The sequence below is a fragment of the Lithobates pipiens genome, unplaced genomic scaffold, assembly GCF_037356315.1.
Source record: "Lithobates pipiens isolate NorthernLeopardFrog02 unplaced genomic scaffold, aLitPip1_a1.2 Scaffold_19, whole genome shotgun sequence".
NCBI classification, from domain to species: domain Eukaryota; kingdom Metazoa; phylum Chordata; class Amphibia; order Anura; family Ranidae; genus Lithobates; species Lithobates pipiens.
In genome coordinates, this window is record NW_027507764.1 from 596,797,919 (window position 1) to 596,870,007 (window position 72,089).

Consider the following 72,089-nt stretch of genomic DNA (forward strand, 5'->3'; position numbering starts at 1 on the left):
GGCAGCTATTGGCTACTGGCTATGAACTTCCTTGTTCTAGTCCGGTCGTACGTCATCACGTTTGAATCTGCCGGACTTTGGTGTGATTGTGTGTGTGACCAAGTCCGTTCATTCGGGAAAGTCCGTCGGAACTCCGCCAAAAGTCCGCTTGTGTGTACGCGGCATAAGTATCGCTCCCTGTCTTTGGGCTGGACTCCTTCGTTTTTTGTTTTTGTTTTGTTTTTTTGGTTGCACTGGATGGACTTGTGTCTTTTTTCAACCTGACTAACTATGTAACTATGTATGTCACGACTGAACATCTCTGGGCCCTTTTTAATTTCCTTTTCTATATGTGAGCACTGGATATGGCATTTATCACGTAGGAATTATAACCAAGATGTGTAAGTAATTGTGATTTTTTTTTTCTTACTACAAGTAGTATCTCCTGAAGAAGCCATTTTTGGTGAAATGCGTAGTGCTCAAGACCTATGTTTGGACCCTTCAAATCACCTGGCCTGGTATACTCTGTTTGTTATCTATTACCTATGTGGAGCTGCATACGTCGTACATATTGATGGGCTGGACCTATATGGGTCAATGTATGGTTGTCCAGTTTGGGAATTCACATCCATTATAGATAAAAGATACATTTTTATACAGATTTTTAATGACTTTTGGATCGTGAATAAACTTTATATTTTTTTATGCACAACTCCAGTACTCATCTCCTTTAATTAGGGGGGTATTGTTGGCAACCTACAAAGTCGTTCCTATCTACTTGTTCTTCTGTGACATTTATTGGATGTGGGGGCTTGTGCTTCACTCCATGTCCAATCTTCTCTTAGAATTGAATGGTAAGGAATATTACATGTGCGCAGTGAAAGGAAGCAAAGAATCCAGGAGACATTACAAGCATTGTGCGTATTATTCCTCCTGTTGGCACAAATGATGAGCCAATCACAGAGCGGATGTTTATGCATAGTCCCCTATGAGCGTGTGCTCTTGGGGTCATTTCCAGGTGGTATGGCTCTTCTAGGACCCCTGCCTCGCCTCGCCTCGCCTCGCCTCGCCTTGCACATTGATTTCCTTTTTTGCAGATCTTGTATTTTTGGTAACTCTGCTTCAGATTTATATATTTTTATAAGAAGGTCACAGAGAATAAATGTATCAATACGTTTTCATGAATCTGATTTGACGCTTTTGTTTCACATTTTTGTTGACAACATTTTCTCCCAATTCTGTGGTAATGGGGACTTCAGCATTGGAAAACTAGAATGAATTCTGAATTCTATACAAAATGGAACAATGGCTGATGACATATATGGGGCTATATCCTAGATAACCCCCAGAATTCACTGATCGGCCCTTCAAAACCTCTGTTTAGATCTACAAACAATATTTTCAGACATATATGGGGTTCTGTTATTTGATAAAGGATTTGTATTCATCCATCCTGGAGAATTACCCAGCCCTGCCACTCTACACAGCCAGGTTGATGACCTGAGTAGTCTCTATTGCAATTATACAATACATTCTGGTCATCCTCCAGCCTTGTACGGTGATCAGGGCTGGTGCAAGGATTTTTTAAAACCATAGGTGAAACATAATTTTGCCGCACCCCCCCCCCCCCCCCCCCCCCGCCCATCAAATGCAGCCTCAACAGCACCCATCAAATGTAGCCTCACTAGCACCCATCAAATGCAGCCTCACCAGCGCCCATCAAATGCAGCCTCACCATCGCCCATCAAATGTAGCCTCACTAGCACCAATCAAATGTAGCCTCACCGGCACCAATCAAATGTAGCCTCACCAGCGCCCATCAAATGTAGCCTCACTAGCACCAATCAAATGTAGCCTCACCGGCACCAATCAAATGCAGCCTCACCAGCGCCCATCAAATGTAGCCTCACTAGCACCAATCAAATGTAGCCTCGCTAGCACCAATCAAATGTAGCCTCACCAGCGCCCATCAAATGCAGCCTCACCAGCACACATCAAAAGCAGCCTCACTAGCACCCATCAAATGCAGCCTCACCGGCACCCATCAAATGCAGCCTCACCAGCGCCCATCAAATGCAGCCTCACCAGCACCAATCAAATGTAGCCTCACCAGCGCCCATCAAATGCAGCCTCACCAGCACACATCAAATGCAGCCTCACCAGCGCCCATCAAATGCAGCCTCACCGGCACCAATCAAATGTAGCCTCACCAGCATCCATCAAATGTAGCCTCACCAGCACCCATCAAATGCAGCCTCACCAGCACCCATCAAATTCAGCCTCACCAGCGCCCATCAAATGTAGCCTCACTAGCACCAATCAAATATAGCCTCACCAGCACCCATCAAATGCAGCCTCACCAGCACCCATCAAATGTAGCCTCACCAGCACCCATCAAATTCAGCCTCACCAGCGCCCATCAAATGTAGCCTCACTAGCGCCAATCAAATGTAGCCTCACCAGCACCAATCAAATGCAGCCTCACCAGCACCCATTAAATGTAGCCTCACTAGCACCAATCAAATGCAGCCTCACTAGCACCAATCAAATGCAGCCTCACCAGCGCCCATCAAATGCAGCCTCACCAGCACCCATCAAATGCAGCCTCACCAGCGCCCATCAAATGCAGCCTCACCAGCGCCCATCAAATGCAGCCTCACCAGCACCCATCAAATTCAGCCTCACCAGCGCCCATCAAACGCAGCCTCACTAGCACCAATCTAATGTAGCCTCACCGGCACCCATCAAATGCAGCCTACCAGTGCCCTTCAATGCAGCCTGCCAGTGCCATTCAATGAATGTTTGCTTGCTGCTGGAGTCCGGACACAGACACAGTCCTCCACCACTGCTGCTCCTCTGACACTATGTGTGAACGGAGCGGCGGCTGCCTGCTGATGCTGAGACTTAGCTTGTTGCAGAGAGAAGAGAGTAAGAAAACCAGTGGCTGGGTGCCCTAGGTAGCAGGGCACCCTAAGCGACCGCCTAGTTTGCCTAGTGGTAGCACCGCCGGCCCTGACGGTGATGGAGTAGAAGCCACCGATCAGCTCCTCCCCCCTGCTCCATCTTGGTGACTCTCCCACCCCCCAGCTTTGGGTTATTATACAGATAAATATAAGAGGTGGATACCTCGCCACATTTAGATATTTACACAGGTTGCATTCAAATTCATTTTTTAATGAATATTTTGTACACAATGAATACATAACTGCATTAAGGGGATCGTGTCCCCCTTACGTCATGTTTAATTTATGTTATTTTACGGGTTAGGCTTATCCCACATCATCCAAGTCTTCCATGCAGGCGCGGTATTCTGGTCCTAATGACAGTATGAAGGAAATGTTATGAAGGCCCCGAGAACCAGCATACCCTGTTTCCCCGAAAATAAGACCTAGCGTGATTATCGGTGATGGCTGCAATATAAGCCCTACCCCCCAAATAAGCCCTACCTTGGAAATAAGACCTACAAGGGCTTTAACTAGGGCTTATTTGGGGGGTAGGGCTTATATGGCAGCCATCACCGACAATCACGCTAGGTCTTATTTTTCGGGGGAAACAGGGTAGGAATAACTCTAAAGATATGTCACACATAGCGGAAATGGATGAAAGGAATACAATCTGCTGTAAAATGATAAACTTCTGCAACACATTCATTTGTATTTTTATTCTGTTAGAGAAGTACAGAGATTGTATTTCAGAGAGAAGAGGACTGTGGGGTTTTTTTTTTTTGATCTGAGAATAATGATGTCCATCTTAGAGTCTTCAGACCACCAGCAATCCATGGACAGGTACCCCAGACCAGTGTCCGTCTGTCCACTCTTGCTGTTCTTGGTTGGTTCCTTGGAGAACTTGAAGAATGTTCCTCATACTAGGAAAGTCATGGACATTTCACCCCACGGTGAAGATGGAGATGAAGAAGATTGCTGAAGGCTCCACCGTTGGGTAGGTGTTGAGATGTTCCCGTCTGAGTCTCGGTGGACAGTTCACGTAACACATTATATATCAGTTTATTTCCAGCACAGTCGGAGGTAGATGACATAAAACAAGCGTACAACATGGAACAAAATCTTCCCGCTCATTGATAATTCCAGCGCCCCATGGGCGGCTTCCTGAGGAACGAGGAAAACCGATAGCCGAACTTAGTTGAGCTGTGGATGAGGTCTTTGTTCTTGTAACAAGGGAAGTATGGCGTTGCGCAATCATTCGGCCCTTGGCCCAACACGTTGTTCTCGGGGAAGTCATCAGGGGATTTGTTGTACTTCGTTATCCACGTTTCAAAGATCCTGCACAGAAGATATCACAAGTTTTATTACAGAACCAGATATAGTCTACAGGGAAATACACTTTTACTGAATTGTAAACCATTTATTTCCAGGTTGCCCGGAATCTACAAAGGACTTTTCCACCATTGGAGAGGAGTGACCACAAAGCCAACACTGGACTCCACATATAGAGGAAGAGAAGATTCAGTGGCGTAACTAGAACCTTCAGGGCCCCGATGCAAGAAACCATGAAGGGCCCCCCCTGAACCCAAGCCAGGGCCCTTCCCTCCGAGTCCGGCAGTGGAACTCCAGGGCTTGGTCACAGGTATGAACTTTGTGAGCCCTGTAGTTCCACCACTGGCATCAGTAGTTTTTTTTTTATTATTCTATTTTTTATTTTTAGGTTCCCCATTGGGGGACTGTCCCTAGGCAGGATGGGATCCCCGTCCCCAGAAGAGATGAGGTCCCTTTCTCCAGGGCAGATGAAGTTACTGCCCCCAGGTGAGAAGGGGTCCCTGTCCCCAGGGGAGGTGGGGGTCCCTGTCCCCACATGAGAAGGGGTCCCTGTCCCCAGGGGAGGTGGGGGTCCCTGTTCCCACGTGAGAAGGGGTCCCTGTCTCCAGGGGGGAGATGGAGGGGGTATGTAATGGTGTGTGGGGGATGGGGTCCTCTCACTCACCATGACCAAGCTGTAGGCCACGCACTCATCCATGTTGGCCTGGGCTCCATCCAGTGTGCTGGACGGGTGATCAGCATATCTCCCAGAAAGACCTTTCATCATCTGTGTATGACGGGGGAGGAGGGGGGCTGGCAGACAAGCCTGCAGTGCCCCCCGGGGGGCTCTCATAGGGCTGCACTGCATCTGTGAGCTTGAAGTTTGTTTACCCGGGAGAAGTATGCAGTGCAGTGTGGGCCGGACTCGGGGGGGGGTGGGGACTCTGGCTGGGGAGAACAGACATCGGACTGAGCGGCAATGCATGGAGCAGGAGAGGGGTACTCTGAGGAGCCGGCCGAGGACACAGGTCATGCGGGGAATGCACAACTAAAGAGCAGCCAGTGCGATAGTTGAGCATGGAGCTCTGCTAGTCACCCTCCACCTCCACCCACCCATGTGCATGTGCACTGGTACCCCTAGCTGCCTATGCTGCTGCCGGCCATATGTAGAGTGGGCTGCATGGGCCCCCTGCATCACAGGGTCCGGTTGCTGTCGCGACTGCTGCACCCCCTATAGTTACGCCCCTGAGAAGATTCATTCAGGAGATTCAGGAAAGGAGATCGGGTGTACCAAACCTTAAAGCAAATGTCCTCCTAAAGATTGTAGTAGAGTAGAGTAGATGACAATTTGACCCTTTCCTCCACTTGTAATCTAACATCAGATAAAAGCATCCTACCACCCAGGAATGAATGAAAAGTGGTTCTGGACAGCCGCACTCCGAAAAAAAAGCCTTTTATTCAAAAAATACACAAAGTCCAAAATAGCATGTCATAGCAGAACAGGAAACTGACACGTTTTTCATAGCTATGACTAAGCACTGTGTCTAGTACGAAACGCGTCAGCCTCCCATTACTACATGCTTTGTTGGCACCTAAGGTTTCTTTGACTGGGTGAAGAGCCTTGCTATCAGACGATCCTCCTGGAGCGGTGATACTCCTCTTCCCTATCCTACCACCCAGGCCCGGACTGACCATAGGGCAGGCCGGACATTTGCAGGTGGGCAAGGGCCGCCTGGTCCGTGGCCTGTTGATGACCGGGCTGCACACAGAGATAACACAGACACCGGCCGCTACTCACCTCCCGCTATGCATCCATCCCTGTGTCTCACACACAGCTCAGCCTCAGAACCAGCGCTGACAGTTTCCCCCACCTCCTACTCCCGCACCTCTCCTCTTGTGTCTACCGGGGATATGTGGACGGGAAGGCTGAGAGCCTGTGCCTGAGCCTCCACCCTGGGGTGAGTAAGCTCACCCTCTCTCCCCAGTGTATAAACTAATTTAACCCCTTCAAGCCAACAGTACACAAATATGTGGCCTCTCAGAGGGTGGGCCTTGGCACCGAGCGGCTGTATATTTGTGTACCACACTGCACTCCCGGCACAGTTACCGGCAGCTAACAGAAAGCTCCTGATCGCTGTTTGTAATCCCACCCGCCCCACTTCCCGGTATCAGAAATACCTTAAAGGGCCAGGAGGCACCAGTGCAAAGGAGTTAAGGGGTGCTCTGTGGATTCTGAAGTAAAGTGGAGCTTTGGTGAGCAGAGTTCCTCTTTACACGAGAGTACACAGCATTCTCCCCTACACTAAAGCCCCCCTTAAATCAAGGTTCCCCTTTACAGCAGAGACCCCCCCTTAAATCAGTATTCCCCTCTACATTAGAGTCCACAGAGCTCCCTCTTACAGTGTAAGTGGAAATTCTGCAGACTCGAAGGGGGGGCCTTGCGGACTCTGATGTAAGGGGGGGCTCTGTGTATTGTGATGTAAGGGAGCAGGGGGTGGGAGTTGCTGGGGATATGCACAGCAAGAAGAGAGTAAACGGGTGCATTGTGATTAGAGAGGAAAGGGGGGGGCATGATTGCTTGGGGCACTGTAATGTAAAGGGGCACTGTAATGATTTACATTACAGTGTGGAGAACCAATTCTGTGAATATCCTGTCACCAACCGCAACCCATCGAAAAATTGGCTGCTCAGTCTAAAATGCCTGAGCCTATTTTTTTGTCTCAGTCCGGGCCGGCTACCACCTTGCGGTCAGTTTTGCGATTGAAGCGTGTTCAGGGCGGCTGAAAATGTCTGAAAATGACTTTTATTGCAGTTTCTTTATATCAGGCCCCTGGACATTTCTACTACTTACTTATCGATAAAGCTGTGATGTAGGATGAAGATGGGGTCATTGCTGGAGATGGGGATCTGAGACATGGTGCCTCCCAGATATATGTGGACCAGGTTGTGTATACTTCTTTTCAGTGTCACCCCATCTGGTGATAAGAACCCTAAAAAAAAATAGATGGAACGTCTGTGAGTACATTGTATCTTGAGAGGACATTAGAGTTTCAACAAATTAAGCTTACATAATTACATTGTTACAAAGTTATTTAGGTTTAAAAACATCACAAATCCATAGCTGGGAAAGGCTGCAGAGTAACTGGTGCCTAATTGTCAGTATTAGCTAGCTATAATTGGGGCCCTTCTATAAGGCGGTGCACGAGAAGCTGCCCCTTTAATTGTGTACACAATAAATGGCTGATGGGCTTTTAGGTAAGAATCTGTCTTTATTGGCATTAACTGTATACAGCAAAGGATATACTGGGGCAGTTCGGCTCACTACTCCTGGCAACAATCCAGGTCCCCAATGCTTGGTGGTCAGTTGTCTCAGAAGTCTCAGCCTTCACTATTAGGTCCTCATGATCAGGTCTCCCACAAAGCTCAGTCCCAGCTTTTCAGACTCTCCCCTGGTTCTCCCTGACTATAGGCACACATGGCAATGGGTTTCTGCAGTTTTTGGTCCCAGCATGGCAGGAGAGCAATCAGTGTCACAGTCCTCAGCTCCTATCCTCTCGCTCTCCAGTAATTTGCCCTCCCCTATATGCAGAGAATCCTGAATAATAAATTGCACAGCTCATAGTCTCCAGTGCACCGTGCTCCTTTTTTGGACTACATATCCCTTGATCCTCAGTGGCTGCGCAGCAAGTCCTCTCTGTTGATTGGCTGAAGCTGCTGCCAGAATAGAGTGGGAGCTGGATCGAGGGGGACTTCACACAGCCCACTCCAACAGCAGGGAAGCTAGGGCACACAGACCCCAGTGGGGCGGATGAGGGAGATCCATCAGCCAGCAGTAGTGGAAGGAGAAGAGTGGGCACAGGAGTGCTCAGCTGCTCCTCCTGCTGGCTGACAATGGCAGGGGGGGGGGGGGGGAGGTGATAGAGACTGGCACATAATGCCAAAACAAGGTCATCCAGTGCCCAGGGCAAAAATGTGAAACCGCGCCACCCCCCCCCCCCCCACCTATCACTCCGCCAACCCCTGCTCCCTGTTGGATAGATAAAAGGATGGGGCCAATATATTGGCATACACCAAAATGTTTGTGGCTTGTAATTAAATAGTACCAATATTTGTGGTGCAGCACACTTAAAGGTCTAACATTGGTGCACAAATATGGGACTGATTGTCAGAATACAACATAATGGGAGGATCACCCTATACACATCAAATGTGTGGATGGGTTAATCTGTTGGGGTTTTTTTTTGCTCAACCCACTGGCTATACTAATAAAAAAAAACTTCTCTATGGCCAGCTTAAGATTCCTTTCAGATGGGTATTCTGATAAGGTTTGCCCGTCAGTTTTTCCACGCATCCCAAGGGACAGACTGATGTAAATAGACTTGTGTGTTTTTACCCCCCTATCTCGGAATCCATCCAGGTCTGGAAAAAAAATGGAAAAAACACTTTTCTGGATCTAAGCATGACACATAGGGGGTAGGCGGATAGACACTAGAGTCTGTGTACATCTGGCTTCCCATAGAGCTCTCATGGGTCCATTTGGGTGGAGGGTCACTTTTGCCGGCCACTAAAATGTCACGGCTTCCATCACCATTATTTATTATCCTGTGGAGGCCTGATATATAACCCCATGAGATATTGGCCATACCTTCCAGGGAATTCCCTGATATATAACCCCATGAGATATTGGCCATACCTTCCAGGGAATTCCCTGATATATAACCCTGTGAGATATTGGCCATACCTTCCAGGGAATTCCCTGATATATAACCCTGTGAGATATTGGCCATACCTTCCAGGGAATTCCCCGATATATAACCCCATGAGATATTGGCCATACCTTCCAGGGAATTCCCCGATATATAACGCCATGAGATATTGGCCATACCTTCCAGGGAATTCCCTGATATATAACCCCATGAGATATTGGCCATACCTTCCAGGGAATTCCCCGATATATAACGCCATGAGATATTGGCCATACCTTCCAGGGAATTCCCCGATATATAACCTTATGAGATATTGGCCATACCTTCCAGGGAATTCCCCGATATATAACCTTATGAGATATTGGCCATGTCTTCCAGGGAATTCCCCGATATATAACCCCATGAGATATTGCCCATACCTTCCAGGGAATTCCCTGATATATAACCCCATGAGATATTGGCCATACCTTCCAGGGAATTCCCTGATATATAACCCCGTGAGATATTGGCCATACCTTCCAGGGAATTCCCTGATATATAACCCCGTGAGATATTGGCCATACCTTCCAGGGAATTCCCTGATATATAATCCCATGAGATATTGGCCATACCTTCCAGGGAATTCCCCGATATATAACCCCGTGAGATATTGGCCATACCTTCCAGGGAATTCCCCGATATATAACCCCGTGAGATATTGGCCATACCTTCCAGGGAATTCCCCGATATATAACCCCATGAGATATTGGCCATACCTTCCAGGGAATTCCGGAAGCTGTGCCTGGATGTCTCATTAAAGGGAGGAGTATCCATTTGTTCCAGTTTCAACGCATTGTCTACATCCTCGTAGGTGGGCAGGTTGGGTGCGTAGGGCGTGGTTCCCGGTTTTCGGTGTAGTCTTTCCAATTTATATTCTTCATCGGCCAAAGGACAGTATTCATCAGGGAAATCAAAGCCACTGCATATAGCCTTCAATAAAAAAAAAATAAGATACAGAAAACATGGCAGATATTATTGAGGTCAATGTGCTTTATTTCATTCAAAGTGCGTGTGTGGAAAATGCATTTTTTAGTTTTGAATAGAGTGAGGAAAAGTTAGACTCTTCGTGAAAGTGTCCCCACTGAGGAGATTCATCTCTCTATATGTGTCTGGTGACTACGATGACTGGAGAAGACATCATTAGGTCACCTACGATTTGAAGGTTGCCCCCAGAACAAGACGTAAGGGTACATTTACTGTTGGGGACATTTGTTTTCGGGGACAACTGTCCAAGAGAGGAACTCCACTGACGTTGGGAGATTTCCTCTAACTTTCTGTTGTATCTGTGTGACAAGAAGTGAATGGAAATCTCCCCAATGGTGCACACGCAGCACAACATGACCTGGTTTTCAATGCTGTTCCTAGTCTATCCAAAACTACAACATCGTAAAGGAAAAGTTTGGGCTACTCATACATTTCTCATTTCAGAAGCACTTCCTATTCCAAACTTCAAAGTACCAAATAAAGGAAAGAAGATACAATAGACATGGAGTATACATAAGGACAGTATGTTCCTAAACCCATGGACACCCCCACATTCAGCCTTATATCCTTCACTCTTTTGGGTTGATGCCAAGAAGCCATTTGTTTGGGTTCCAGAGTGTTCTTGAGGTCACTCATCATCAAATCTATGCCCTGCACCTTAGTCCCTGTCAGGAAAGACAGGTCTTCAGTAAACGTAGAGGTTCTTGGCGTACGTGTATGCGCACCAGCACATTGGCGTACACACTTGCGCGTGCGCACCGGCGTACGCACGTACGTGAGGCGAGCTATTTCAGCTGAGCACCTGCATAGACTCATTGCTGTTTGGTTTGCAGCTTCTGTGTGTTCTGACCTGTTACCTGTGCTGACCTCTGATCTTGATCCAGCTTGTTCTCACTAACGTTGTCTGCTTGATCCCCCGACCCCGTCTCGTTTTTTGGACTCCTCTTCTGCCTGCTGCTCTATCTGCCTGAACATTACCGACCCGGCTAGCCTGGGTCTGAACCTGCTCACCCAGCCTGTCACGGCTCTGCTCTGCAATCCGCATCTGGATCCTTCTCTAGCTGCAATCCCCGCCTGCCACGTCCCTGGTCTGCCTAACCACCACTTGCTTGCCTTGGCTGTACATCAATCCATGGACAACCAGCCATACAGACTACAGGACTGATCTCAGGCACGTCTACGTCACCGTGCTTCTGTGGCTGCTGTCTCACCTTCAGTAACCCCCAAGCCGGTGTGGTACGAGAGGCCCTCCGCTACTCGTCAGGCTCACAAAGCACGTACGCAACAGTCCCACAGAGACGATCATGGTGAACCCTGAAGTATAATCCAGTTAGGAATGGCATTTACCAAAGTGGGCCCTTGGCATCTCTCTCACCCGACTCAGTCACTGGTACACCTATGGCTGCTTAGCTGCTGCCCCTCCATCTAGTCTAAGCTGCTTCCAAGCTCTCTCCTGCACTTTGTGTGCACCTCTCCATGGTATCTAGTGGGATCCAGCTGGCTGCCTTCTTCTGCAAGCTTCCGGCACCTTCCTTCCCCTTCCACCACCTTCCTTCCATTCTGACTCCTGGCTGCCTTCCTCTGCGAGCTGCCGGCACCTTCCTTCCCCTTCCACCACCTTCCTTCCATTCTGACTCCTGGCTGCCTTCCTCTGCGAGCTGCCGGCACCTTCCTTCCCCTTCCACCACCTTCCTTCCATTCTGACTCCTGGCTGCCTTCCTCTGCGAGCTTCCGGCACCTTCCTTCCCCTTCCACCACCTTCCTTCCATTCTGACTCCTGGCTGCCTTCCTCTGCGAGCTTCCGGCACCTTCCTTCCCCTTCCACCACCTTCCTTCCATTCTGACTCCTGGCTGCCTTCCTCTGCGAGCTTCCGGCACCTTCCTTCCCCTTCCACCACCTTCCTTCCATTGTGACTCCTGGCTGCCTTCCTCTGCGAGCTTCCGGCACCTTCCTTCCCCTTCCACCACCTTCCTTCCATTCTGACTCCTGGCTGCCTTCCTCTGCGAGCTTCCGGCACCTTCCTTCCCCTTCCACCACCTTCCTTCCATTCTGACTCCTGGCTGCCTTCCTCTGCGAGCTTCCGGCACCTTCCTTCCCCTTCCACCACCTTCCTTCCATTGTGACTCCTGGCTGCCTTCCTCTGCGAGCTTCCGGCACCTTCCTTCCCCTTCCACCACCTTCCTTCCATTCTGACTCCTGGCTGCCTTCCTCTGCGAGCTTCCGGCACCTTCCTTCCCCTTCCACCACCTTCCTTCCATTCTGACTCCTCTGCTTATGTGGGTTCCAGGGGCAGCGATGCTGATGCAGCCAATCTGACACCTCCTTTCTCCCCTTTCCCGGTGACCTGCCAATCGAATGGCTGGGGAGGAGGAGTAACTCTGGCACGGCTACAGGGATGATGGTGCCTGGGCTGTGTGTTTTAAAAGGGGCCTCTGCCCAGGGCCCCTCCTGGAACGATCCCCCAAGATTGTCCCGCAGAAGATATTGTACCATTATTTAAGAATGGAAAATTGCTGGAATCAGGTAACTGACAATTATTTGAAAGTATTTTGAGACAAGACAAACCAAAATACCCAAAATACCAATGTTAATGAGGAGGTGGAGACTCGGCTCCTTGCACAGATGGAAAGGGCTGCAAGGGCTGGGACAGGGATAATAATGGGGGATTTTAACTACCCAGGAATTGACTGGGGTAACGGCACTGCTGGGACAGTTAAAGGGCAAAAATTTGTAAACCTATTACAGGACAATTTTATGGTCCAGTTTATTGAGGCCCCAACTAGGAATGAAGCTCTGTTGGACCTGGTAATCTCAAACCATGCAGAACGTATTACTAATGTTCAGATAAAGGAACATCTGGGTAGCAGTGACCATAACATGATTTCATTTGATGTTGGCTGTAAGCAAAAATCACATACGGGAAAGATAAAAACACCTAATTTAAAGAGAGCAAATTTCCCAAGGATGAGGGCTGCTCTCCCTTGTACACACGGTCGGAGAATCCGTCGGAATGTGTCCGATCGGAACGTTTTGTCGGATATTCCGACTGTGTGTGTGGTCTCCATCGGACTGTTTCCATCGGAATATCCGTCGGACCAAATTTTCCAACTTGCCGGAAATATTTTCAGACAAAATGATCCGATCGGACATACTCCGATCATGTGTCGAGAATTCCGATCGGACAAAGTGCCACGCATGCTCAGATCAAATTCCTACATCAAAGCTATTGGCTACTAGCGTGAACGTAGTCCCATCGTAATGAAATAACGTCATCACGTTCTGAAAGATCGGATTTTCCGACAACTTCGTCCGACCCCGTGTGTATGCAACAGTTTCGGACGGATTTGGTTGTCGGAATCTCAGACCGTGTGTACAAGGGCTTAGACTGGGAGGGAATATTGGCATCAATGGGCACAGAACAGAAATGGGAATTCTTCATAAAGACGGTTTGTGATCTCACTGCAAAGTATATTCCCACAGGCAATACGTTTAAAAGGCTAAAAATAAAACCCATGTGGCTCACGGCCAAAGTTAACCACTTCAATACCGGGGGGGCACTTAAACACCTTCCTGCCCAGACCAATTTTGAGCTTTCAGCGCTGTCGCACTTTGAATGACAATTGCGCGGTCATGCTACACGGTACCCAAATAAAATTTTTATCATTTTTTTCCCACAAATAGGGCTTTCTTTTGGTGGTATTTGATCACCTCTGCAGTTTTTATTTTTTGCTAAACAAATAAAAAAATACCGAAAATTTTGAAAAAAAAATAGTTATTTTTTGTTTCAGTTTCAAAACTTTGTAAATAAGTACGTTTTCTCCTTCACTGATGGGCACTGATGGGGTTACACTGATGGGCAATGATAAGGCGGCACTGATGGGCACCGATGAGGTGGCACCAATGAAGTGGCACTGATGAGGTGGCATTGATGGACACCGATATGTGGCACTGATAGGCGGCACTGATGGGTGGCACTGATGGGCGACACAGATGGGCACTGATAGGTGGCACAAATTGGCATGGATGGGCATGGATAGGTGGCACAGGTGGGCATGGGTTAGGCGGCACAGGTGGGCATGGGTAGGCAGCACTGGTGGGCGTGGGTAGGTGGCACAGGTGGGCATGGGTAGGTGGCACAGGTGGGCATGGGTAGGCGGCACAGGTGGGCATGGGTAGGCACTGATAGGCGGCACAGATGGGAACTGATAGGCGGCATTGTATTATAATATATTGTACTATTGTAAGCAGTCTTAGTTATAGGTAAGATTAACCCTCTAATGTCACCACTTTATATAAGAAGGTAAGTCTAAACCTGGATGTTGGGAATTCAATCGAAATATATTTGTCTTTTTCCTAAAGCTACCAATACTCAGAATAGTCAGTGCAGAAGCTTTGTATGAAGTGATTGGGAATAATGTTTGTAAACGGGGTAACAAGCTGGTTACAGAAGACAATGGTGAGTTGTTTCCCAGCCATGGTGTAAATTGGCAAAGCTTAGCAGTGGTGAACCACGGGAATCGGTGCTGGGCCATTGCTCTTCAATCTCTTTATTTTCATTCTAGGGAATGACATTAAAGTGGTGTTGCCACCAAAAAATAAAAAATAGTTTAAAATTCTTTAAAAAAAATAAAAAAAATAATTGGAAAAAAAAATTACTCACCTCTAAATGCCTGTTGCTAGGGGTCCCTCGTAGTCTGCCTTCTTCATTGCCCGGGCTGGTGACATCACTTCCCCTCGCACAGTCATCTGGGACCTGTCACGTGTCCCAGATGACTGTGCGGCGTATCACGGCGCCCTGCGCCGCTCGCGCATGCGCAGCGGGTGCCCGGCTGTGAAGGCACAGCCGGGTGCCCACAGTAAGAATGACGGCGCCGCGAGCGGAGCGGGGAACGAGGGGAGGGCTTCGTTCCCCCGCATCACTGGACCCTGGGACAGGTAAGTGTCCGATTATTAAAAGTCAGCAGCTGCAGTATCTGTAGCTGCTGACTTTTAATTTTTTTTTTTTTTTTTTAGGGGGCACCCCACTTTAATAGCAACATTGACACATTTTTCTGATTTAAAATCTGCAGAATGGCGATATATTACATTGATATAATGTAAAGCTGATGTAAGGCGGTGCCTCTAGGCCGAGGAAATTACCGTACACAATGAATTTATTTACAGTAGGGGCCATAGAGATTGGGAAGGATCTGGAAATGCTGACAAGCAATAACTAAAGCAGCAACAATCAATGCCAAGTGGCAGCTGAAAAGACGACCAAAATTCTGGAATGTGGAAAAACAAACGCTATGGTTTTTTTTCAAAGTTAATTTGCCTGAAACCGCAGTTGGGTTTCAGGACTATTCTCTAAATTTCTGGTTTCATTACCAGTCCAGCTGGCTTGCACTGGGTTCCCCTTGGCCGCAGGTGTCGCTGTCACCGCCGGCAAGAGTAAGAACACAGTTAAGCTGGGTGTATTGAATGCCACTGTTCTCTCAGAACCAGCCCAGTGGGAGTGCTTTGGGGTTCCGGAGATTATTTTCTGTCTGTTCGGTTCTGATGGTCCTCCTGACCAAGCCCCATGGCCCTCCTGGCCTGGTGTGCGGAACCATGCATTTCGAGTCTCGGGGCTGGCTGGCCCGAGGCAACGCAACTGCAGGGACAGGCCCGAGTGGATTTTGAGGCCTATTGATCCAAGGGTGGTCCGGTGCCGTCTCATCTGAAGGGAGAGGCCCAGCAACTAAAGAACCCCAGGGGAGGACTCTTCAGGAGAAGGCAGTGCGCAAGGCTGGCTTCTCTGAAGGAGCCTAGAGGCTTAGTTGAAGGACACTACATAGATCTGCACTCATATGGTATCGCTGAATCGGCTGAGAGAACCTGGTACCGTATGATAGCTCTTTAAATTTGTCTACATCCCTCAGTAATGCACAAGTCTGTGGCAGAGACTTTACCGAGCACCCTACCGGCTGCTAGATTAGGAAGGGTTCTCTATGACAGAAGAGTTTCCCATCAGATTAGGAAGGGTTCTCTTTGAAAGAAGAGTTTCCCATCAGATTAGGAAGGGTTCTCTTTGAAAGAAGAGTTACCCATCAGATTAGGAAGGGTTCTCTTTGAAAGAAGAGTTTCCCATCAGATTAGGAAGGGTTCTCTTTGAAAGAAGAGTTTCCCATCAGATTAGGAAGGGTTCTCTTCGAAAGAAGAGTTACCCATCAGATTAGGAAGGGCTCTCTTCGAAAGAAGAGTTACCCATCAGATTAGGAAGGGTTCTCCTTGAAAGAAGAGTTTCCCATCAGATTAGGAAGGGTTCTCTTTGAAAGAAGAGTTACCCATCAGATTAGGAAGGGTTCTCCTTGAAAGAAGAGTTTCCCATCAGATTAGGAAGGGTTCTCTTCGAAAGAAGAGTTACCCATCAGATTAGGAAGGGTTCTCTTCGAAAGAAGAGTTACCCATCAGATTAGGAAGGGTTCTCTTTGAAAGAAGAGTTACCCATCAGATTAGGAAGGGTTCTCTTTGAAAGAAGAGTTTCCCATCAGATAAGGAAGGTTTTTTTTATGAAAGAAGATTTTCAGATTAGGAAGGTGTTCTTTACAGTAACTGTTTATGCTGTGGAATGCTCTACAACCTCAACTAGTAATGGCAAAAGCAATGATAGTTTTTATAAAAAGACTGGATGGTTTTCCTGTAGCTAATAATAGCCAAAAGTTGAATTGCTAAAGATGAAATATATATTTTGGCCCAGGGGATCATTGGGCCAACGTACCTTGGAGGGTCATAAAGTTGAAGATGGAACTTGTAGATATGACTTACCTTCCAGAAAGAGAAGTGGGAATATGGACTCAGCACAGCCTGAGCATCATTGGTGCCCAGCAGTTCATCTGTACAGATGGAGCAGTTCTTCTCCCCCCGCCAGTCATAGTACGGAATAGCGAAATCTTCATCTCCCGTCATCAGCTGAATTTGTCTCTCCAGGAAGAGGAGATTTAGGCGATGCCACCCTGGGAATACTGGTCCTTGATGGGCAAAGTTTTTATTAGGGTTAAATGTACCATTTACAAGGATAGGTTTCATGGAATAATAATGCATCCATGCAAACACATCATAGAGAGAGGCATCTACGAAGCGGTAAGTCTCCTGGTGGAAGCGGTCTCCGGTGCTCAGGACAACAAAGTCACGGCATTTGGTGGTCTTTGCCAGAGCCAAGTAACTGAATAATCTTTTCTGCTCTAGGAAGGTCAGTTCCCGGAGCTCCCTCCGCACCACCAACTTTTTCCGGTCACATTTCTCTCCATGGTGGCCAAATTTACAGTCTCCGCAGTCAAAGCCGCTGTAGTTTCCGTGGCACTCACACGTATTTTCATAGTAGTACCTTGGCCAGTCTAGACGATCGTCACTATTCAGAGGAATCTTATTTCTGTATAAATTCGACCAGTTTCTACATCTTCCTCGGCCTGACAAAGAACCACACGGGCTTCTGTCCTTCCAAAGTGGACAGCAAGTCTTGGTGTGAAAGGCGGCTTCCGTAGAGCAGACTCTTGGGAACTGGCCATCCACAGCAGAGAGGCAGAAGGCCAGGAAGACGAGGACGATCACCATGACTCCCTATGGATGGAGGGACAGAGAATAGAAGGTTTAACAGAAGAATGGATATTGTTTCAGGGTTCTAACATTTAGTAATTTTCCACATATACAGGTCCTTCTCAAAAAATTAGCATATTGTGATAAAGTTCATTATTTTCTGTAATGTACTGATAAACATTAGACTTTCATATATTTTAGATTCATTACACACAACTGAAGTAGTTCAAGCCTTTTCTTGTTTTAATATTGATGATTTTGGCATACAGCTCCTGAAAACCCAAAAATCCTATCTCAAAAAATTAGCATATTTCATCCGACCAATAAAAGAAAAGTGTTTTTCATACAAAAAAAGTCAACCTTCAAATAATTATGTTCAGTTATGCACTCAATACTTGGTCGGGAATCCTTTTGCAGAAATGACTGCTTCAATGCGGCGTGGCATGGAGGCAACCAGCCTGTGGCACTGCTGAGGTGTTATGGAGGCCCAGGATGCTTCGATAGCGGCCTTAAGCTCATCCAGAGTGTTGGGTCTTGCGTCTCTCAACTTTCTCTTCCCAATATCCCACAGATTCTCTATGGGGTTCAGGTCAGGAGAGTTGGCAGGCCAATTGAGCACAGTAATACCATGGTGGTCAGTAAACCATTTACCAGTGGTTTTGGCACTGTGAGCAGGTGCCAGGTCGTGCTGAAAAATGATATCTTCATCTCCATAACGGTTTTCAGCAGATGGAAGCATGAAGTGCTCCAAAATCTCCTGATAGCTAGCTGCATTGACCCTGCCCTTGATAAAACACAGAGGACCAACACCAGCAGCTGACATGGCACCCCAGACCATCACTGACTGTGGGTACTTGACACTGGACCTCAGGCATTTTGGCATTTCCCTCTCCCCAGTCTTCCTCCAGACTCTGGCACCTTGATTTCCGAATGACATGCAAAATTTTCTTTCATCCGAAAAAAGTACTTTGGACCACTGAGCAACAGTCCAGTGCTGCTTCTCTGTAGCCCAGGTCAGGCGCTTCTGCCGCTGTTTCTGGTTCAAAAGTGGCTTGACCTGGGGAATGCGGCACCTGTAGCCCATTTCCTGCACACGCCTGTTCACGGTGGCTCTGGATGTTTCTACTCCAGACTCAGTCCACTGCTTCCGCAGGTCCTCCAAGGTCTGGAATCGGTCCTTCTCCACAATCTTCTTCAGGGTCCGGTCACCTCTTCTCGTTGTGCAGCGTTTTCTGCCACACTTTTTCCTTCCCACAGACTTCCCACTGAGGTGCCTTGATACAGCACTCTGGGAACAGCCTATTCGTTCAGAATATTTCTTTCTGTGTCTTACCCTCTTGCTTGAGGGTGTCAATGATGGCCTTCTGGACAGCAGTCAGGTCGGCAGTCTTACCCATGATTGCGGTTTTGAGTAATGAACCAGGCTGGGAGTTTTTAAAAGCCTCAGGAATCTTTTGCAGGTGTTTAGAGTTAATTAGTTGATTCAGATGATTAGGTTAATAGCTTGTTTAGAGAACCTTTTCATGATATGCTAATTTTTTGAGATAGGAATTTTGGGTTTTCATGAGCTGTATGCCAAAATCATCAATATTAAAACAAGAAAAGGCTTGAACTACTTCAGTTGTGTGTAATGAATCTAAAATATATGAAAGTCTAATGTTTATCAGTATTAGAGAAAATAACGAACTTTATCACAATATGCAAATTTTTTGAGAAGGACCTGTATTATGCGTATCATGAAATTTATTTGTGGACTCATAATAATAATAATAATAATTTGTGGACACCATAAATTAATAAAAGAACCATGCACATGCCCACAGGTGCCATCGGTATGGGAATTCCCAGTATACCTTAATATTGCACAGAAAACACAAATTCCAAACCATAACGAAATATCCTTTCATGATAAACCTTAAACTGAAGAACAAAGAGTTCATATATTGCAGCTTAACAGTCCTTAGATGTGATGGTTGTTTTTTTAATTTAGTTTATTTTCACCTTGTGAATACATTTACTGTCTTAGCCCCTGTACACACGGTCGGAGATTTTGCCAACCAAATCCGTCGGATTTTGCCCATCGGATTTAGTCCGACGGATTGTGTCCGAAGCTGTTGCATACACACGGTCGGGCCAAGTTGGCGAAAAATCCGATCTTTCAGAATGTGATGACGTAATTTCGTTACGATGGGACTACATTCAGGCTAGTAGCCAATAGCTTTGATGTAGGAATTTGATCTGAGCATGCGTGGCACTTGGTCCGATGAAAATTCTCTACACATGATCGGATTAGGTCCGTCCGGCCCAGTTGGTCGGGAAATATTTCCAACATGTTGGAAAATTGGGTCGGACGGAGATTCGGACGGAATCAGTCCGATGCATACCACACACAGTCGCATTATCTGACGACACGGTCCGATAAGACTCATTCCGACAGATTCTCCGACCGTGTGTACAAGGGCTTAGGGTTACTCCACTCACTCTTCCACTGTATCTCTGGAGGAGCAGTGCAGCCACCCTCCCACATCAGCATTGTCAGATGGACTTTACATAAGAGATTTGTAGGCAGGTGGGGCCTCTGCAGTTCCTGAGGAGTGATAGTGAAGCTCCATTGGGCTACTGTATTGGGAAGTTATGCTGCTGTCCTGTGGGTACTAAATGTCAGGAATTTCTGTGTTCTGCCACTTCAGCCTCTGAATTAATTATTGGAATTGTCAAAGTTCTACAGAACTGAATTGCAGTTCCAGTGAGTCTCACCTGAATCCAGCTATATACGTCCTTCCTCTTTATGAGCCACACATAAACCTGCCTGCTGTCTGGTGATACCTCTATTGCTACTTGTAACCTACCCTGGCTTATGACCCCAATGCTAATTCTTTGCTGCCTGAAGCGATCCTGTGTGACCTCAACCCCGACTGTCTGCTGCCTGAAATGACCCTAGCTTGTGACCTCAACACTGACTCTCTTCTGCCTGAAATGACCCCAGCTTGTGACCTCAACGCCGACTGTCTGCTGCCTGAAATGACCCCAGCTTGTGACCTCAACGCCGACCCTGCCCACTGAACCCACTCCGGCTTGTGACCCCAACACCGACTCTCTGCTGCCTGAAATGACCCTAGCTTGTGACCTCAACACTGACTCTCTTCTGCCTGAAATGACCCCCAGCTTGTGACCTCAACGCCGACTGTCTGCTGCCTGAAATGACCCCAGCTTGTGACCTCAACGCCGACTCTCTGCTGCCTGAAATGACCCCAGCTTAGGACCTCAACACCGACTCTCTTCTGCCTGAAATGATCCCAGCTTGTGACCTCAACGCCGACTCTCTTCTTCCTGAAATGACCCCAGCTTGTGACCTCAACGCCGACTCTCTTCTGCCTGAAATGACCCCAGCTTGTGACCTCAACGCCGACTCTCTACTGCCTGAAATGACCCCAGCTTGTGACCTCAACGCCGACTCTCTTCTGTCTGAAATGACCCCAGCTTGTGACCTCAACGCAGACTCTCTTCTGCCTGAAATGACCCCAGCTTGTGACCTCAACGCCGACTCTCTTCTACCTGAAATGACCCCAGCTTGTGACCTCAACACCGACTCTCTTCTACCTGAAATGACCCCAGCTTGTGACCTCAACGCCGACTCTCTTCTACCTGAAATGACCCCAGCTTGTGACCTCAACACCGACTCTCTTCTACCTGAAATGACCCCAGCTTGTGACCTCAACGCCGACTGTCTGCTGCCTGAAATGACCCCAGCTTGTGACCTCAACACCGACTCTCTTCTACCTGAAATGATCCCAGCTTGTGACCTCAACACCGACTCTCTTCTGTCTGAAATGATCCCAGCTTGTGACCTCAACACCGACTCTCTTCTACCTGAAATAACCCCAGTTTGTGACCTCAACGCCGATTCTCTTCTGCCTGAAATGACCCCAGCTTGTGACCTCAACGCCGACTCTCTTCTGCCTGAAATGACCCCAGCTTGTGACCTCAACGCCGATTCTCTTCTGCCTGAAATGACCCCAGCTTGTGACCTCAACACCGACTCTCTGCTGCCTGAAATGACCCCAGCTTGTGACCTCAACGCCGACTCTCTTCTGCCTGAAATGACCCCAGCTTGTGACCTCAACACCGATTCTCTTCTGCCTGAAATGACCCCAGCTTGTGACCTCAACACCGACTCTCTGCTGCCTGAAATTACCCCAGCTTGTGACCTCAACGCCGATTCTCTTCTGCCTGAAATGACCCCAGCTTGTGACCTCAACGCCGATTCTCTTCTGCCTGAAATGACCCCAGCTTGTGACCTCAACACCGACTCTCTGCTGCCTGAAATGACCCCAGCTTGTGACCTCAACACCGACTCTCTGCTGCCTGAAATGGCCCCAGCTTGTGACCTCAACGCCGATTCTCTTCTGCCTGAAATGACCCCAGCTTGTGACCTCAACACCGACTCTCTTCTGCCTGAAATGACCCCAGCTTGTGACCTCAACGCCGACTCTCTTCTGCCTGAAATGACCCCAGCTTGTGACCTCAACACCGATTCTCTTCTGCCTGAAATGACCCCAGCTTGTGACCTCAACACCGACTCTCTGCTGCCTGAAATGACCCCAGCTTGTGACCTCAACGCCGACTCTCTTCTGCCTGAAATGACCCCAGCTTGTGACCTCAACACCGATTCTCTTCTGCCTGAAATGACCCCAGCTTGTGACCTCAACACCGACTCTCTGCTGCCTGAAATTACCCCAGCTTGTGACCTCAACGCCGATTCTCTTCTGCCTGAAATGACCCCAGCTTGTGACCTCAACGCCGATTCTCTTCTGCCTGAAATGACCCCAGCTTGTGACCTCAACACCGACTCTCTGCTGCCTGAAATGACCCCAGCTTGTGACCTCAACACCGACTCTCTGCTGCCTGAAATGGCCCCAGCTTGTGACCTCAACGCCGACTCTCTTCTGCCTGAAATGACCCCAGCTTGTGACCTCAACGCCGATTCTCTTCTGCCTGAAATGACCCCAGCTTGTGACCTCAACACCGACTCTCTTCTGCCTGAAATGATCCCAGCTTGTGACCTCAACGCCGACTCTCTTCTGCCGGAAATGACCCCAGCTTGTGACCTCAACACCAACTCTCTTCTGCCTGAAATGACCCCAGCTTGTGACCTCAACGCCGACTCTCTTCTGCCTGAAATGATCCCAGCTTGTGACCTCAACGCTGACTCTCTTCTGCCTGAAATGACCCCAGCTTGTGACCTCAACGCCGACTCTCTTCTGCCTGAAATGACCCCAGCTTGTGACCTCAACACCGACTCTCTTCTGCCTGAAATGATCCCAGCTTGTGACCTCAACGCCGACTCTCTTCTGCCTGAAATGACCCCAGCTTGTGACCTCAACGCCAACTCTCTTCTGCCTGAAATGACCCCAGTTTGTGACCTCAACACCGATTCTCTTCTGCCTGAAATTTTTCCAGCTTATGACCTCAACACCGATTCTCTTCTGCCGGAAATGATCCCAGCTTGTGACCTCAACGCCGACTCTCTTCTGCCTGAAATGACCCCAGCTTGTGACCTCAACGCCGACTCTCTTCTGCCTGAAATGACCCCAGCTTGTGACCTCAACGCCGACTCTCTACTGCCTGAAATGACCCCAGCTTGTGACCTCAACGCCGACTCTCTTCTGTCTGAAATGACCCCAGCTTGTGACCTCAACGCAGACTCTCTTCTGCCTGAAATGACCCCAGCTTGTGACCTCAACGCCGACTCTCTTCTACCTGAAATGACCCCAGCTTGTGACCTCAACACCGACTCTCTTCTACCTGAAATGACCCCAGCTTGTGACCTCAACGCCGACTCTCTTCTACCTGAAATGACCCCAGCTTGTGACCTCAACGCCGACTCTCTTCTACCTGAAATGACCCCAGCTTGTGACCTCAACACCGACTCTCTTCTACCTGAAATGACCCCAGCTTGTGACCTCAACGCCGACTGTCTGCTGCCTGAAATGACCCCAGCTTGTGACCTCAACACCGACTCTCTTCTACCTGAAATGATCCCAGCTTGTGACCTCAACACCGACTCTCTTCTGTCTGAAATGATCCCAGCTTGTGACCTCAACACCGACTCTCTTCTACCTGAAATGACCCCAGTTTGTGACCTCAACGCCGATTCTCTTCTGCCTGAAATGACCCCAGCTTGTGACCTCAACGCCGACTCTCTTCTGCCTGAAATGACCCCAGCTTGTGACCTCAACACCGACTCTCTGCTGCCTGAAATTACCCCAGCTTGTGACCTCAACGCCGATTCTCTTCTGCCTGAAATGACCCCAGCTTGTGACCTCAACGCCGATTCTCTTCTGCCTGAAATGACCCCAGCTTGTGACCTCAACACCGACTCTCTTCTTCCTGAAATGACCCCAGCTTGTGACCTCAACACCGACTCTCTGCTGCCTGAAATGGCCCCAGCTTGTGACCTCAACGCCGACTCTCTTCTGCCTGAAATGACCCCAGCTTGTGACCTCAACGCCGATTCTCTTCTGCCTGAAATGACCCCAGCTTGTGACCTCAACACCGACTCTCTTCTGCCTGAAATGATCCCAGCTTGTGACCTCAACGCCGACTCTCTTCTGCCGGAAATGACCCCAGCTTGTGACCTCAACACCAACTCTCTTCTGCCTGAAATGACCCCAGCTTGTGACCTCAACGCCGACTCTCTTCTGCCTGAAATGATCCCAGCTTGTGACCTCAACGCTGACTCTCTTCTGCCTGAAATGACCCCAGCTTGTGACCTCAACGCCGACTCTCTTCTGCCTGAAATGACCCCAGCTTGTGACCTCAACACCGACTCTCTTCTGCCTGAAATGATCCCAGCTTGTGACCTCAACGCCGACTCTCTTCTGCCTGAAATGACCCCAGCTTGTGACCTCAACGCCGACTCTCTTCTGCCTGAAATGACCCCAGTTTGTGATCTCAACACCGATTCTCTTCTGCCTGAAATTTTTCCAGCTTATGACCTCAACACCGATTCTCTTCTGCCGGAAATGATCCCAGCTTGTGACCTCAACGCCGACTCTCTTCTGCCTGAAATGACCCCAGCTTGTGACCTCAACGCCGACTCTCTTCTGCCTGAAATGACTCCAGCTTGTGACCTCAACGCCGACTCTCTTCTGCCTGAAATGACCCCAGCTTGTGACCTCAACGCCGACTCTCTTCTGCCTATAATGACCCCAGCTTGTGACCTCAACGCCGACTCTCTTCTGCCTGAAATGACCCCAGCTTGTGACCTCAACGCCGACTCTCTTCTGCCTATAATGACCCCAGCTTGTGACCTCAACACCGACTCTCTTCTGCCTGAAATGACCCCAGCTTGTGACCTCCACGCCGACTCTCTTCTGGCGGAAATGATCCCAGCTTGTGACCTCAACGCCGACTCTCTTCTGCCTGAAATGATCCCAGCTTGTGACCTCAACGCCGACTCTCTTCTGCCTATAATGACCCCAGCTTGTGACCTCAACGCCAACTCTCTTCTGCCTGAAATGACCCCAGCTTGTGACCTCAACGCCGACTCTCTTCTGCCTGAATTGACCCCAGCTTGTGACCTCCACGCCGACTCTCTTCTGGCGGAAATGATCCCAGCTTGTGACCTCAACACCGACTCTCTTCTGCCTGAAATGACTTCAGCTTATGACCCCCAACGCCGACCCTGCCCACTGAACCCACTCCGGCTTGTGACCTCGATGCCGACTCTTTGCCCCTGAACCCACTCTGGCTTGTGACCTCAATGTTGGCTCTTCCCCCCCGAACCCACTCCAGCTTGTGACCTTGATGCCGGCACTGCCCCCCGAACCCACTCTGACTTGTGATGTTGATGCTGACTCTTTGCCCCCTGAACCCACTCCGGCTTGTGACCTCAACGTTGGCTCTGCCCCCCAAACCCACTCTGGCTTGTGACCTTGATGCTGACTCTGCCCCCTGAACCCACTCCGGCTTGTGACCTCGATGCCGACTCTGCCCCTGAACCCACTCGGGATTTTGACCTCGATGCCGACTCTTTGCCCCTGAACCCACTCTGGCTTGTGACCTCAATGTTGGCTCTTCCCCCCGAACCCACCCCGACTTGTGACCGGAATGCCGACTCTTTGCCCCCTGAACCCACTCCGGCTTGTGACCTCAACGTTGGCTCTGCCCCCCAAACCCACTCTGGCTTGTGACCTTGATACCGACTCTGCCCCCCGAACCCACTCTGGCTTGTGGCCTCAATGCCGACTCTTTGCCCCCTGAACCCACTCCGGCTTGTGACCTCAATGCCGACTCTTTGCCCCCTGAACCCACTGTGGCTTGTGACCTTGCTACTAATTCTCTGCCACCTGAAGTGACCTCGGCTTGTGACCTTGATGCAGATTCTGTGCCTGGCGATCTGGACTGCGTGGTTTGGCTTTCACTAAGAACTGTACCTAGCCTGAAGTTTCCGGCCACTGGTCTCCACTCGCTATAGAAACATTCTTACCACAAAATCACTTTCCCTTTCTGGCTAAGTAAACAAACTTATAAAAGTTGAGGATATCAGATCCTCACAGTGACCTTCTGTAGAGATACCTTCTAGGGTTACAGGAAAAATAAATACTTTATTGAAAACAATGTAGCAAAAAGTAAAATAGGTAACCACTGCTAAGAAGCCGTGTATAGGTTGCTGTTGATGGATCTGTCATTGAATGGTCACCCCAAGGACAGGAAGTGCCCATCATTTAAGGTGGGTGTCACAGAAAGTTGAAGCCTGGATGGATCACTGGTGAAGGATTGGCGATGTAATTGTGCAATGAAAAGGCTGGAAGTGCACTGAGATAGACGATACAAACCATGATATCCCACCCAGAGAGACTCATGGATCGGGGGGAAGATCAGGTGTCCTGGCTAGTGTGTAGATGCTTATCCAATGGCTAGAATATCGGCATGGGTGTATATACATGCAGCTCCCCAACCACAGTGATGATGTCACGCTGACATGTTTCGCCCGCCAATAAGCTATAGTTGTCACCTCATCCCTTTAAACGTAAACACACATGAATTACACGGGTTCTGAGGCTAATTTACTGCAGATAAGGCACCAAGTGAATTTAATTACAACCTTAATCCTCCACAGAACCCGAGTAATTAATATGTGTTCGGGTTTAAAGGGATGAGGGGGTGAGCCTACAATGAGCGCCTTAAATGCCCATTCCTATCATGTTGTACTTGTGTATGACCACCAGATGTCCTCAGCACACACTCCTCAAATGAATATCCATCATATCTGTAGGCAGAGTATTTCCTAAATCACAAAGATCAATTGAATATGCACTTTGTAATTGTATATATATATATATCTCAATAAAGAAAAAGAACATTAGATAATCAAAACTAAAAAAATAGTAGTAAAGCGCACACAAATATACCACAAAATAATATACACATACTGTAACACCTCGGATTGCGAGTAACGCTGTTAACGAGCGTTTTCACAATACGAATATTATTTTTAAAAAAATCTTGACTCAGTTTGCGAGTGTTGTTTCGCAAAACGAGCAGGATTCAAGCCTCTGCAGTGTGCTGTACCGCCGGGGACACTCGGAGCCGTTCTGAGACTGCTCAGATGTACCGCATATGGCCAGAGGTGGGGGGGCGCCAGAGAGATTTGGAAATATTCTGAGACCGATTGGAACCGCTCGGATGCACTCGGAGAGGCTCGGAAAAACACTCAGGAACTGAGTTTTTCTTGGTGTATCCGAGTGCATCCGAGCGGCTCCAATCGGTCTCAGAATATTTCCAAATCTCTCTGGTGCCCCCCCCCACCTCTGGCCATATGCGGTACTGCATACAATAGAAGTCAATGTGGAACCATTTATCTTTGTTTCCATTGACTTCTATGGGGAAACTCGCTTTGATATGCAAGTGCTTTGCATTACAAGCACTCTCCTTGAATGGATTATGCTCATAATCCGAGCTTCCACTGTATATAATAAAGCGCAAATGGCAGAAGGATCAAAAGTACTATGGGACAATGATCAGACAGAAAGAACGCGTGTTCACCTCCAGGTGTCATAGGGGTCTGAAAATATCTATTTCCTTATTGGTTACATTTCTAAAAATGCAGATAGATTACATTCTGTATTTAACCCATTTGGCATAAGCGTACCCAACTGGAAAATCCACATTTTCTCTTTTTGTGTGAGTATAGTATCAACGTCCCCTCTTCTAAGGGGGTGGACTTCAACCGGACGGCTGGCTATCCCCCACTCGGAATTCCGGGAACACAGAATGACACAAATGCAATCAAACTCAGATAATACAAATCAAATGGAAATCTACAGAATAGAAACATCATTAACCTTCGGTGGTGAACACTGTGGAGTTCAATCTGTCTGATCATTGTGAATGAGTGACTTGTATTGTCCTCTAGTACTTTGCATGCATCTGCCGTTTGAGCTTTATTATGTATGTGACTATTATTTTTCGGTATATTTGTGTGTGTTTTACTAATATTTTTTACTTTTGATTATCTAATGTTCTTTTTCTTTATTAAGAGATATATATAGAATTACAAAGTGGATATTCAATTGATCTTTGTGATTTAGGAAATACTCTACAGATGTGATGAGTGTTCATTTGAGGAGTGTGTGCTGAGGACATCTGGTGGTCATACGCAAGTACAACATGATAGGAATGGGTATTTAAAGCGGAGTTCCACCCAGAAATGGAACTTCCGCTGATCCGGTCGTTCCCCCCCTCCCCCCCCTCCAGTGTCTTATTTGGCACCTTTCAGGGGGGAGCAGATGCCGGTCTAATCCAGGTATTTGCTCCCACTTCCGAGGAAAAATCGCTGCAATATCCGCGGCGATCAACGCCATGTCCGGCCCCTCCTCCATTCCTCCTGCTGTCTTCTGGGAGATACACCACAGGTCCCAGAAGACAGGAGGGACCAGTCAGAACATGCAGCGCGATTTACGCATGTGCAGTAGGGAAACAGGCTGTTTCTCTGCAGTTTCCTGATTCCCTTACTGAAGATCCGGGGCAGTGTTGCCAACCTACCAGATTGAAATTTACTGGCACGACACCCAAAATTTACTGGCACAGCCAAGTTTTTACTGGCATTTCAGAAAAGTTACAAAATTAAATTTTTAGCTGCAAATTTCAGTATTTAAGCTACAAACAAATAAGCTAGACAAATAGCAATGTGATTTAAGGTAGATATCAACGTAAAAAAAACATATTTTAGTTATTTTCGATTATAATAAGGGTGAATTATTTAGTCCAATACCCTCCTGCCTCCATCACCTGTCACCATCGCTTCTTGCCACCAACCACCCCCCTGCCACCAATCTCCCCCTGCCTCCATTACCCCCTGCCTCCAATCATCCCATGCCACCATCTCCCCCTGCCTCCATCCCCCTCTGCCACCAACACCCCCTGCCACCAACACCCCTGCCACTAACACCCCCTGCCACCAACACCCCCGCCACCAACACCCCCTGCCACCAACACCCCCTGCCACCAACACCCCCGCCACCAACACCCCCTGCCACCAACACCCCCTGCCTCCATCAACCTCTGCCACCAACACCCCCGCCACCAACACCCCCTGCCACCAACACCCCCTGCCACCAACACCCCCGCCACCAACACCCCCTGCCACCAACACCCCCTGCCTCCATCAACCTCTGCCACCAACACCCCCGCCACCAACACCCCCTGCCACCAACACCCCCTGCCTCCATCAACCTCTCCCACCAACACCCCCTGCCTCCATCAACCTCTGCCACCAACACCCCCGCCACCAACACCCCCTGCCTCCATCAACCTCTGCGACCAACAGCCCCACCACCAACACCCCCTGCCACCAACACCCCCTGCCTCCATCAACCTCTCCCACCAACACCCCCTGCCTCCATCAACCTCTGCCACCAACACCCCCGCCACCAACACCCCCTGCCACCAAAACCCCCTGCCTCAACCTCTGGTACCAACACTCCCTGCCTCCATCAACCTCTGCCACCAACACCCCCGCCACCAACACCCCTTGCCAACAACACCCCTGCCACCAACACCCCCTGCCTCCATCAACCTCTGCCACCAACACCCTCTGCCACCAACACCACCAACACCCCCTGCCACCAACACCCCCACCACCCCCTGCCACCAACCCCCTCTGCCTCCATCAACCTCTGGCACCAACACCCCCTGCCTCCATCAACCTCTGCCACCAACAGCCCCACCACCAACACCCCCTGCCACCAACACTCCTGCCACCAACACCCCCTGCCTCCATCAACCTCTGCCACCAACACCCCCTGCCTCCATCAACCTCTGCCACCAACAGCCCCACCACCAACACCCCCTGCCACCAACACCTCCCTGCCTCCATCAACCTGAGTGAAATTGGTGATCCCAGTCAGGGACCAGCACTGCTGGAGCTGAGGGACTCTCCTAGCTGCCGGAGGAAGAACTCCTCCAGTGAGAGTGGGGGAGGGGACCGAAGGGAAAGGAAAGACAGATTCTGGTGGTAGGGGACTCAATTCTTAGAAGGACAGAGAGGCCAACCTGTGACAAAGGCCTGAAGCACCGAACTGTATGTTGTCTACCGGGCGCCCGGGTTCGGCACATCACGGATCTGGTGGACAGGTTACTGGGAGGGGGTGGGGAAGACCCGGCTGTCATGGTGAACGTTGGCACCAATGACAAAGTCCGAGGCAGATGGAGGGTCCTAAAGAATGATTTTAGGGACTTGGGAGCTAAATTGAGGAAAAGGACCTCCAGGGTGGTATTCTCAGGAATATTCTCAGGAATAGTACCAGTACATGGAGCCACACCAGAGAGGCGGAGGGAGATTAGGGAAGTAAACAAGTGGCAGAGGATCTGGTGTAGTAAGGAGGGGTTTGGGTTCCTGGAGGACTGGGACGACGTCTCAGTCGATCACCGGTACTATAGAAGGGACGGACTGCACCTAAATGAGGAGGGTGCAGATCAGATGGGAAGGAAGATGGCCAAAAAAGTGGAATCCTTATGGGTGGAGCTCCAAAGGGATGAAGTTAAAGAGGGATTCCACTGGAAAAAAAAATGAAAAGCCAGCAGCTATAAATACTACAGATGCTGACTTTTAATAAATGGAGACTCACCTGTCCCGGGGTCCAGCGATGTCGGCAGCCGAGGCCGATCGATCGCTCGGCTCTCTGCTGCTGCCACCTCCATTCTTTGGTGAAGGAATCAGGAAGTGAAGCGTTGCGGCTTCACTTCCCGGTTCCCTACTGCGCATGCGCGAGTCTCGCAGCACAATGGGAATGGTCCGCGCTGTCTCTGGGACCCGTGTGTGTCCCAGCAGACAGCGCACCGGGACAGGAAAGAGCATAGACTCCCGTGGGAGTCTATGCCCGGAAGTGGGTGCAAATACCTGTCTTAGACAGGTATCTGCACCCCCCTCCCCCTGAAAGGTGCTAAATGTGACACCAGACGGGGGGAGGGTTCCGATGACGGAAGTTCCACTTTAGAGTGGAACCCCGCTTTAACCACTTTCAGACCGGACTAATTTGCTGGTCAAAGACCAGACCACTTTTTGCGATTCGGCGCTGCGTCGCTTTAACTGACAATTGCGCGGTCGTGCGACGTGGCTCCCAAACAAAATTGACGTCCTTTTTCCCCCACAAACAGAGCTTTCTTTTGGTGGTATTTGATCACCCCTGCGTTTTTTATTTTTTGCGCTATAAACAAAAATAGAGCGACAATTTTGAAAAAAACGCATTATTTTTAACTTTTTGTTATAATAAATATCCCCCAAAAATATATAAAAAAACTTTTTTTTCCCTCAGTTTAGGCCGATACGTATTCTTCTACATATTTTTGGTAAAAAAAATCGCAATAAGCCATTATTGATTGGTTTGCGCAAAAGTTATAGCGTTTACAAAATAGGGATAGTTTTATAGCATTTTTATTAATAATTTTTTATTATTTATTTTTTTACTAGTAATGGCGGCGATCAGCGATTTTTATTGTGACTGCGACATTGTGGGGGACACATCGGACATTTTTGACACATTTTTGGGACCATTGTCATTTATACAGTAATCACTGCTATATAAATGCACTGATTCCTGTGTAAATGACACTGGCAGTGAAGGGGTTAACCAGTGGGTGGCAGTGTAGGGGTTAAGTGTTCCTAGGGGCGTGTTACTAACTGTTGGGGGGGGGTTGGGCTTTCATTTAGTGAACACTGATCTCTGCTCCAATCACATGGAGCAGAGATCAGCGTCACTAGTTGCTAGGCAGAATAGACAAATGTTGTTTACACAGCATTTCCTCCATTCGGCCGCTCCGTGAGACGATCGCGGGGATGCCCGCGGCGATCGAGTCCGCGGGTCCCGCGACCGGACTCACGGGGGTCCCGACCAGCGCGGGAGCGCGCCGCCGGCGACGCGCTCCCGATGGCACGGCGGCAACGAATATTGGACGTACCTGTACGCCAATATGCCTGCCCGTGCCATGCTGTCGACGTACATCGTCGTGCGCTGGTCGGGAAGTGGTTAAGGGGAAAATAATACTGGGAGTATGCTATAGGCCCCCTAACCTGAAGGGGGAGGGGGATCTCCCATCACAAATTGGATTAGCAGCAAGGATGGGAAGTGTTATCATAATGGGGGATTTTAATTATCCAGACATAGACTGGGCGGAGGGAACCGCGCATTCGTCTAAGGCTCGCCAGTTCCTAAATGTCTTGCAGGACAATTTTATGGGTCACATGGTAGACGCACCAACTAGAAATAAAGTGTTAGGCCGCGTACACACGGGCGGATTGTCTGCCCAACTCAGCGGACTGTCTGATGGACTTTGTCTTTCGGAATTTCCGTAATTTTGTCCGTCCAAACTTGGTTTCAGCGGACAGTCCGCTCGTGAGTAGGCAAGTTGGACGGACTAAGTATGGCGCATGCTCAGAAAGGATTTACACGGCAGAAGGTTGCATTGCTGTGTATTGGACGTCGTATTTCTAGTCCCGTCGTACGTGCCGTACACGTCATCGCGCAAGCTTTCAGCGGACTGTCTGTTCATCGTGTGTGGTCAAGTCCGTTCATTCAAAAGTTGAACGGACTGTCTGTCGGATTGTCTGACGAACTTAGTTGGGCAGACAATCCGCCCGTGTGTACGCGGCCTTACTGGATCTACTGATTACCAACAATACAGACCTGATCACAGATGTGGAAATACGGGGCAGTTTAGGGAACAGCGATCACAGGTCAATTGGCTTTAGTTTAAAGCACAGAAATAGGAAACATGAGGGGGATTCTTTATGAAAGGCAAGTCCACTTTGCACTACAAGTGCACTTGGAGGTGCAGTCGCTGTAAATCTGAGGGGTAGATCTGAAATGAATGGAAGCTCTGCTGATTTTATCATCCAATCATGTACAAGCTAAAATGCTGTTTTTTATATTTCCTTGTATATCCCCCTCAGATTTAAAGCAACTGCACTTCTAAGTGCACTTGTAGTGTAAAGTGGGTTTTCCTCTCGTAAATAACCCCCACGGGGAATACAAATGTAGCGGCGGGCTCCTGAAGAGCATGCACTATGCATTTTTCAAAACTTAAACTCCACCTAAACTACAGTTTGATTTGGGTTTATTTGTCTAAATTTGACTTCAGCATCAGTCTGACAGGACTGTGAAATGTTCAGCCTTCCCACAGGGGGGCGCTGTCTCTGATGGCAGGAATGGAACTATGGTCTGGTCAGGCGCTTAAATTACTCTCTTTCAGAGCCAGGCCAGGGGGAGTGGCGCTCTCGCTGTGCCCTCTGGGAGAGGGTATTTAAGACACGGACGTCACGTGGTTCGGCGTTCCGGTCCAGTATGATGTGCTGATTACATGGTCCTGGTCCTCCTGACCAGCCCCCAGGAAGGCTATGGCCTGGGGTGCAGATCCACCCGACTTTAATGCCTCGGGGCTGGCTAGCCCAGGGCAAGGAAACTAAAGGAGGATTCTGAGGTGGTTGGGTGCCGTCTCCGGTTCGGGAGAGGCCCAGTGTGCTTCGAGCATTCCAGGGGAGGACTCTTTAGAAGAACACCACGTACGGGTTGGTTTTCTTGACAAGAGCCTGGAAGGGCTGAAGTACCCGAGAGAATCCGGTCTTGTGGATATCACCAAGCTGGTTGAAAGATCCAGATATCCTACAAGTGTTCTACAGATTAGTGTCCTACATGTTCTACAACAACGTCTGTGGCAGAGACTTTGTTCCTGAGGAAGCACCTTGTTGGCTGCGAGACCTTGTGAGAGACGGACTGTCCAACCCGAGTGACCATCCAGCTGTGATTGGCTGTTCTCTGGATGCCGTCAAAGTAAGCAAGTTCCTTAACGTTTTTTTGGACTTGACATTGAGAGAACCTGAATTCCTTCCCAACCCTCTGATCCCAAGTTGAAAGATTGTTCAATGGTTTGGGTTTTGCAAATAAAATCCATTCAAGTGGATCTATTGTCAGTCTCAAGTTACTGGGCCACCGACCACGGGACACCGACCACGGGACATCCCCTAGAGGTGCCACAAGGAGAACGGAAGGGAACAGTAAGCCCAAAAATAACCAGCAGCTCCTCGAGGGTTAGTGCTACAGAAAGACACTGAATTTCAAAAGAGCCAAATTCCCTAAACTACGACCCTCACTAGAGGCATAAATTGGGATAAAATCTTAGGAACAAAGAACACGGAGGAGAGATGGATTTGCTTTAGGATCATATTAAATAAAGGCATTAGCCAATGCATCCCATTGGGTAATAAATTTAAAAGAGTGAACAAAAGTCCTGGATGGCTTAACTCCAATGTAAAAATGCATATAAAAAGCAAAGGAGAAGACCTTCAAAAAATACGAGGTTGAGGGATCATCATCAGCATTCAGACTTTATAATTAATGCAACAAGAAATGTAAGGGTGCAATTAAGGTGGCTAAGAAAGAACACGAAAGACACATAGCGTCCTGTGTTTGGAAAGATGGGAGGCTGACCTTGACCCTAAATTCTCAGAGACACAAAAACAACACGTCATCACTTTCGCTGGACTGGTGACCCCACAATATATAAATACTGGACTGGTGACCCCACAATATATAAATACCAGACTGGTGACCCCACAATATATAAATACCGGACTGGTGACCCCACAATATATAAATACCGGACTGGTGACCCCACAATATATAAATACTGGACTGGTGACCCCACAATATATAAATACCAGACTGGTGACCCCACAATATATAAATACCGGACTGGTGACCCCACAATATATAAATACCGGACTGGTGACCCCACGATATATAAATACCAGACTGGTGACCCCACAATATATAAATACCGGACTGGTGACCCCACAATATATAAATACCGGACTGGTGACCCCACAATATATAAATACCGGACTGGTGACCCCACAATATATAAATACCAGACTGGTGACCCCACAATAGAGAGTTTAACAAGACACGTGGCCACTCATTAAAATTAGAAGAAAAGAGGTTTAACCTTAAACTAAGTAGAGGGTTCTTTACTGTAAGAGCGGCAAGGATGCGGAATTCCCTTCCACAGGCGGTGGTCTCAGTGGGGGGCATCGATAGCTTCAAGAAACTATTAGATAATCATCTGAACAACCGTAACATACATGATATACAATGTAATACTGACGTATAATCACACATAGATTGGACTCTTTTTTCAACCTCACCCACTATGTAACTGTGTGTCACAAGGGGGCCCTGAATGGACATTTTAGTCAGGGAGAATCTCCCTCTACTCCCAGACTCTCTGTACTCCTCTACTCCCAGACTCTATGTACTCCTCCACTCTCAGACTCTCTGCACTCCTCTACTCTCAGGCTCTCTGCACTCCTCTACTCCCAGACTCTCTGTACTCCTCTACTCCCAGACTCTATGTACTCCTCCACTCTCAGACTCTCTGCACTCCTCTACTCCCAGACTCTCTGTACTCCTCTACTCCCAGACTCTCTGTACTCCTCTACTCTCAGACTCTCTGTACTCCTCTACTCCCAGACTCTCTGTACTCCTCTACTCCCAGACTCTCTGTACTCCTCTACTCTCAGACTCTCTGTACTCCTCTACTCCCAGACTCTCTGTACTCCTCTACTCCCAGACTCTCTGTACTCCTCTACTCCCAGACTCTATGTACTCCTCCACTCTCAGACTCTCTGCACTCCTCTACTCCCAGACTCTCTGTACTCCTCCACTCTCAGACTCTCTGCACTCCTCTACTCCCAGACTCTCTGTACTCCTCTACTCCCAGACTCTCTGTACTCCTCTACTCCCAGACTCTATGTACTCCTCCACTCTCAGACTCTCTGCACTCCTCTACTCTCAGGCTCTCTGCACTCCTCTACTCCCAGACTCTCTGTACTCCTCTACTCTCAGGCTCTCTGCACTCCTCTACTCCCAGACTCTCTGTACTCCTCTACTCTCAGACTCTCTGCACTCCTCTACTCCCAGACTCTATGTACTCCTCCACTCCCAGACTCTCTGCACTCCTCTACTCTCAGGCTCTCTGTACTCCTCTACTCTCAGACTCTCTGCACTCCTCTACTCCCAGACTCTCTGTACTCCTCTACTCTCAGACTCTCTGCACTCCTCTACTCCCAGACTCTCTGTACTCCTCTACTCTCAGACTCTCTGTACTCCTCTACTCTCAGACTCTCTGTACTCCTCTACTCTCAGACTCTCTGTACTCCTCTACTCTCAGACTCTCTGCACTCCTCTACTCTCAGACTCTCTGCACTCCTCTACTCTCAGACTCTCTGTACTCCTCCACTCTCAGGCTCTCTGCACTCTTCTACTCCCAGACTCTCTGTACTCCTCTACTCTCAGGCTCTCTGCACTCCTCTACTCCCAGACTCTCTGTACTCCTCTACTCTCAGGCTCTCTGCACTCCTCTACTCCCAGACTCTCTGTACTCCTCTACTCTCAGGCTCTCTGCACTCCTCTACTCCCAGACTCTATGTACTCCTCCACTCCCAGACTCTCTGCACTCCTCTACTCTCAGGCTCTCTGTACTCCTCTACTCTCAGACTCTCTGCACTCCTCTACTCCCAGACTCTCTGTACTCCTCTACTCTCAGACTCTCTGCACTCCTCTACTCCCAGACTCTCTGTACTCCTCTACTCTCAGACTCTCTGTACTCCTCTACTCTCAGACTCTCTGCACTCCTCTACTCTCAGACTCTCTGTACTCCTCTACTCTCAGACTCTCTGCACTCCTCTACTCTCAGACTCTCTGCACTCCTCTACTCTCAGACTCTCTGTACTCCTCTACTCTCAGACTCTCTGCACTCCTCTACTCTCAGACTCTCTGTACTCCTCTACTCTCAGACTCTCTGCACTCCTCTACTCTCAGACTCTCTGCACTCCTCTACTCTCAGACTCTCTGTACTCCTCTACTCTCAGACTCTCTGCACTCCTCTACTCTCAGACTCTCTGTACTCCTCTACTCTCAGACTCTCTGCACTCCTCTACTCTCAGACTCTCTGCACTCCTCTACTCTCAGACTCTCTGTACTCCTCTACTCTCAGACTCTCTGCACTCCTCTACTCTCAGACTCTCTGTACTCCTCTACTCTCAGACTCTCTGCACTCCTCTACTCTCAGACTCTCTGCACTCCTCTACTCTCAGACTCTCTGTACTCCTCTACTCTCAGACTCTCTGCACTCCTCTACTCTCAGACTCTCTGTACTCCTCTACTCTCAGACTCTCTGCACTCCTCTACTCTCAGACTCTCTGCACTCCTCTACTCTCAGACTCTCTGTACTCCTCTACTCTCAGACTCTCTGCACTCCTCTACTCTCAGACTCTCTGTACTCCTCTACTCTCAGACTCTCCGCACTCCTCTACTGCAGGTAGTCTGTACACTCTCACGCTATCTTTCTGCCTTGGCTCTGTAGATCTCCTTCTCTCGGTTATACGGCGTCGGGTTGTTGGCATTCATTCCTTGTTGGGAGAATTTCTGGACATACCTGATCAGCTGCTGGAAGGATGGTGTTAGTTGTCTCTTTTGGAAGGTTGGGTGATGGGCTCGTCGGTTTATAAGATGCTTGGCTGGGAGGTGATAGGTGTGTCATTGGAAGAGCTCAAGGCGTCACAAGAGATCTTCCCTGAAGTCTTGTGAAATTCCTGCTTCAGATAATTCCTCCGATTAGTCACTTAGAGCAACCTTCAGCTTTACTGAGTTGTTTGAGAAAAGCTGAGAATAGTGAATTCGGCTCATCTCCTAATCTCTGATTCCCGATCGAGTATACAGGCGCCCCCTTCCCCCCCCCCCCCCGGGTTACAAACAAGACCGGTCTGTAGGTTTGTTCTTAAGTTGAATCTGTTTGTAAGCCGGAACAGGTATAGTGCAGCTCCAGCCCAAAAAAAATGATATTTAAGCTTTTTGGATAACATGGGGAAGGGTTATCACCCCTGTAATGTTTGTGTTGCTGTCTGTGCCCCTGTTCAGAAGATTTCACCTCACTTTCTGTCCCAATGACAATCGGATTTTGAAAATTTTGGTTTGTTGAAGAAACAAGGATTGGTGATAAAGCATCAGAGGAGACACTTATTTCCCATAATGACTCCAACGAGAGTGAATTTCCCTTCCTAGGGGGAGATTTCCTCTCAATTCCTGTTGTCTCTCTCCGTTTGTCAGTCAGATGTTTGTAACTAAAGGACAAATTGTCATTTCTATCCATGGAACCTTATTATTTCCTTATTATTTATGATATAATTTGCCTGATATAAGAGTGTGAGGGGAGATTTAACATTAAAGGAAATATCTCTTGGTAGAGGATCTCTGAACCTAATATTGATAACATGCGCTATGTGAGAACATTGGATGGGGTCAGGACTGGCACCCACCAGTAGAAGAAATGAGAAAGATGGCATCATGGCAGACTCAACACAACAATTCCCATGGAGACACCACAAAGCCACCTTCAGTTGTATTATTTTCTGGTTTGATAATTGTCTGACATGTAAATGTGCATTATTGATATTAGAACGCTTTATGGAAATGATGGAAGTACAGTAAAATATGTGTTAATCATCTTTTACATTGATCAATAGATATTTCTATACAAATGTTACTGTATTATTGGCAGTGTTCTCCTCTGTGATGTTGGCCATGCCCTCGTACTTCTCCTCTGTGATGTTGGCCATGCCCTCGTACTTCTCCTCTGTGATGTTGGCCATGCCCTCGTACTTCTCCTCTGTGATGTTGGCCATGCCCTCGTACTTCTCCTCTGTGATGTTGGCCATGCCCTCCTACTTCTCCTCTGTGATGTTGGCCATGCCCTCGTACTTCTCCTCTGTGATGTTGGCCATGCCCTTGTACTTCTCCTCTGTGGTGTTGGCCATGCCCTCGTACTTCTCCTCTGTGATGTTGGCCATGCCCTCGTACTTCTCCTCTGTGATGTTGGCCATGTCCTCGTTCTTCTCCTCTGTGACGTTGACCGTGTCCTCATATTTCTTCTCTGTGATGTTGACCATGTCTTCGTACTTCTCCTCTGTGATGTTGGCCATGTCCTCGTACTTCTCCTCTGTGATGTTGGCCATGTCCTCGTTCTTCTCCTCTGTGACGTTGACCGTGTCCTCATATTTCTTCTCTGTGATGTTGACCATGTCCTCGTACTTCTCCTCTGTGATGTTGGCCATGTCCTCGTACTTCTCCTCTGTGATGTTGACCGTGTCCTCATATTTCTTCTCTGTGATGTTGACCATGTCTTCGTATTTCTCCTCTGTGATCTTCACCGTGTCCTCGTACTTCTCCTCTGTGATGTTGACCATGTCCTCGTATTTCTACTCTGTGAGGTTGGCCGTGTCCTCGTATTTTTCCTTTGTGATGTTGGCCGTGTCCTTGTATCTCTCCTCTGTGATGTTGAACGTGTCCTCGTATTTCTCCTCTGTGATGCTTGCCGTGTCCTCGTATTCCTCCTATGTGATGTTGGGCGTGTCCTCGTATTTCTAATCCCTCATGTTGGCCATGTCCTCGTATTTCTCCTCTGTGATGTTGGCCATGTCCCCGTATTTCTCCTCTGTGATGTTGGCCGTGTCCTTGTATTTCTCCTCTGTGATGTTGGCCATGTCCCCGTATTTCTCCTCTCTCATGTTGGCCGTGTCCTTGTATTTCTCCTCTGTGATGTTGGCCATGTCCCCGTATTTCTCCTCTCTCATGTTGGCCGTGTCCTTGTATTTCTCCTCTGTGATGTTGGCCATGTCCCCGTATTTCTCCTCTCTCATGTTGTCTGTGTCCTTGTACTTCTCCTCTGTTATGTTGGCCTTGTCCTCACAGTTCTCCTCTGTGATGTTGTTCCTGTCTTAGTACTTCTTTGTGATGTTGGCTGTGTCCTTGTATTTGACCTCTGTGATGTTGGCCGTGTCCTCGTTCTTCTCCTCTCTCATATTAGCTGTGTCCTCGTATTCCTTCTCTGTGATGTTGGCAGTGTCCTCGTATTTCTCCTCTCTCATGTTGGCTGTGTCCTCGTATTCGTCCTCTGTGATGTTGGCAGTGTCCTCGTATTTCTACTCTCTCATGTTGGCTGTGCCCTCGTATTTCTCCTCTGTGATGATGCTGGACAGCCACGAAATGAATTGTCTGCCCTTTGGCTTGGTCAGGATCTCGTATCATGGCAGAGGCGCCTAGTGTACCAACAAATCATTGAGCACAACACTGGTGAATGCACATCCTGGCCTAGGAGGAAGATGTCAGGAAATTTTATGTTGCGCTTACACACCTCATTTTTTTTAAATCAAATAAAATCAATTTATTGAGAGAACAGTAAATAAACAAAGAAACAGCACTATACATACATATGTCTGCACATAGTTACAGTGTACCTTCAAGACAAAGACATATCCGCACATATTGTCTATACCCCTCTGAGATGTGCTTCGTGAGATACACCGGAAGGCTACTCCTCCTACATGTAGGGTTGCATAGCAATCAGATAGGGCTGCAACCTGAGCTGAAAACCCCAAAAAAGGGTGCGAAGACCTCCATGGGGGTGAACCCTTTGGGCGCCCTGCTCCCTTTCCATCATCGTCCCCTTACAGTAACAGACGATCCATAATCAGATCAACTGGAGCCAGACCTGGAACCTCCAACCACCGCCTCCAAATCTTTTCAATTTTTTTCACACTCCCTCTATGTTGATCTATGTATTTCTCTAATCTGATCACCCATGTGACTTCACCATTCCCTCACCATTGGGGGGTTCCTCTGACTTCCAGTGTTGGAGAATATGTTTCCTGGCCTGGAAAAGAGCCTTTGCTATGCCCAGTCTAGAGGGATCCTCCTCCGGGATATTGTCAATTATTCCCAGCAAGCATAGTTTAGGGTGTGCAGTAAGGTGTACTTGAAATACGCAATTAATAGTGTCCAAGACCTCCTTCCAGTAAACATGCAGGTTTGGGACACCACCACAACATGTGGATCAGGTCACCATGGTCCCTCTTGCATCTAGTGCAGGAAGGATCCTCTCGTACCCCCATTCTTACCAATCTAGGCGGTGCGTAGTGTACATGCAACAATATATATAGCTTTGGGCCACATTGAGAGAACTGCTAAAAGAGCCTCCTCCCATTGGTCCTTCTCAAATGCTCTGACGTCCCTCTGATATAATGCCTGTAGTGTTGTCAGAGAGGAATTTGCTGAGGAGCATGGAGTAACTACATGAAATTAAACCTTTAAACAAGGTTACTTCCCTCATGTAATTAAAGATCGGCGTGAGACTCTGTATCCAATCGTCTCCATCCGATTGGGCCCTGACTGCGTGTTGGAGTTGGAAATAATAAAGCCGCATAGAGGCCAGGAGCTGAAATTCCGCTTGCAAGGCTGTAAAAGGGCGCAATTTGCCATCTCTAAGTATTTGTGACATATATGCTATCCCATAATGAAGCCATCTAGTGCCGTATTGTAGTTTTTCCATCTCCAAGTATCGTTTGTTTCCCCAATTTGGGCTAGACTTAGTAAAACCCTCGACTTGTTGCAACGTAGACACCTCATTGGTTAACCCCTCAAAAATGGAGAAGCCCTGAGAACACATTCTGTTTCTTTATTAGAAAACCTAAAAAAGCAAGAGAACATAACGGGAAAACTTGCGTTGTAAGAAATGTGCACAGGCAATAAAAGGTAAAACGCGACAACATCAATGTTCTGCTTCCAATGGTGGCTCGTAAAACGCGACAACATCAATGTTCTGCTTCCAATGGTGGCTCATAAAACGCGACAACATCAAAGTTCTGCTTCCAATGGTGGCTCATAAAACGCGACAACATCAAAGTTCTGCTTCCAATGGTGGCTCATAAAACGCGACAACATCAACGTTCTGCTTCCAATGGTGGCTCGTAAAACGAGACAACATCAATGTTCTGCTTCCAATGGTGGCTCGTAAAAAGCGACAACATCAATGTTCTGCTTCCAATGGTGGCTCATAAAACGCGACAACATCAATGTTCTGCTTCCAATGGTGGCTCATAAAACGCGACAACATCATTGTTCTGCTTCCAATGGTGGCTCGTAAAACGCGACAACATCAAAGTTCTGCTTCCAATGGTGGCTCATAAAACGCGACAACATCAATGTTATGCTTCCAATGGTGGCTCATAAAACGCGACAACATCAATGTTCTGCTTCCAATGGTGGCTCGTAAAACGCGACAACATCAATGTTCTGCTTCCAATGGTGGCTCATAAAACGCGACAACATCAATGTTCTGCTTCCAATGGTGGCTCATAAAACGCGACAACATCATTGTTCTGCTTCCAATGGTGGCTCGTAAAACGCGACAACATCAAAGTTCTGCTTCCAATGGTGGCTCATAAAACGCGACAACATCAATGTTCTGCTTCCAATGGTGGCTCGTAAAACGAGACAACATCAATGTTCTGCTTCCAATGGTGGCTCGTAAAACGCGACAACATCAATGTTCTGCTTCCAATGGTGGCTCGTAAAACGCGACAACATCATTGTTCTGCTTCCAATGGTGGCTCGTAAAACGCGACAACATCAACGTTCTGCTTCCAATGGTGGCTCGTAAAACGCGACAACATCAACGTTCTGCTTCCAATGGTGGCTCGTAAAACGCGACAACATCAACGTTCTGCTTCCAATGGTGGCTCATAAAACGAGACAACATCAACGTTCTGCTTCCAATGGTGGCTCATAAAACGAGACAACATCAATGTTCTGCTTCCAATGGTGGCTCGTATAACGCGACAACATCATTGTTCTGCTTCCAATGGTGGCTCGTAAAACGCGACAACATCAACGTTCTGCTTCCAATGGTGGCTCGTAAAACGCGGCAACATCAACGTTCTGCTTCCAATGGTGGCTCGTAAAACGCGACAACATCAATGTTCTGCTTCCAATGGTGGCTCGTAAAACGCGACAACATCAATGTTCTGCTTCCAATGGTGGCTCGTAAAACGCGACAACATCAATGTTCTGCTTCCAATGGTGGCTCGTAAAACGCGACAACATCATTGTTCTGCTTCCAATGGTGGCTCGTAAAACGCGACAACATCAACGTTCTGCTTCCAATGGTGGCTCGTAAAACGCGACAACATCAACGTTCTGCTTCCAATGGTGGCTCATAAAACGAGACAACATCAACGTTCTGCTTCCAATGGTGGCTCATAAAACGAGACAACATCAATGTTCTGCTTCCAATGGTGGCTCGTATAACGCGACAACATCATTGTTCTGCTTCCAATGGTGGCTCGTAAAACGCGACAACATCAACGTTCTGCTTCCAATGGTGGCTCGTAAAACGCGGCAACATCAACGTTCTGCTTCCAATGGTGGCTCGTAAAACGCGACAACATCAATGTTCTGCTTCCAATGGTGGCTCGTAAAACGCGACAACATCAACGTTCTGCTTCCAATGGTGGCGCGTAAAACGCGACAACATCAATGTTCTGCTTCCAATGGTGGCTCGTAAAACGAGACAACATCAATGTTCTGCTTCCAATGGTGGCTCGTAAAACGAGACAACATCAACGTTCTGCTTCCAATGGTGGCTCGTAAAACGCGACAACATCAATGTTCTGCTTCCAATGGTGGCTCATAAAATGAGACAACATCAAAGTTCTGCTTCCAATGGTGGCTCATAAAACGCGACAACATCAATGTTCTGCTTCCAATGGTGGCTCGTAAAACGAGACAACATCAATGTTCTGCTTCCAATGGTGGCTCGTAAAACGAGACAACATCAATGTTCTGCTTCCAATGGTGGCTCGTAAAACGCGACAACATCAATGTTCTGCTTCCAATGGTGGCTCGTAAAACGCGACAACATCATTGTTCTGCTTCCAATGGTGGCTCGTAAAACGCGACAACATCAACGTTCTGCTTCCAATGGTGGCTCGTAAAACGCGACAACATCAACGTTCTGCTTCCAATGGTGGCTCGTAAAACGCGACAACATCAACGTTCTGCTTCCAATGGTGGCTCATAAAACGAGACAACATCAACGTTCTGCTTCCAATGGTGGCTCATAAAACGAGACAACATCAATGTTCTGCTTCCAATGGTGGCTCGTATAACGCGACAACATCATTGTTCTGCTTCCAATGGTGGCTCGTAAAACGCGACAACATCAACGTTCTGCTTCCAATGGTGGCTCGTAAAACGCGGCAACATCAACGTTCTGCTTCCAATGGTGGCTCGTAAAACGCGACAACATCAATGCTCTGCTTCCAATGGTGGCTCGTAAAACGCGACAACATCAATGTTCTGCTTCCAATGGTGGCTCGTAAAACGCGACAACATCAATGTTCTGCTTCCAATGGTGGCTCGTAAAACGCGACAACATCAATGTTCTGCTTCTAATGGTGGCTCGTAAAACGCGACAACATCAATGTTCTGCTTCCAATGGTGGCTCGTAAAACGCGACAACATCATTGTTCTGCTTCCAATGGTGGCTCGTAAAACGCGACAACATCAACGTTCTGCTTCCAATGGTGGCTCGTAAAACGCGACAACATCAACGTTCTGCTTCCAATGGTGGCTCATAAAACGAGACAACATCAACGTTCTGCTTCCAATGGTGGCTCATAAAACGAGACAACATCAATGTTCTGCTTCCAATGGTGGCTCGTATAACGCGACAACATCATTGTTCTGCTTCCAATGGTGGCTCGTAAAACGCGACAACATCAACGTTCTGCTTCCAATGGTGGCTCGTAAAACGCGGCAACATCAACGTTCTGCTTCCAATGGTGGCTCGTAAAACGCGACAACATCAATGTTCTGCTTCCAATGGTGGCTCGTAAAACGCGACAACATCAACGTTCTGCTTCCAATGGTGGCACGTAAAACGCGACAACATCAATGTTCTGCTTCCAATGGTGGCTCGTAAAACGAGACAACATCAATGTTCTGCTTCCAATGGTGGCTCGTAAAACGAGACAACATCAACGTTCTGCTTCCAATGGTGGCTCGTAAAACGCGACAACATCAATGTTCTGCTTCCAATGGTGGCTCATAAAACGAGACAACATCAATGTTCTGCTTCCAATGGTGGCTCGTAAAGCGAGACAACATCAATGTTCTGCTTCCAATGGTGGCTCGTAAAATGAGACAACATCAATGTTCTGCTTCCAATGGTGGCTCATAAAATGAGACAACATCAATGTTCTGCTTCCAATGGTGGCTCGTAAAATGAGACAACATCAATGTTCTGCTTCCAATGGTGGCTCGTAAAATGAGACAACATCAATGTTCTGCTTCCAATGGTGGCTCACATGATATAACTATTAGGCTTAAGAAAGACAGACTTAAAGTGGAACCCCAGCCACCCCCATTTGAGTTTTGGCTGGAATGAGGGGGGTGAGTGGCTTAAGAGGAAGGTGAATCCAGCAGGGACTGACAGTACATATGGAACTGTATTTCCTCACTATGACCAAATAAAAAAATATGGTTGGAATTTCACTTTATTTGGGAGAAATGAAAACAAGGCGGATGTCTTGTTTTCATTTCTCCCAAATAAAGTGAAATTCCGACCAGATTTTTTTCTTTGGTTTTATATGCAGTTGTCCCACTGAAGTAAACCCTTCTATCGTTTTCAGTCAAGGAAGCCGCCATCTTGGCCTCTAATAATTCTTCACCTGCCATAATGCTGCACATGTGATCAGTTATGACACCAGCCATTGGATGGTTTGAAAGTTTGGTTGAGCGCACAACCAATGTGAACGTTATCATTTCCAGCATGCCGGGAATGTAAGTGTTTTTTGAAACTGGGTTTCCTCCCGTTTTAAGAACAAAGCCAGATATAACAGCCTGACAGACGTTCCCAGCACTCCTCCAACATTGCAGAAGAATGGAGTTCATCTTTCTATGGAGAAGAAGAACCATTCTCTTTTTTTTTAATTCTCTTCTAGAGGGCGGTAATTGCTCTCCATGTGATGATAACAGGCAAATAAAAACTGTCTGCTGGCATCTGCTAATGTCGAAATCTTCTCTTCTTGAGTTTTATGTGACATTTCATAAGACCATCCCAATCCCATTGTGTACACCTCGCTCCGCCTGCTAACGATAATGACTTCATAACCGTCTCAGAATGTGAGAGATTTCGCACTTCATAAATAAGGTAAGATTAATTAAGGTAAAGTATTTACTGTGATGTCATCCCCGCGACTGGATCCATGCCGATGAAGGCCACTCCAGGTGATATTTCAGATCTATTAGCAAACTAAATGTCCAAAAATGGAAGAGTTATGAAACCATACCATAAAACGAAGAAGCAACCCTAACCCACTGTGCATGCCCACCCCCAATGCCCATGTGCAATATATACAAGGTGGTATCAGAACGTTTCGAGAGAAGCTGTGCATCTGGTGGTATTCTCACTGCATACGTTACCACGTCTGATATTTCATCATGGACAGCGAGTTAGAACAAAGTGCAAACATGAAACTCCGCGTGAAACTTGAAAGTCTGTAAACTTACAGCAATGCTGCAATGAGTCCTACGATCATCATGCACAAGTTGCCGAATGGTTTTGACATTCTCAAGGGTTGAGCTCATTGAAGGTCTTCCTGATCTCTCTTTGTCTTCCAGTAATGTTTTTCTGCTCTTGAAGCCACTAAAAAAATATATAGAGGGACTCAAAGCAGCATCGCCGTAAACTTGCCTAGTTTCACACAGAATTTCATGTTAGAGAGCCCCGGGAATGGACAAACCCCAAAAGGGGGGGGGGGGGTAATGCAGGGGCAGACATGACCTAGCGTCCAAGGGATCCAGGTAGAAGAGGGTTAAAGGAATCAGGGGTTAGGCTAGAGCAGTGTTTCTCAATTCCAGTCCTCATGGCCCACTAACAGGTCATGTTTTCAGGATTTCCCTCAGATGAAACAGCTGGGGTAATTACTAAGGCAGTGAAACTGATCAAATCACCTGTGCAAAATAATGGAAAGCCTGAAAACATGACCTGTTAGTGGGCCATGAAGACTGGAATTGAGAAACACTGGGCTAGAGGAAAAAGAAGTGAAGGGGGAGGAGTAGTATAAAAAGGGGGCGGGGCTACGCAGAAGCATTGCGTAGTAGGAGACCAACGGAGGAGGCAGCTTTCCCACCCTCCCTCCCTATTGTTGAGTTTCTTTGGATTATGTGTTGGTTTTTCTCTTGCTTGCGTTTCTTTTCTTGCAGGAGAAGATTGGCGATCATCACAACAGTTGAAATCGGCCCTTTTGGGGGCTGCAGCGTTGTCTTTCTGGTGGTCTTTGATGGTGGCGGTAAACAGAGGTGATCTAAAAGGGGTGGGGGGGGCTCATTGATAATATGGGACCCTCCAGTGTATTCCTGAACGGTGGACGGAATACTGGGATGGTTTTCAACTGCAGGAATTGGTTGTCTCCGAGCGGTCACAACTGGAGGCCTGGCATGTAAAAGGTACCGCGGTGAGGTGGTGTCATGTGGTAAAGTGGGTCACTGTCAGAGATCACCAGACTGGGTTTTAGTAAAGATTTTGTTTAATGTTTTCTTGTTAGGGCCGGTTCACACAGCGATGCGATGCGAGGCGACGCGGCTCGCCTCGCCTCGCTCCCGCAAGTCGCCCCCGTTCAGTACTATGGAACCGTTCTGAGAGGAGCGACTCGAGTCGCTCCGACTCAGAAAAAAGGTTCCTGTACTACTTCTGGGCGACTTCGGGGGCGACTTGCATTGACTTCTATACAGAAGTCCTCTGCAAGTCGCCGCTGAGATCCCCGCAGGTCGCGGCGAGGCAAGTCGGAGACGCCTCGCCGCGCCTCGCTGTGTGAACCGGCCCTTATGGTTGTATATATATATATTTATATATACATATATCTTTGGAGTGAGTAATTTTGGTTGTATTAATAAAGGCTGTTGTGGCCAGTTTACTCCAAAGAGAAAGTGTGGTCTCATTATTATAAGTTTAATGAGAGGGTTAAAAAGGGTAACGGGTTAAAAGAAGGGAAATTTGGGCTACACGGGTCATGCTCTTTTTTCTGTAACTTGCTGTCCATGATGAAATAGCAGATGTGGTAACACACGTGGTCAGAATAGCACCAGTTGCACACAGGCATGTACTGGCCATTGGGGCTACTGGGAGTTTCCCGGTGGGCCGATGGCTCAGTGGGCCACTCTGATGTAAGGGGCTGGTGATGGGACACTCTGATGTAAGGGGGGTGGTGATGGGACACTCTGATGTAAGGGGGGTGGTGATGGGACACTCTGATGTAAGGGGGCTGGTGATGGGACACTCTGATGTAAGGGGTGCTGGTGATGGGACACTCTGATGTAAGGGGGGTGGTGATGGGACACTCTGATGTAAGGGGGCTGGTGATGGGACACTCTGATGTAAGGGGGTGGTGATGGGACACTCTGATGTAAGGGGGCTGCTGATGGGACACTCTGATGTAAGGGGGCTGGTGATGGGACACTCTGGTGTAAGGGAGATGGTGATGGGACACTCTGATGTAAGGGGGTGGTGATGGGACACTCTGATGTAAGGGGGCTGCTGATGGGACACTCTGATGTAAGGGGGCTGGTGATGGAACACTCTGATGTAAGGGGGATGGTGATGGGACACTCTGACGTAAGGGGGTGGTGATGGGACACTCTGATGTAAGGGGGCTGGTGATGGGACACTCTGATGTAAGGGGGTGCTGATGGGACACTCTGATGTAAGGGGGTGCTGATGGGACACTCTGATGTAAGGGGGTGGTGATGGGACACTCTGATGTAAGGGGGCTGCTGATGGGACACTCTGATGTAAGGGGGCTGCTGATGGGACACTCTGATGTAAGGGGGTGCTGATGGGACACTCTGATGTAAGGGGGGTGGTGATGGAACACTCTGATGTAAGGGGGCGGGTGATGGGACACTCTGATGTAAGGGGGCTGGTGATGAGACACTCTGATATAAGGGGGCTGGTGATGGGACACTCTGATGTAAGGGGGTGGTGATGGGACACTCTGATGTAAGGGGGCTGGTGATTGGACACTCTGATGTAAGGGGGCTGGTGATGGGACACTCTGATGTAAGGGGGCTGGTGATGGGACACTCTGATGTAAGGGGGCTGCTGATGGGACACTCTGATGTAAGGAGGCTGGTGATGGGACACTCTGATGTAAGGGGGCTGCTGATGGGACACTCTGATGTAAGGGGGCTGCTGATGGGACACTCTGATGTAAGGGGGCTGCTGATGGGACACTCTGATGTAAGGGGGTGCTGATGGGACACTCTGATGTAAGGGGGCTGGTGATGGGACACTCTGATGTAAGGGGGCTGGTAATGGGACACTCTGACGTAAGGGGGTGCTGATGGGACACTCAAAATGTAACTGGGCCGGTCTGGATGAAGTCCAGGGCCAAATTTCTGTCCCAGTCCAGCCCTGGTTGCACAGCTCCCAATGTACACAGATGTCATTCGGCACACTGACTTACGGAGGTCGTTGGTCCCTGTGACTGTGCATGCCGTCTTGTGCCGCCATCTGTTGGTGTGTTACAAAACTAGTTCTGAAACTTGAGTTTCCCCTCAGGCATTCCTGCCGTTAGGCTTCTTCAGAAAAAATGAAAAGTCAGCAGCTACAAATCCTGTACAATGCCTGTAGCTCCTGACTATTATTCAGACACTTACCTGTCCAGGGATCCCCCGGTGTCTTAACCCGAGCCCATATTTCAATTGGCTCTCAGGTGCTGCCGCCACCATCTTTGGTAAAGGAAGTTGGCAGTGAAGCCTTGCGGCATCATAGCCGGTTCCCCAATGTGCATGCGTGAAGCGTGCCGCGGTTTGTGAATGGCCCGGCGGCGGGGAAAGGAGGAGGGGCCAAACTTTCTGGATGATTAAATAACAATATGTGTGATGCTAAGACCAACCAGTGAATGGATGGATAGGTAAATAAATGAATTTATGAAAATGAAAATACAATATAATGGAGTGAGTCCCTTTAGGAAATGACCTAGTACACAAATCTACTACATAAATAAATATATTGATTTATTAATAAATTTAACCTGTGCAAAAATTCTTAAAATGTGTAGATGACATTCAAGTATTGTCACGTCCAAAATAAAGTGCAAGTGCTCTTTAACCACTTGCCGCCCGCCATATAGCAAAATGACGTTGACAAAGTGGTTGCGATATCCTGACCGGACGTCATATGACATTGTCAGGATATCAAGCATCTGCGTGCCCCCGGGGGCGCACGTTGCGGCGATCGTTGTTGCGGCGCTTCAGTCTGATACACCACAGCTCCGATCTAGGTAAAGAGTCTCTGACGGAAACTCTTTACCACGTGATCAGCCGTGTCCAATCACGGCTGATCACAATGTAAACAGGAACAGCCATTGATTGGCTTTTCCTCACTCTCATCTGACAAATAGTCAGACAAGCCAAAACGTCAGGGAGCCAGAGATGAGTGTAGTAGAACAGCAAGCAGGATCTGGAGCCAGAAGGAATGTCAGCTAAGCAAGTCTTTAACAGGAACACAGGAGATCGTCTCCAGAGAAGTGACCAAGGCAAAGGCAGAGATCATCTGGACTGAACGGCTTAAGTAGGCAGGACTGATGAGCAGGATATCATCAACAGGTAAGTCACTGTGGAGAGATAGGAGCTAACAAATAGCTGACAGCTGAGCAGACAGCTCAGAGAAGGAAGGGCTGAGCCCAGCCCTAACAGTACCCCTTCCTCAATGACCCCTCCTCCTTGGAGGACCACCAGGCTTGAGGGGAAAATGTCTATGGAAATAACGGAGGAGGACAGGGGCATGTACCTCCGAGGATGAGACCCAAGAGCGTTCCTCTGGTCCGTACCCCTTCCAATGCACCAGGTACTGTATGTGCCCATGGAAGCTACAGGAGTCAACAATGGACTGTACTTCATACTCCTCATGGTTCTCAACCTGTACAGGGTGAGGACGAGGCACCAAGGTGGTAAAGCGGTTGCAGACCAAAGGTTTTAATAAGGAGACATGAAATACATTCGAGATATTAGAAGAAAAGTCTAATGTGTAAGTCACTGGGTTGATCCGGCAAAGAATACGGAAAGGCCCAATAAACCGAGGTGCGAACTTCAGAGAGGGAACACGAAGTCGGAGGTTGCGAGATGACAGCCGGACCCTGTCCCCAACCTGGTAGGAAGGCGCAGGCCGTACAGCTTGTATCTCGACAGAACACTCAGCCCAAGAAAGTGTAACAGAAAACAGGGCTTACCTTTCTGGATAACTAGGGATGAAACAGCTCCAGCAGGTGAGTTGGATTTCCTGAATGTATTCAGACATGGCTTGTGTCTCTGAGGGTAGACTCGGCCTCTGGGAGGAGAGGTCCCTGGTGAAAGATCAATGGAGCAGTCATAGTCTCTGTGAGGAGGAAGGCGATCAGCTGACTTTTTGCAGAAAACATCTCGGAAGGACTGATATTGGGAAGGCCACATGGGAGTTGTGGAGATCTCAGCCAGAGAAATGGAAGGAGGTGGTAGTACCTACATTGTTGCTGACACTGAGGACCCCAAGCCAATGCTTGTCCAGAGTTCCAGTCAAGATGCGGGAGTGTTTCTGCAACCATGGAAGGCCCAGGATGATGGGACTGGAGGACTTAGGCAGAATTAGGAAAGAGATTTCCTCTTCATGCAAAACCCCAAAGCGAAACCCAATAGGAGGGGTTTTAAACCATATGGGGCTCATTGGCAAGAAGGAACCATCTAATGCGGTCACGGAGAGGGGTATAGCCAAGGCAACAAAGGCGATGCCCAACTCGGAAGCCAAAGATTGTTCAATGAAATTCCCGGCAGCTCCAGAGTCCACATATGCAGAGAGTTTTGAGCCCAGTGGATAGCCACAGGAAGGGTGAAACGAGGGGCGCGTACAAAATTAAAGGATCGATCTAGATCACCTCCCTCCGAGTGACCCAGACCCTGGAGTCCCAGACGGACTGGACAGGAGTTCAAAAGATGTCATTTATTGCCACAATAAAGGCACAAGCCCAATCCCATGCGCCGGGCATGTTCCTCTGGAGTGTGGCAAATTCGCCCAAGCTGCATAGGTTCTTCCAACGCGTGAGAGGTTGAAGACGGAGAGGATTCCACAGGTCTTTGGATTACCTGTGCTGGGCGGCCATCTGGATTTCTCCAGGGTCTGCTCCTGAAAACGAATGTCTATTTGAATGCTCAATGCGATTAAATCATCCAATGTGGTAGGAATGGTGCGTCCAGCGAGTTCATCCTTTACACACTAAGATAGGCCTTGCCAGAAGGTAGCAGTAAGGGCCTCATTATTCCATTTTGAGTTCAACGGCCAGCGTACGGAATTGAACTGCGTATTGGCCAACTGTCATTCCTTGCTGACGAAGGCGAAGGTGGGCCCCAGCAGCAGAAGACACTCTGCCGGGCTCATCAAAAGTTTTCCGGAATGCATCCAATAAGGACTGGAGGTCGGAGGTGATAAAATCATGTGATTCCCAGAGTGGGGAGGCCCAAGCTAGAGCATCACCAGCAAGTAGAGAGATGATATATGCGATTTTGGTGCAATTAGTTGGAAAATGATGGCTGGAAAGTTCAAAGTGGATGGAACACTGATTAATGAAGCCCCGACAAGCCTTAGGGTCACCAGAAAAACGGCAGATGCAGGCAGGGATAACCAGGTGTAGGAGGTAACATGGGAGCAGCTGAAGCAGAAGCAGGAACGGGAGGAGCTGAAGTTGCAGCGAATTGCAGACGATTCAGACGGGAGGCAATATCCTGTAGAACCAAGATTGTTTGCTCTTGATTTGCTTGCTGGGAGTTAAGTCTCAGAAGTAGAGGTTGCTTTTGATCCTCTGTCAGTAGCAGACTCTCGGAGGAGCTCATGGCTTGAGCAAACTGTCACGGTACTACTACAGTGAGCCCACATGCGAGCAGCTGAAACGGGTTCCCCCAGGGGGTGGAGTCTAAGGGTCAGCCGGTATTCTGCCAGGGACCTCCTTACGAAGGTTTAGACTTAGCTGCGTGCTTACCCCAGGTCACGACCCCCCGGGTTCACCCTGCTTGCTAGGGGAGTACCAGAAGACACAGTCAGACAAGGATGGATGGATGAAGCAAAGGAGAGCCGGATAACAACCCAAGGTCAGGGCACAGCCCTCGGACACAGCCAATCACAGATCGTGCTAAATGGCCAATCACAGCGGCCATTTAGCACTCGATTGGGCTATCCAATGAGAGGTGATCTCATATGTAAACATATGAGATCATCTCTCATCGCCGGCTCCCCTACTCACACAGAGACAGCGTGTGAGGAGGGAGAGCTTCCGTGCTGCAGCGTCTGTGAGTACACACACACAGTGAAACACACACACACATGCCCACCTGTCCCGAGTGCCACCTGTCAGTGCCATGTGTCCCCAGTGCCACCTATCAATGCCACCTGTCCCCAGTGCCACCTAACAGTGTCATCTGTTCCCAGTACCACCTGTCCCCAGTGCCACCTGTCCCCAGTGCCACGTGTCCCCAGTGCCGCCTGTCCATAGTGGCATGTGTCCCCAGTGCCACCTGTCCATAGTGTCATGTATCCCCAGTGCCACCTGTCAGTGTCACGTGTCATCAGTGCCACATATTACTGCCATCTGTCATCAGTGTCAGGTGTCATCAGTGCCACGTATTGCTGCCATTTGTCATCAGTGCCACGTATTAGTGCCATCTGTCATCAGTGTCACGTGTCATCAGTGCCACATATTAGTTCCATCTGTCATCGGTGTCAAGTGTCATCATTGCCACGTATCAGTGCCATCTGTCATCGGTGTCACGTGTCATTGTCCTGGTGCTCCAGGGCCTTCAAAAGTGTAATAGGTAGTCAACAAGTTAGATGTGTAATTTATGCTCCTAGAACACTTGAAGGTGCTCCCTGCATGTTGGGCCTCTCTATGTGGCCAGGCTGTGTAAAAGTCTCACACATTTGGTATCGTAATACTCAGGAGGAGTAGCAGAATTGAATTTGGGGGTGTCATTTGTGGTATACACATGCCATGTGAGAGAAATAACCTATTACAATGACAATTTTGTGGGGAAAAAAAATAAAAAACAAAAAAGTCTTCATTTTGCAAAGAATTGTGGGAAAAAATGACAACACCAAAAACCTCATCATGCCTCTTACTAAATACATTGGAATGTCTACTTTCCAAAAAGGGGTCATTTGGGGGGTATTTGTACTTTCCTGACTTGTTCGGGTCACAAGAAATTAGATCAGCCGTCAGTACATCAGATGTGATCAATTTTTTATGATTCGCACCACAGCTTGTAAACTCTCTAACTTTCACAAAGACCAAATAATATCCACTAATTTGGGTTATTTTTACCAAAGATATGTAGCCGTATAAATTGTGGCCAAAATTTATGAAAAAAATTAATAATTTGCAAAATCTTATTACAGAAACCAAGAAATATGCATTTTTTAAAAAATGTTGGTCTTTTTTCATTTATAGCGCAAAAAATAAAAACCCCAGAGGTGATCAAATACCACCAAAAAAAAGCTCTATTTGTGGGAAAAAAAGGACAAAAATTCATTTGGGTACAGTGCTGCATGACTGAGTAATTGTCATTCAAAGTGTGAGAGCACCGAAAGCTGAAAATTGGTCTGGGCAGGAGGGGGGTTTAAGTGCCCAGTAGGCAAGTGGTTAAAGCCGTCCAGCTCACTTCATCTCTGCCTTCTCCTTTGGTCACATCTCAGAAACTTTTCTCCTGCGTTCCTGTTGAAGACTTGTTCGGCTGATGTCCCTGTCTGGCTCCTGATCCTGCTTGCTATACTACTACGTTGATCTCTGGCTCTCTGACATTGGCATTGGCTGACTGGTTACTGAACTCTGGCTATGTATTGACTAGGCTTACTCTTACTTGTTATTATTACTAAACAAGTGCGATTAACTGTACTTCTGTCTCGGTCTGATTCATGGTTTCTGACAGCACATTATGCCGCATACACACGAGCGAATTGTCTGGCGGACTTTCTACCGAACGGACTTGGCCACACACAGACACACAGAAAGTCCGGCGTTTGCTTGCGCGATGACGTACAGCGCGTACGACGGGACTAGAAAAAGGAAGTTCAATAGCCAGTAGCCAATAGCTTCCTTCTCGTACTTGCTTCTGAGCATGCGTCATTCTAATGCCACGTACACACGATCGAATTGTCTGGCGTACCTAGTCCGGCAAACAATCCGGCGGATAGTCCGGCGGACTTTCTACTGAACGGACTTGGCGACACACGGACACACAGAAAGTCTGGAGTTTGCTAGCGCAATGACGTACAGCGACGAGACTAGAAAAAGGAAGTTCAATAGCCAGTAGCCAATAGCTTCCTTCTCGTACTTGCTTCTGAGCATGCGTCATTCTAATGCCACGTACACACGATCGAATTGTCTGGCGTACCTAGTCCGACATACAATCCGACGGATAATCCGGCGGACTTTCTACCGAACAGACTTGGTCACACACGGACACACAGAAAGTCCGGCGTTTTCTAGCGCGATGACGTACAGCACTTACGACGGGACTAGAAAAAGGAAGTTCAATAGCCAGTAGCCAATAGCTTCCTTTTTCGTACTTGCTTCTGAGCATGCGTCATTCTTAGTCCGCCGGACTAGCATACTGGCGAACGTATTGTCCGCTGAAACCCAAGTCCGGCGGAAAGATTGGAGTGCAAAAATACTTTCTAAGTCCGTCGGACTTCACGCTGGAAACGTCCGCTGAAGCCCACACACGATCGAATTGTCCGCTGAAATGCGTTTCGGCGGACTAAGTACGCCGGACAATTTGATGGTGTGTATGCGGCATAAGTATAAACACATCCCCCAATAGTTTTCTAGGAGACAAAGGTGTGTTAATGAGCACGATAAACTATTGGGTGAAAGACCCGGTGCTTTCCAGATCTCATTAATCAGCATTGCTTTCACTGACATCTGTCCACTGAGTCTCAAGCTGGCCGAGACCATCATGACCTCCTTAATAATGTCCTTTTGCATTACACAAAAGAACATCTTGATAAATGCTTGGAGCGCCCTCAAATGCCCGGGGCCCATAGAGGCCAGCATTCAGTCCCCCTCCAAAAGCCTCTGCCCCGGGTGAGTCTATCACAGGGTGGTTGCCACTTTTTCGTACAGTTGGACCAATCTCCACCAAGCCTGCGCACCTCACCCCTGACTGCCACTCCACCGGTACTCCTCTTTACAGACCACCGGGCCATATTGTACCTTTGATACCCGCTACAAATGCTTTAAGGGATTCCCTATTGATCATGTTCAGTGAACAGTCAGAGTTTTTGTATTTATATGGCAGGAGGAGCGGTTGGGAATCTCGTAGTAAATGGAAGATAAACTGGCCATGAGGAGTCCATCATGGCTGCTCATTTCCTCTACACCAGCGCTTCTCAACCTCAGTCCTCAAGTACCCCCAACAGGCCATGTTTTCAGGTTTTCCTTTACTTTGCACCACAGATTGAAATCAATATCAATGACATGGTAATGATAAGAGTGATTTTATCTGAGGTAAGTTCCCAAAACGTGGCCTGTTGGGGGTACTTGAGGTTGGGAACCAGTGGTCTCCTCTCCAACGTCTTCTCTTTATTAAAACGAAACAGAACTCCGAAACTCCGATCGGCTTCTCCACATTGGTTGTGTCTCCATAAAGACAATTCATTTTACTGGATCCCGTTAGGTACCTCTTGGTGACAACCCCCTTCCTCATTGGCTGGATGGTGAGCAGACTCCATATTGCCATCGGCTGTTCCTTTGTTAGCGTCGTGCACACAGATGGTTAATATTACGAATTTCCTGGAAGATGTCCTCCCAGTTTGGTAGAGAAGATGGGGGATAATTGGTAGATATTAGAGAACAAAGGAAAAGTTTATGTGTAAAGTGTTAATGGCGCTATGACTCGGGTGTGTTACCGCTCTCTCTCTCTCTCTCTCTCTCTCTCTCTCTCTCTCTCTCTCTCTCTCTCTCTCTCTCTCTCTATATATATTTAACTGTGAAGCACCCAAACCTGCAACTTACATAGAAGTCTCTTCATATAAACCGTGACGGACTTTCATCCTACATCTAAAAAAGATCTTAGACTCAAGCTGACTAGAAATACACGATATTACCAAAAGTATTGGGACGCCGACCCTTACATACACATGAACTTTAATGACCCCCCCAGTCTTAGTCCGGAGGGTTCAATATTGAGTTGGCCCTTTGCAGATATAACAGCTTCACCTCTTCTGGGAAGGCCGTCCACAAGGTTTAGGAGGGTGTCTATGGGGAATGTTTGACCATTCTTCCAGAAGAGCGTTTGTGAGGTCAGGCACTGATGTTGGATGGGAAGGCCTGCTTTGCAGTCTCCGCTCTAATTTATGCCAAAGGTGTTCTATGAGGTCAGGACTCTCTGCAGGCCAGTCAGGTTCCTCCACCCCAAACTCGCTCATCTATGTCTTTACGGACCTTGCTTTGTGCAGTGGTCCAAATCATTTGGTGGAGGGGGGATTATGGTGTGGGGGGGGGGGGGGGGCGGAGGATTATGGTGTGGGGGGGGGGGGGGGCGGAGGATTATTTTGTGGGGTTGTTTTTCAGAGGTTGGGCTTGGCCCCTTAGTTCCAGTGAAGGGAACTCTTAAGGTGTCAGCATACTAAGACATTTTGGACAATTTCATGCTCCCAACTTTGTAGGAACAGTTTGGGGACGGCCCCTTTCTGTTCCAACATGACTGCCCGCCAGTCCACAAAGCGAGGTCCATAAAGACATGGATGAGCGAGTTTGGGGTGGAGGAACTTCTTCCGCTTCTGGAAGAATGGTCAGGCATTTCCATAGACACCCTCCTAAACCTTGTGGACGGCCTTCCCAGAAGAGGTGAACCTGTTATAGCTGCAAAGGGCCAACTCAATATTGAACCCTCTGGACTACTAAGACTGGGATGTCAGTGTGTCCCAATACTTTTGGTAATATAGTGTTTATTTGATGGTAACTTTGTAAAATAACAATTCCAATTGTCCATTCTAAATGCAGCACCCTGGTGTTTAGGCAGGATTGCTCACAAATTTAGTCTGCCAGGTAGTAAGTGTCCTGGCTAATTGTTGGAAGATCCACTAACTTTTCCCTAAATCTGGGTTTGCTGCACTTCTCTCTTCTGTCACTGGGTGGCACTGTTGCCGGAGACATTGGATTAACAAGGGCATAGCCAAGCCAGAGTGTGAGCGGATGGGTTGTCTCGGCCAATTGGCCCCTTGGCCTGCTGGGAGAGCCTATTTATTTGGGTGGAGTCAGGTGATCGGGGTTCTGTGCCACTTGGAAGGCTGTCTGGGTGGAGGCGTGTTAAAATGCTAGGCCAGGAGCCTGAGGCCTATCCCGGGAGCACCTGACTGCTAAGCTGCCTGAGGCCAGGAGTAGGAGAAGCAGCGAGGGGTTGGGGCTTCAGGCCTGGAGTCCAACCAAGTTGCAGAGGTTCAGCTGGACGGGAAACAAGTTGTTGTTATCGGGAAGGATCATTCCGGTTGCCGGTGGCAATCACAGATCAAGGCCAGAGGTAAAAGAGTCGGCACTAAGGGGCCATCCCTCCTGTTATCAGAGGCCAGTTTATGGAAGTCTGAAAGAAGTAGCAAAGCAGTCTTTTTCACTAGCCGGGGATGGTGAAGAAGTGGGAAAGCTTCAGCACGTGCCAAGCCAGGGACCCAGCGGGGGCGACGCTTGAGGACTATACAGCGGGTCATCTGTGGAAGAGCTCAGGGGATCCAGAGACGATTCTTAGAAAATGAATCTCTAGAGCAGCGATCTGTCCTGACCGTCCACAAGGCTAGAAGTTAAGCCAGAGCAGAGTGAGGAAAGGTCGGGACACATTCCGTGGTGTACCGCCATAAAGCCTCTATGCCTCGCACCATCCATAGTAGGCTCTCTAGGTCAAATGGCAGACCTTCCAAAAGGTGGATATTTCATAACCTCAAGAGAGTAGAATTGCTAGAATGTGGGACCATGCTGGTAAAACCTTAAGGAAGGGTGGTAGCCCAGTATCAAATATTTGGCCGATATTAGAGAGCCCAAAGATACTGTGCCAGTAACCCAATGAGGCCTGAGCAGAACAAACCTCTGAGGGCTTCACAGAACAGCTGTATTTATACTGAGAGTAAATGACACACAGGTGGACTCTATTTACTAATTAGGTGACTTCTGAAGGCAATTGGTTCCTCTAGATTTTAGTTAGGGGTATCAGAGTAAAGGGGGCCGAATACAAATGCCCCTCCCCCACACTTTTCATATATTTATTTGTATTATTTTCCTTCCACTTCACAATTATGTGACACTTTGTGTTGGTCTATCACAGTGATTCTCAACCAGTGTTCCAGGGTTCCAGAGGGTGTAGGGGTTCCTTCAGCATTGGGACATTTCTGCCTCTTGGATAAGTTCTCACTGACACCATTGATCATTTTAGCTACCTGTAAGGAGGTAATTCTTCCCAATGGCCAAAGTGTGAGGACCATTATTCCCACTGACCACAAGTGTAAGGACCCTTCTTCCCACTGACCACAAGTGTAAGGACCCTTCTTCCCACTGACCACAAGTGTAAGGACCATTCTTCCCACTGACCACAAGTGTGAGGACCATTCTTCCCACTGACCACAAGTGTGAGGACCATTATTCCCAATGACCACAAGTGTAAGGACCATTCTTCCCAATGACCACATGTGTAAGGACCATTCTTCCCAATGACTACAAGTGTAAGGTCCATTCTTCCCACTGACCACAAGTATGAGGACCATTCTTCCCACTGACCACAAGTGTAAGGACCATTCTTCCCAATGACCACAAGTGTAAGGACCGTTCTTCCCAATGACCACAAGTATGAGGACCATTATTCCCACTGACCACAAGTGTAAGGACCATTCTTCCCACTGACCACAAGTGTAAGGACCGTTCTTCCCAATGACCACAAGTATGAGGACCATTATTCCCACTGACCACAAGTGTAAGGACCATTCTTCCCACTGACCACAAGTGTAAGGACCGTTCTTCCCAATGACCACAAGTATGAGGACCATTATTCCCACTGACCACAAGTGTAAGGACCATTCTTCCCACTGACCACAAGTGTAAGGACCATTCTTCCCAATGACCACAAGTGTAAGGACCATTCTTCCCACCGACCACAAGTGTGAGGACCATTCTTCCCAATGACCACAAGTGTAAGGACCGTTCTTCCCAATGACCACAAGTATGAGGACCATTATTCCCACTGACCACAAGTGTAAGGACCATTCTTCCCACTGACCACAAGTGTAAGGACCGTTCTTCCCAATGACCACAAGTATGAGGACCATTATTCCCACTGACCACAAGTGTAAGGACCATTCTTCCCACTGACCACAAGTGTAAGGACCGTTCTTCCCAATGACCACAAGTATGAGGACCATTATTCCCACTGACCACAAGTGTAAGGACCATTCTTCCCACTGACCACAAGTGTAAGGACCATTCTTCCCAATGACCACAAGTGTAAGGACCATTCTTCCCACCGACCACAAGTGTGAGGACCGTTCTTCCCAATGACCACAAGTGTGAGGACCATTCTTCCCAATGACCACAAGTGTAAGGACCGTTCTTCCCAATGACCACAAGTGTGAGGATCATTCTTCCCAATGACCACAAGTGTAAGGACCATTCTTCCCAATGACCACAAGTGTAAGGACCCTTCTTCCCACTGACCACAAGTGTAAGGACCATTCTCCCTACTGACTATCACACTAATGTATCCTGAATTGTAGATTTCCAATTTTTAGCAGAGGGTTCCCCAAGACCGGAGAACTATTTTAAGGGTTCCTCTGTGTTGAAAAGGTTGAGAAAGGCTGATCTATCGCATAAAATCCCTAAAAAATACATTTACGTTTTTGGTTGTATCAAAATGTGAGAAACTTCAAGGGGTGTGAATACTTTTTCCAGGCACTGTACCTTACCCCTATTCCACTCAGTGAGTCCCCAGTTCTGTAGCAAGCAATGCAGAGTAACAGAGGGACATGGGGGTGTCCTGTGTGCCGTCCTGTACTCCAAAACATGGACTTTACAGGTAAGTCAAAATCCTTCAATGCAGGACACAGGCAGAGTGTTCATACGGGAAGTCCCCAAGCAATGAATAAGAAGGTCGGCAACATTAAGCAAACAGATATGTGCCACATGACCCAACAAGGGTCGGTAGACCCAACTCTGGGTCAGGGGCTGCTACAAGATCCCTGCAGCCAAAAGGTGCACCTGCAAAACGTTAGACACCCACCTGGTAGGACTTGGAGGAGGTAGGAGCTGAGGACCGGGTGGTGACCTTGCCAAGGCTTGATGGCTGGTGACCGATCTGGTGAGGTGAGTGTTGGCGGTGTCTTATCCTTTAGAGCAGGGGGTCTCAAAATGGCGGCCACGAGGCTTTGCAAGTGTAGCGGTACCCCCCGTAATATAATCTGTACCCCACTGGTTGCCTCGACTCTGCAAACCCTCCCTCACCTCTGACACCCGGGGTTCAGTCATCTCACCGACTACTAATAATAGGAGACTCACAATATTGAGGACACATTTCACGCTTGTTTTCGGTATTAGTGAGAACACAGAAATACGAGGATTTCAATGAGAAAAGGCAACGCTTATATGAACACTATGACTCTATTTGTGAAAACTCTTCATATCTAATTACATTCGGGAAGTACTGACCGCTCCTCACCACCCATCAAAGAGGAGCCGGTGTTCCCTCCCGAAAGACTGTCCGGGGCTAGAACTACCCCAATCCAGGCCAGAAGCCCAGGTACCCGACCCTCTGGGTCAGACCAATAGCAGCACCCATCCTCACCAGGAGCACCCTTCCAGACGGCTCAGACTCAATCACGCATCGGCCCCCAGTTTACTGTTGGGCGGCACGGCGTGACCCCTACCAAAACCGTCCTTCCAGGTGCAAATTCCTCCATCGGAGAGTGCTGGGATGGAACAGCGCCTCCTTTGGCAACTGATAAGAACAGATACTACACTTGATCCTAGCCAAAAGGCCGAGAAGCGATTTAACCCTTCCTTCGGCCGCTAAAACAACGGTAAAGCACTGCCAAAACTAGTGGTGCTTTACCGCCAACCCCCCGACGCGGCTTCGTGTGAAAGGGCTCTTAGTGAACACAGATCAATACGGCAACTCAGCAACTGTCATTGTGCAGCTGTAATGAGCAGCTCCATTCAAAAGCCCACATTCCCGCCATATTGAGCGTGAGTTCCACCTCCAAAATCAATAGAGTGGTTCAAATAAAAACCTCATCATAAATGTGAGCTGAACATCTTTTTATTTAATAAAAAGTTATTGGCCTATCATTAAATCTGCGCAATGAGACCACTCTTTTTATATCTTCTATGGTTATTGGGAGAATTATTTGTCTGAAACTTAACAACTTGAGGAACTCCTGGGAAGTGAAGTGTTAACTAAGCAGGAAAAAAGAGATTTTCCCATTGGATGATTTTCTCTGAGAGGATTACATTCGTGTCGATAAAGGGAAACCGGGATATAAGATCTTCTTTGATCCATTCTGACATGCGTTTAGATTTGCAGACTGATGGTAAGAGTCAGTGATTTTGAGTGTTGGTGACGGTTTCCCCTATTTTACATATGAATTGGAATAGGATCATGATCCCTTTTTTCTACATATGAATCCGATTATTACAATCAAGAATACCTCATTGGAAGTGGTTAAAGCGGGAGTCCGCCGGGACTCCGCGTTTTTTTTTTTTTTTTAAAAGCCAGCAGCTACAAATACTGCAGCTGCTGACTTTTAAAATAGTGACACTTACCTGTCCAGCGCGCCCGCGATGTCGGCACCCGAAGCCGATCTCTCGATCGTCTCTCAGGTGCTGCCGCCGCCATCTTGGGTATGGGAATCAGGAAATAGAGCCTTTTCGGCTTCATTTCCCGGTTCCCTACTGCGCATGCGCGAGTCGCGCTGCGCAATAAGGATGGACCCGCTGCCTCTGGGATCCGTGTGTTTCCCAGCAGGCAGTTGCGGAAGGGGGCAGGGCACTTGCGGAAAGGGGCGTAATCTACGCCCCTTTCCGCAGAGAGCTATCCCGGAAGTGGGTGCAGTTACCTGGATTATCCAGGTAACTGCACCCCCCTCCCCCCTACAAGGTGCCAATTGTGGCTCCGGAGGGGGGGAGGATTCCGATGAGCGGAAGGTCCATTTTAGGGTGGACCTCCGCTTTAAATAACGAATTGAACTTTATATTTTCCATACGTTTTTTTAATTATTATTTTTTTTAAGAGCGCTATATCATAAGTCTCACAAATGCCACTAAGAAGACCACTTTGCACCAAAGGTCATCAAAAAAGAGTTCTCTGAGGGGGTTCAAGAGATGCTTTCTACAGGGCAGAGAAAAATGAAAGCAGAAAGTCATCCTAAAGGGTTAGGTTTTGACAGATATCCGCTCACATCTCCAGGCGGATCGCCGCGGCAATCCTCCGGAGGTTCTCCTTCCACCCCCACCCACCTACAACCTAATGGAACACGTCACAGGTCCCCTAAAGCTGTGGGACCATTCACAAAGCGTGACACAGCTCGCACATGTGCAGTGAAGTCACAAGGAATCACAGCCATCTGCCCACAGTAAACATGGCGGTGCAAAGGACCTGAAGAACCGGTTCAGGTGAAGACAAGGCGGGGCCCCTGGTCAGGTAAGTGTCCTTTTATTAAAAGTCAGCAGCTACAAGATTTGTATAGGATTTGTAGCTGCTGACTTTTCATTTGTTTTCAAACAGGGAGAAGAACCGCTTTAGAAACACAGGAGATCCGATCCAAGAAAAAGCTCGATTAAAGGTTTTCCTCAGGGGAAATGAAAGTATAACTAAAGGAAAATCTTTTTCTTTTTTAGTGTTGGATTGAATGGGGAGGGATTAGAACCCCTGTCAGTTTTGTTGCTGCCTGTGTCCCCGTTAGGGAGATTCCCCCTCTCTATTTCTTCATGTTATCATTGAAAGGGAAAGTAAAAGAAAATCCCACATTTTGGGTTGTGCCCATGAAAGAAATAGAGGGGAATCTTCCAATGGGGACACGAGTTCTGGGGGTCCCTGAGAGATTACTTTCACTTGCAGGGATTTCCTCTCACTTCCTGTGTTGGCGATGGGGCAGGAAGTGAAGGTGAATCTCCCCATTGGGTCAAAGAGGTAAAAAAATAAACCTTACAGGGGTTATAATCCTCCCTTACTCCATCCAAAATAAAAAGTTTTACTTTTGGTTCTACTTTAAGCCAGGGGGCAGAGGATGGAAGATTCCAAGACCCCCCCCCCCCCCCCCAGCACTGGAAGATCACGGCTCTGGGGGCATCCAGGGGACAGAGGATGGAAGATTTAAAAATTCACCCCCTTCGGAAGATCACAGCTGGAGGGCATAGAATGGAAGATTCCAAGACCCCCCCCCAGCACCGGAAAATAACGGCACTGGGGGCATCCAAGGGGCAAAGCATTGAAGATTTCAAGATTCACCCCCCTTGGAAGATTACAGCTGAGGGGCAGGGGATGGAAGATTCCAAGATTACCCCCCCAGCCCTGGAAGATCACAGCTGGGGGGGCATCCAGGGGGTAGAGAATGGAAGATTTCAAGATTCACCCCCCCAGCACCAGAAGATCACAGCTCTGGGGGCATAGGTTGGAAGATTCCAAGATTCACCCCCCCAGCCCTGGAAGATCACAGCTGGGGGGGCATCCAGGGGGCAGAGGATGGAAGATTTCAAGATTCACCCCCCCCAGCATCGGAAGATCACAGCTCTGGGGGCATCCAGGGGGCAGAGGATGAAATATTCCAAGATTCACCCCCCCAGCACCGGAAGATCACAGCTCTGGGGGCATAGGTTGGAGGATTCCAAGATTCACCCCCCCCAGCACCGGAAGATCACAGCTGGGGGGCAAAGGATGGAAGATTCCAAGATTCGCCCCCCCCCCCCAGCACTGGAAGATCACAGCTCTGGGGGCAGAGGATGGAAGATTTCAAGATTCCCCCCAGCACTGAAAGATCACAGCTGGGGGGGGGCAGAGGATGGAAAATTTCAAGATTCCCCCCAGCACTGGAAGATCACAGCTGGGGGGGGGCAGAGGATGGAAGATTTCAAGACCCCCCCCCAGCACCGGAAAATAACGGCACTGGGGGCATCCAAGGGGCAAAGCATTGAAGATTTCAAGATTCACCCCCCTTGGAAGATTACAGCTGAGGGGCAGGGGATGGAAGATTCCAAGATTACCCCCCCAGCCCTGGAAGATCACAGCTGGGGGGGCATCCAGGGGGTAGAGAATGGAAGATTTCAAGATTCACCCCCCCAGCACCAGAAGATCACAGCTCTGGGGGCATAGGTTGGAAGATTCCAAGATTCACCCCCCCAGCCCTGGAAGATCACAGCTGGGGGGGCATCCAGGGGGTAGAGAATGGAAGATTTCAAGATTCACCCCCCCAGCACCAGAAGATCACAGCTCTGGGGGCATAGGTTGGAAGATTCCAAGATTCACCCCCCCAGCCCTGGAAGATCACAGCTGGGGGGGCATCCAGGGGGCAGAGGATGGAAGATTTCAAGATTCACCCCCCCAGCATCGGAAGATCACAGCTCTGGGGGCATCCAGGGGGCAGAGGATGAAATATTCCAAGATTCACCCCCCAGCACCGGAAGATCACAGCTCTGGGGGCATAGGTTGGAGGATTCCAAGATTCACCCCCCCCCAGCACCGGAAGATCACAGCTGGGGGGCAAAGGATGGAAGATTCCAAGATTCGCCCCCCCCCCAGCACTGGAAGATCACAGCTCTGGGGGCAGAGGATGGAAGATTTCAAGATTCCCCCCAGCACTGAAAGATCACAGCTGGGGGGGGGCAGAGGATGGAAGATTTCAAGATTCCCCCCAGCACTGGAAGATCACAGCTGGGGGGGGGGGCAGAGGATGGAAGATTTCAAGATTCCCCCCCAGCACCGGAAGATCACAGCTCTGGGGGCATCGGATGGAAGATTCATCCAGGGGACAGGAATCAGCACAAGGGACATTTGTCATTCATGGAAGTTCTGTTTCTGATACCAATGTTTTTTTTTAAAATCACTAAACTTCAGCTCTAATGAAGCGGAGTGCGCTGGAAGCTCATCACTCATGGTGAAGGGCAATGCAGAATGTTTTTGGAAGAAGTGGATTTCCTGGTCTTTCCCAGGTTGTTCATCCTCCGGATAAAACACAGAGTACAGAAAACAAAAAGTAAAGCACTTTCATCAGTGTCGGGATTGGATGACATTTCTCACACAGGCCAATCATAGGCTGCCATTGCCGATCATCGGCTTGGATTGAGGTCTACAGAATTATTTCCCGAGTCCTGCATGGCGGCAAAGCCCAGATTCCGGTACCAAATCTATTAAATGGATTTCAACCAGATACTTCACTAGGAGACGATAAATATTGATGATGAAGGAGGAGGATGAGGAGCGGGATGACAGGAAATAATCTGATATGAAGTTTATCATTTTCAGTTCTATGGGGAGGGTATAGAAAAGTCACTGATGGAACTTTGGAGAACTTTTCTAGTAATGTTTTTCTTCATGGGGTCTTCTTCTCACAAACGAAGAGAATTGGCTCTTTTTTGTTGATGACTTCAGAGGTTCCGTCAGACCCCCCATCTATTAGTCCACGTCATCACTATGTTCCTGATGGATAATAGACGAGTGTTATGCCGCATACACACGACCGGACTTTTTGACAGCAAAGGTCCGACGGAACGAGTCCGTTGGACAATTCGATCGTGTGTGGGGCTCCATCGGACCTTTGCTTGCCAAAAATCCGGCGGACTTTAGAAATAGAACATGTTTTAAAGAGGAAGTAAACCCTGATGGGTGTTACTTCCTCTTTCATTCCCTGGCAAGGCAAAGCATAATGGACTACTATGCATCGCATCGCATCGCATCGCACAGTAGTCCATTATGTGTCACTTACCTGACACAGGAGCCAGCGAAGTCACCGCTGTCCCCTGTAGTCCGCCGCATCCATCTTCTTGGTGGGGTCTCGCAGCTCCGCCGCTGTCATTCGGCGAAGCCGCGATGGCGTCACTCCCGCGCATGCGCACGGGAGCCGACACGCGCGGCAGCTCCGTCGTTGAGAATGCCGCGCTCAGTGCGCCGTAGACAGCGGTGCCTGTTTTCGGGCAAATATCTCCTAAACCATATAGGTTTGGGAGATATTTCTTGGACCTACAGGTAAACCTTAATCTAGACTTACCTGTAGGTCAAAGAGGTTTGTAAGGGTTTACAACCACTTTAAATTTTTCCACCGGAACTCCGCCAGACCGAGAAATCCGTTCGTGTGTATGCTAGTCCGACTGATGCTTGAGCATCATGGGAAATGTAGTTCCAAAACATCAGGGGTGCCGAGGTTCACCCATCACTGGCCTAGGAGAAGATGTGACTGCAGGAGGCCCAATCACCCAGATTAGAAGGTCAAACCAATCCACCTCTTTCATGTCTAAGGAACCCCCAGTCCAGGTTTCAAGATCGTACATCGGCTCGCTCCACATCCAATCCCTGCCATGGACTCTCTTCCTCCTCTTACTTGTGCAGCTTCTGTCATTTATCCAAGACTAGGATTCCTTAATGTGTGTGGCAAGAGCGCCAGTTATTTCATTCTTAGCCATATGAGGCCATCGCCGTCCTCTGGCCAGGTATGAGGGAGATAAGGTGACCACTTTTTAATGAACAGAATGTCTCCGGCCATCACTGTGGCCCGGTGAGCGCCCACTCATGCGCACGGGAGCCGACACGCGCGGCAGCTCCGTTGTTGAGAATGCCGCTCTCAGTAAGCCTGCGCGCCGCGGTCTACGGCGCATGCGCCGTAGACAGCGGTGCCTGTTTTCGGGCAAATATCTCCTAAACCATATAGGTTTAGGAGATATTTCTTGGACCTACAGGTAAGCCTTAATCTAGGCCTTAATCTAGGCTCACCTGTAGGTCAAAGAGGTTTGTAAGGGTTTACAACCACTTTAAATTTTTCCACCGGAACTCCGCCAGACCGAGAAATCCGTTTGTGTGTGTGCTGGTCCGACGGACAAAAACCGACGCTAGGGCAGCTATTGGCTACTGTCTATGAACTTCCTTATTCTAGTCCAGTCGTACGTCATCACGTTCAAATTCCGTTGGACTTTGGTGTGATTGTGTGTGGCCAAGTCCGTTCGTTCGGAAAGTCAGTCGAAACTCCGACGAAACTCCGTCGGAAAGACCGCCGGACCTAGTCCCTCGAAAAGTACACGGTCGTGTGTACGCGGCATTAGCCCTCTGCCTAGGAGAAGATGTGACTGCAGGAGGCCCAATCACCCAGATTAGAAGGTCAAACCCATCCACCTCTTTCATGTCTAAGGAAACCCCAGTCCAGGTTTCAAGACCGTACATCGGCTTGCTCCTCATCTAGTCCCTGCCATGGACTCTCTTCCTCCTCTTACTTGTGCAGCTTCTGTCATTTCTCTAAGCCCCTGTACACACGGGTCGGAGATTTCCGCAACCAAATCCGTCGGATTTTGTCCGAAACTGTTGCATACACACGGTCGGGCCAAGTTGGCAAAAAATCTGATCTTTCAGAACGTGATGACGTTATTTCGTTAGGACGGGACTACGTTCAGGCTAGTAGCCAATAGCTTTGATGTAGGAATTTGATCTGAGCATGCGTGGCACTTTGTCTGATCAAAATTCTCTACACATGATCGGATTAGGTCCGTCCGGCCCAGTTGGTCTGGAAATATTTCCAACATGTTGGAAAATTGGGTCCGACGGAGATTCGGACGGAATCAGTCCGATGCAGACCACACACAGTCGGATTATCTGACGACACGGTCCGATAAGACGCATTCCGACGGATTCTCCGACCGTGTGTACAAGGCATAAGACTGGGATTCCTTAATATGTGTGGCAAGAGCACCAGTTATTTCATTCTTAGCCATATGAGGCCATCGCCGTCCTCTGGCCAGCTATGAGGGAGATAAGGTGTCCACTTTTTGACGAATGGAATGTCTCCGGCCATCACTGTGGCCCGGTGAGCGCTCCCACTTTTTGGTGGAATATTTTGCTAGTACATGATATCACAGAAACACAAAGAAAGTCTAAGATTTCCTTATGGAGTGAGAATTCCCAGTCCAAATGGTCAAAGGATTATAAGAAGAATAAAAGTTCATGTTTTTAACCCTAAAAAACAATTCTATTCTACATGTAATTTCATCAACAAAGAGGTGACAAAGATACTTTGATCAAGAAATCAATTATATAAAAGGTGGCATTTCCAGGCATTGATGGCGGACCGTGTGAGGACAAGTCCACAGAGAGTTGGTGGGAAGGACGTCGGTTCTCCTGCGGTATGTAATGTAATAACAGCCGCGCCTGTTTGGGGTGTGAGCGCCGCGATGACACAAGGAGATGAGATGTTTGAAGTGAAGTGACTTTACTATATTCATTATCACATTATGAGATTATAGGACTTAGCAGCCAACAATAGGAACCTTACTTTGGTGATTTGCAGAATCAGCTAAATACAATGGACTCCTCCTGCAGAGAGCTACCTATCAATATTCCAGGTGGGGGCCCATTACCGTCTGAACACCAGCAGCCACTATCATCACTCCTCCATAGTAACCGTCACACCCTTTGAGGAATTCTTGGCCTCCTGATCTACACTGTAGTAAGCTGGTCTTACTTCATGAATGGCGGAGTCAGCGATGGGCCCCGACGAGGTCTTCTTTTTTTTTCAATAAATGTTTATTAAAATATTCCAGATTTGCATTAAATCCCAGTTATCAGGAATACATTGAATCAGAAGCTGTTAATACAATCAATAAGTCGTACAATAAACACGTATAGAAGAAATATAATACGTTCAAAACACGGCCAACTGATCCTCTTATTGGTCACTTCTGCAATGGCGGTGCAGGTGAAGTTCCGACCCAGTAAAGTCTGCCTCTGGTAAAGCGGGAATATAATAATTAACAAGGGTATTAAAGAGGAAGTAAATCCTGATGGGTGTTACTTCTTCTTTGATTCCCTGCAAAGGTAAAGCATAATGGACTACTGTGCATCGCATCGCATCGCATAGTAGTCCATTATGTGTCACTTACCTGACACAGGAGCCAGCGAAGTCACCGCTGTCCCCTGTAGTTCCGAGCGTCCATCTTCTTGGTGGGTCTCGCTGCTCCGGCGCTGTGATTCGCCGGAGCAGCGATGATGTCACTCCCGCGCATGCGCATGGGAGCCGACACTCACGGCTTACCCAGTGCGCCTGCGCGCCGCTGACAGCGGTGGGTGTCTTCAGGTAAATATCTCCTAAACCGTGTAGGTTGAGGAGATATTTCTTGGACCTACAGGTAAGCCTTAATCTAGGCCTTAATCTAGGCTTACCTGTAGGTCAAAGTGGTTTGTAAGGGTTTACAACCACTTTAACTGAGGATCATTAAGCATCTCCGTGTGAGGGAGAAGGGGTGGGGCTCCAGTTGGGTTAATGTTATGTACCGATCAAAGCCACCCTTGAACCCATTCACCCCTAAAGGGTTCTAACTGTGAGTGGGGGCCATATGTAGTAGTGAATGTGGTTTAACCTATTCGGTACCCATATGATTGAGAGAAAGCTCTGTAGTAGTAATATATGTTATCTAGGAGTGGGGGGGGGGGGATCCAGAAACTGATAGTCCTTGTACACACGGTCGGAGATTCCGACAACCAAATCCGTCAGATTTTGTCCGAAACTGTTGCATACACACGGTCGGACAAAGTTGTCGGAAAATCCGACGTGATGGCGTTATTTCGTTACGATGGGACTACGTTCAGGTTAGTAGCCAATAGCTTTGATGTAGGAATTTGATCTGAGCATGCGTGGCACTTTGTCCGATCGGAATTCTCTACACATGATCGGAGTATGTCCGATCGGAGCATTTTGTCTGAAAATGTTACCAACAAGTTGCTAAAGTTGGTCCGTCGGATACTCCGACGGAAACAGTCCGATGGAGACCACACACAGTCGGAATATCCGACAAAACGGTCCGATCGGACACATTCCGTCTGAATCTCCGACCGTGTGTACAAGGGCTTAGGGTGTGTGCTCCTTCCGGTATGTTGGTATCAAGTTGAGAGGGTGTGGAGATCGCCTAAGTAGGATCGGTGAGGATCAATTAAGTAAGAGGAAGGATATGGACGGAGGGAAGGCACGATAATCCAGACACTACTTCAGAGACAGATCAATATCTATCATGGCTGAGAGGTTGGGTCACCGGGCGGAATAATCTGCGTCGAGGAGACTCTAAAGTGCAACCAGCAAGCCCATGTTGTACTAAATTTTGTCGGATTGTCTTTTGGTTGGTAAATTAGTTTTTCCATCTCGGCCGTTCTATCGACTCTTTTGAACCATTCAGCCACTGTGGGTGGTGTGGAGCTCCTCCAGTGCACCGGGACACAGAGATTGGCTGCATTGATAAGATGTAGGGTAAGGGATTTTTTTGTAGGAGAGGGGCATGGAGCGTATAATGATGTCTTTAAATTGAGGCCCCACAGATGTAGTCGCTCTACTTCTCCGAGGTTTCTTTCCACAGATTCCAAATGGTAGCCAGGATACACGATGGACGCCCAGCAGATTACTCTGAGGTAGTTGATTGGTCTGCCTAGATTTACATCTTGCTGGTTGACTGCTGCAGTTCCCTTTGAATGAAGGACGTTACTAGAGGCTCCCACACTACAGGAGTTGTGGATTCAGCATTGAGTGCCTTCACATCCATCCTGAATTTTATGTCTACATCCATCTTGCAGGGCCTATCAGTATGTGGTGCCAATATCTCTTTTGAACCTAAACTTTAAAAACATAAAGTGTCTCAATTCATTGCTCTATTATCCCAGGCCAGGGGTTTCCCCCTCCATTATACCAGGCCAGGGGTCTCCCCTTCCCCCTCCATTATACCAGGCCTGGGATCTCCCCTACCCCCTCTATTATTCCAGGCCAAGGGTTTCCCCCTCCATTATACCAGGCCAGGGGTCTTCCCTTCCATTATACCAGGTCTGGGGTCTCCCCTACCCCCTCTATTATTCCAGGCCAAGGGTTTCCCCCTCCATTATACCAGGTCTGGGGTCTCCC

The 72,089-nt window shown here is 48.3% G+C and overlaps 2 protein-coding genes and 1 pseudogene across 2 annotated transcripts in view; all 3 read right to left on the reverse strand.

The window, feature by feature from the left end:
- Window positions 1–3,625: 3,625 nt before the first annotated feature.
- LOC143997843 (tyrosinase-like) lies at window positions 3,626–37,631 on the reverse strand. The gene is made up of 5 exons (XM_077493668.1): window positions 37,512–37,631; window positions 16,749–17,540; window positions 9,694–9,907; window positions 7,084–7,222; window positions 3,626–4,259 (listed from the first exon to the last, which is right to left on the reverse strand). Exons 1-5 carry the CDS (start codon window positions 37,614–37,616, stop codon window positions 4,052–4,054), a joined length of 1,458 nt encoding a protein of 485 aa, XP_077349794.1. The 5' UTR covers window positions 37,617–37,631; the 3' UTR covers window positions 3,626–4,051.
- A 20,616-nt stretch (window positions 37,632–58,247) lies between these two features.
- Window positions 58,248–72,089, reverse strand: part of LOC143998144 (SWI/SNF-related matrix-associated actin-dependent regulator of chromatin subfamily D member 3-like) — a 97,277-nt gene continuing 83,435 nt past the window's right edge. The window contains exon 8 of the mRNA XM_077493884.1: window positions 58,248–58,271. Coding sequence (XP_077350010.1) covers window positions 58,248–58,271 — 24 coding nt within the window. The remainder of the gene's footprint in view (window positions 58,272–72,089) is intronic.
- LOC143999761 (U2 spliceosomal RNA) lies at window positions 61,921–62,009 on the reverse strand (annotated as a pseudogene).

Excerpts from the sequence above, each read along its gene's own strand:
- LOC143997843 (XM_077493668.1), bottom strand. The coding sequence starts at position 37,616 with ATGACACACCTATCACCTCCCAGCCAAGCATCTTATAAACCGACGAGC. Across the intron at positions 7,223-9,693 it reads CTTCCGGAATTCCCTGGAAG|GGTTCTTATCACCAGATGGG; the intron begins GTATGGCCAATA and ends ATTTTTTTTTAG. Across the intron at positions 4,260-7,083 it reads CATCACAGCTTTATCGATAA|GATCTTTGAAACGTGGATAA; the intron begins GTAAGTAGTAGA and ends TCTTCTGTGCAG.